General features: G+C 40.6%; 2 protein-coding genes across 3 annotated transcripts; one reads left to right on the top strand and one right to left on the bottom strand.

Annotated features, from left to right (window-relative positions):
* Positions 1 to 13,920: 13,920 nt before the first annotated feature.
* CDNF (cerebral dopamine neurotrophic factor) lies at positions 13,921 to 32,256 on the bottom strand. The gene is made up of 4 exons (XM_025396756.1): positions 32,016 to 32,256; positions 22,335 to 22,462; positions 20,205 to 20,346; positions 13,921 to 14,819 (listed from the first exon to the last, which is right to left on the bottom strand). The coding sequence occupies exons 1-4, from the start codon at positions 32,128 to 32,130 to the stop codon at positions 14,641 to 14,643; spliced, it is 564 nt and encodes a 187-aa protein (XP_025252541.1). The 5' UTR covers positions 32,131 to 32,256; the 3' UTR covers positions 13,921 to 14,640.
* A 17-nt stretch (positions 32,257 to 32,273) lies between these two features.
* Positions 32,274 to 64,289, top strand: HSPA14 (heat shock protein family A (Hsp70) member 14). 2 transcript variants are annotated; one of them, XM_025396754.1, is made up of 14 exons: positions 32,274 to 32,642; positions 34,042 to 34,122; positions 34,200 to 34,282; positions 42,644 to 42,692; positions 42,821 to 42,926; positions 43,739 to 43,829; positions 45,224 to 45,328; positions 46,389 to 46,550; positions 48,130 to 48,285; positions 49,848 to 49,950; positions 59,642 to 59,854; positions 60,303 to 60,476; positions 63,126 to 63,196; positions 64,076 to 64,289. In XM_025396754.1, exons 1-14 carry the CDS (start codon positions 32,586 to 32,588, stop codon positions 64,152 to 64,154), a joined length of 1,530 nt encoding a protein of 509 aa, XP_025252539.1. In that variant the 5' UTR covers positions 32,274 to 32,585; the 3' UTR covers positions 64,155 to 64,289. The 2 variants fall into 2 exon arrangements, with proteins under 2 accessions (XP_025252539.1, XP_025252540.1); XM_025396755.1 differs by lacking the exons at positions 42,644 to 42,692; positions 42,821 to 42,926; positions 43,739 to 43,829; ... (6 more) ...; positions 63,126 to 63,196; positions 64,076 to 64,289 and adding an exon at positions 37,513 to 38,898.
* The last annotated feature ends 595 nt before the right edge of the window (positions 64,290 to 64,884 follow it).

The following is a 64,884-nucleotide window of genomic DNA, read 5'->3' as shown; positions in this document are numbered from 1 at the left end:
AGACTCCGTCTCAAAAAAAAAAAAAAAAAAAAAAAAGTTACTTAAGGCTGGGTGTGGCGGCTCACACCTGTAATCCCAGCACTTTGTGAGGCCGAGGTGGGAGGACTGCTTTTATCCAGGAGTTTAAAATGATTTAAAATGTTTAAAATGATTAAACAATGATTTCAGACTGTATAAAAGTTTAAAATGATTTTAAATAAAAGTTACTTAAGGCTGGGTGTGGCGGCTCACACCTGTAATCCCAGCACTTTGCGAGGCCGAGGTGGGAGGACTGCTTGCATCCAGGAGTTCCAGATCAGACTGGGCAACAAAACGAGACCCCATCGCTACCAAAAAATAAAAAATTAGCCAGGCATGGTAGCATGCCCCTGTAGTCCCAGCTACTTGGGAGTTTAAGATGTGAGGATCACTTGAGCCCAGGAGGTTGAGGCTGCAGTGAGCCATAATCATGACACTGCACGCAGCCTAGGTGACAGAGCGAGACCCAGTCTCAAAAAAAAAAAAAAAGTATATGTGTGTATATATATATACATAAATCATCATTTCTTGGCCTTTTGGATAAGGTCAAGTGTAGCAAAAATATTAAATCATTAATTCATCATTCTTAGAGGTATAAAAAAATCCATTAACTGCAATGATTAGTAAAAGCACTTAAGTGGCCTTTTGTTTTTTCAAGATGGTATTTACTTATGAAGGCCTACGTTTAATTAAGGCATTAAATAGGCTTTTAACCAAAGCACATCCATAGATACCCATTGATTTTTCCAAGCAATGTACTGCACGTTTTCTCTCCCTCCAGAAGAGAGGTATATAACTTAGGGTGTGTATCAATAAGTATACATTAGAGGAAAATAAGTGATACTACTGTGCACACAGGAAAAGAAAATCAACGCTTACATTTTCTAACCATTTAAACAAGTGAAAAAGAACTCTTCAAAATAGAATAGATTATCACATTTAATGTATTATATTTGTGCCTAATAGAAAAAGGAAGATAGACAGGAAAATAACGAATAGTCAAACTAGTTTTTTTAAAAAAAAAAAAAAAAAAGTGCAACTTGGCCAGGCGCAGTGGCTCATGCCTGTAATCCCACTACTTTGCGAGGCCAAGGCGGGTTGATCACCTGAGGTCAGGAGTTCGAGATCAGGCTGGCCAACATGGTAAAAACCCATCTCTAGTAAAAATACTAAAATTAGCCGGGTGTGGCAGCAGTTGCCTGTAATTCCAGCTACTCAGGAGGCTGAGACGGGAGAATCGCTTGAACCCAGGAGGCAGAAGTTGCAGTGAGTCAAGATCATGCAATTGCACTCCAGCCTGGGCAACAAGAGTGAAACTCTGTCTGGAAAAAAATAAAAGCATAAAAAAAGCACAACTCACAAAATGCTTTACTTTAGGTTACTGAGTTGCAAGCGTTTTAATAGGCAGTCTAGAGACATAGCCTGATGAGTCAATGTCTCAGGTGTTTCCAGAGAACTGATTTATGTGGTTGCAATAAAAAGGTCCATGAAGACATTCATTACTCTTTGTGTTGCTGGACAAAACAGTTGACCTAAATTGTCCTGGATCTCACATGATGTAATAACATCGTGGAGATGTGAAAAATTAAAGGATGCTCAGAAATGCTGAGTCACCCCAAATAAAAGAGATGCCCCTTCAGTGATCACAGCTGCCATTCCAGAACATATTATGTTCACTACTTAGTATTTTGGGGGGTACAAGTGGCTTTTTGTTACACGGGTGAATTGGATACTGGTGAAGTCTGGGATTTTAGTGTACCCATCATCTGAATAGCATACATTGTACCCAATAAGTGATTTTTTTCATCCCTCTCCCACCCTTTCCCATGAGTTTCCAGTGTCCACTATACCACTCTGTATGCCCCTGGATACCCACACCTTAGCTCCCATTTATAAGTGAGAATATGTGGTATTTGGTTTTTCCTTGCTGAGTTACTTCACTGAGACTATGGGCCTCTGGTTCCATCCAAGTTGCTGCAAAAGATATTATTTTCTTCTTTTTATGGCTGCAGTCATATTCCAATGTGTGTGTGTGTATATGTGTGTGTGTGTGTGTGTGTGTCATTTTATTTTTTCACTCATTAGTTGTTGGACACTCATGTTGATCCAGTATCTGCGATTTTTTTTTTTTTTTTTTTTTTTTTTTTTTTGAGACAGAGTCTCGCTCTGTCACCCAGGCTGGAGTGCAGTGGCGCGATCTCGGCTCATTGCCAGCTCCACCTCCCGGGTTCACACCATTCTCCTGCCTCAGCTTCCCAAGTAGCTGGGACTACAGGCACTTTCCACCACACCCGGCTAAGTTTTTTGTATTTTTAGTAGAGACGGGGTTTCACCGTGTTAGCCAGGATGGTCTCGATCTCCTGACCTGGTGATCCGCCCGCCTCGGCCTCCCAAAGTGCTGGGGTTACAGGTGTGAGCCACCGCGCCAGGTCTGCAATTGTTAATTGTTCCGTGATAAACATCCGAGTGCAGGTGTCTTTTTTACATAAAGACTTCTTTTCCTTTGGGTGTATACCCAGTAGTGGGATGCTGGATTAAATGGCAGAACTTTCAGTTCTTTGAGAAATCTCCATACTGTCTTCCATAGAGGTTCTGCTAATTTACATTCCTATCAACAGTGTGTAAGTGTTCCCTTTTCACCACATACATACCAACATATATTGTTTTTTGACTTTTTGATAATGACCATTCTGGCTGGGGTAAGGTAGTAGTATTTCATTGTGGTTTTAACTTACTATATTTTACTATTTATTTAATTCCAATCACCTTAGGTCATTTATATTTAACTGTTTCTTGCAATCCTTTTAAGAACTCAAAGGCGTGAAGTGTGATGGTGTCTGCTTCCCAAAGATCACTTTAAAGTCCTAGCTCCAAATCACCCAAGTGTCATCCCTGAATTTCTCAGTCTAAAAGTTACAAAAATTCAAGTCAAGAGACTTGAATTCATTTCCTGGCCTCAGTGGGCATATGGCTAAAAACGTCACCTCTGTCTCACTTCATCAGCTATGAAATGTGCCAATGCTCATCTTTGCCTTCATGTAGAATGCCGTGAGAATCAATGGGGTCTTTAAAAGAAAAGTACCATTCAGATTCAACTCACATTACTGAGGTGTCTGCTGCAATCTAGGTACTCTGTTACATATGTTACTTACATTTTTCCATTTGATCCTCACAATAACCCTATTAGGTAGACGTCATTAACTACATTCTAAGATGAAACACCAAGGGCCAGAAAAGTTGAAGAACTCTTCACCACAGTTAGTACAACCACCCACAGGCAAACCTAGGATTCAAATTCCAATTCAGCGCTCTTTCCACCTCATTATTTCCACTTCCATCTTTGTATATTCAGGATACTAATACAGTAATAAGATTTTCCAATAGAATGAACCTTTAGGGGCTGGGCGCGGTGGCTCACACCTGTAATCCCAGCACTTTGGGAGGCCGAGTCAGGCAGATCACTTGAGGTCAGGTGTTCAAGACCAGCCTGGCCAACATGGCCAAACTCTGTCTCTACTAAAAATACAAAAATTAGCCAGGCATGATGGTGCGTGCCTGTAATCCCAGCTACTCAGGAGGTTGAGGCAGGAGAATCGCTTGAACCCGCAAGGCAGAGATTGCAGTGAGCCAAGATCACACCACTGTACTCCAGCCTGGGTGACACAGTGAGACCCTGTCTCAAAAAAAAAAAAAAAAAAAAGAATGAACCTTCAGGAAATTACCAACAAACTCTTAGAGAAAACAGACTACAGAGGTCATGAGGTCATGTTCAAAGTCTGGGTCTGAACCAGACTTTTGAGCTCTTACTGCCCAAGGTGAAGGTGCTGTGACACTATGATCTTTCAGGAGAGGCAAAAACATGTAAATATCTGGCAAGAATATAAGTCTGGATTCCTTTCTGTAAGCAACAAGCAACCTCCTATTCATTTAGGATTACAGAAGAATGGAGATTTATAAGTAAATATTTAGCTGACAGGGGAAGACTTTTAGAAGTGAGGGGAACATCTGAATTTCTGGGATACACACACACATTCTTAGATATTATCTAGCAGATGAGCAAGTTCACTGCCTGCTAGAAATTGCCCAGCCCAAGGTCCCTCGGAATGTATTTATAGCTGCTTCATCACAAAGGAGCCAACATTTGATCCGTTCTTTCCAAAATAGGTCTTAAAAGATTCAAAAGGAAAAAAGGCTAGAGCTCTGTCAACAACATCTTCTGCAGTCAATTGTAAACACTGCAGGTAGAGAGACTTATCAGACAGTTGGTTGCAAAGTCTGAAAAAGGTAGTCTTTCTGAGTCTTCCTGAGCAAGGAGTCCTGAGGGTGGGGGCTGCAGAAAAGAGAAGCAGCTGCTGATTTCAGCTTCTTGGCTCCCGCCACCTGAAGAGGAAAACCACAGCTGACACACCTGTGTGGGGAAAGACGCCAACAGTCTGAGCACACTTCCGGGTGAGTAGTTCATGCTTACCCTACTCCACGCTCCAGGAAGGGAAGTGGCCCAAAGAAAGAAGCAAGGCACCTTGAGTTCTGGTTTTTGAGGCCCCAGGTGCTTTCCAACTTTTTTTTTTTTTCAAGACAGAATCTCGCTCTGTCACCCAGGCTGGAGTGCAGTGGTATGATCTCGGGTCACTGCAACCTCCGCCTCCGGAATTCAAGCAATTTTCCTGCCTCAGCCTCCCGAGTAGCTACAGGCGCGCACCACCATACCTGGCTAATTTTTGTATCTTTAGTAGAGACGGGGGTTTCACCATGTTGGGCAGGCTGGTCTCGAACTCCTGACCTCATGATCCACTCGCCTTGGCCTCCCAAAGTGCTGAGATTACAGGCGTGAGCCACCTCGCCTGGCCTCCAACTTGTACAAGTCTATGGAACGATGGGAGGTAGAGGTTTTGTAAAAGAGCCCAAAGTCTCAATTAGTGAGAACACCCAGATTGGTGTCACTACAACCTCTCATTCAAAATCCTGAAATCTAGAAAACTCTGAAAAATCAAAACTTCTTTTATGTAACTAAATGAGTGACCTGAATTCTTCTGGTGACAGAAGCTGATCTGGACTCATGGGAGGGTGTTGCAGGCTGCTGACCCAACCTCACGGTGGGGGAGGGAGGGTATGTGGTATGGGTATATGCCCCATATTCCCTTTCTAAAATATGAACAATTATGAAGTCCAAGAACATGTAGCTTCAAGGATTATGGTAATCGGATTGTGGGCCCATCTTCCGTCTTTATGTGCTCTTTTTCTTTCTTCTTTGGTTTTTCCCTCCAACCCCTCCCCCCGGCCCTCCGCCCTCACTCCACCCAGGCTGGAGTGCAGTGGTGCGATCTCGGCTCACTACAACCTCTGCCGCCTGGGTTCAAGAGATTCTCCTGCCTCAGCCTCCTGAGTAGCTGTGATTACAGGTGCCCGCTACCATGCCTGGCTAATTTTTGTATTTTAGTAGACATCAGGTTTCACCATGTTGGCCAGGCTGGTCTCAAACTCCTGACTTCAGGTGATCTGCCTACCCCGGCCTCCCAAAGTGCTGGGATCACAGGCATGAGCCACTGCGGTGGCCATTCTTTGGTTCTAAATATAGTTAATCTATCCATTACTCAGCATAGACAACCAATTCACAGTATCTTAATAAGCAGGTATATGTTCACAGAAAATGCACCACTTACCAGACCACGTATGTAAGCTTGCAAGGTCAACCATCAAACCTTGGGAGAGCAAAAGTACAGAGTTTGAGCTTCATATCCAAGTCACCACCAGGGCAGTGGTTCTCCAACTTGACTTCACACTGAATCACCTGGGAAGCCTTAACAAAACACTGAAACCTGGGACTCTCTCGCCCCTCCCGATCACCACACACAAATGGAAGTAATTGGTCTGGGGAGCAGCCTGGCCTGTGACACGTTTAAACATTCCCCAGGTGCCTCTGATACACAGCCCAGGTTGAGAGCCACTGGGACAGGAGGTAAAAAATCAACATTTAAAATTGTGCTTTCAAACAGATCCATTTCACTCACCATGAACTCCCTGACCTCTGCCGATAACCACAACTAAAATTTTAGTTTGTTCATCTCACACAGCCCACTGGTGGGAGTTGGAAATTCAGCCCCAGGTCTGCCTGCTCAATCCCAATTCTCAGAACTTTTGCCAGTGAAAAACACACCCAAAACAAACTGTCAACACATAATACCTGCTACTTATTTCTTTTTCTGTTGATCTTTGTTTTGTGTTACCAGAAAATAATTATCATCACGGGAAGAATCACTTGATGCACTTCAATTGTAATTTTAATCTCTTGTTGATACTACGACCTTAAGATTTCCATATTAAAACAAAATGGGAAAAAAACTAAAATAAATGATAGAGACTAACAGAAAGTTTCTAAATTCATAATGATGGTGCACCCAAGAGGATTTCCCTTTTGCTGTTCTACTTTAAACACACAGTGGAAGAATGGTTACCTGAAAATCATTTATTTTGGATGAGATTCAAAATCAAAATGCACATCCATGTGCTTAGAAATGACACTGATCAAGAGGTGTTCAAACTCATCGATATGGCCTTTGGATCGTAAAATGCTCTTCTGTTTAGGGATCCACTCATTAAATACTTTCTTGTGCTATATGCCAAGCTCATTTGGTCTAAATTTAAAACTTTTTTATAGTGGAATGTGTATTACAGATTATCCACACCCAAATGAAAAACTACAACTTTTAGATTGTGCTCCAAATGTTATATCTGGTCTGCCATGTTTATTTAAGAGCTTAAGTAAAGGGTCTTCTGCTTGGAATTTTCAAAATTTAGACTAGAACTGGAATAATGCCTGTCCCAGACCGCTACTGTTGAGGCAGGAGAGTAAGGTCTGGAGGCAGGGAACCTAAGGTCGATTCATGCTGACTTCCTAGAACTAGATCAAAAGGAAAACCCCAACTTTCCACATCGCAGTAACAAAAGGACCAGAGGCTACTCTCTCTGCAACTCCCCCACCCGTTTCTGGGTGGCAGATGAAAAATTGAAAGTACCTCTGATTGGTTGCTCCCCACAACCAATCAGACATTTGCATAGGAGTGTAACTTTGTAACTTCATTTCAGCCTCTGATTGGTTACTTTCCACAACCAATCAGACTGATTTGCAGGACAAGACTTAATTTGCATAGGAGTGTAATTTTGTAACTTCACTTCAGCCTCTGATTAGTTGCTTTCTGCAACCAATCAGACTGATCATGGGCCACTACTTCATTTGCATGGGGTATACAACAGCTGGCCAATGGAAAACCTCTAGAAGGTATTTGGAGCCCAGAAGATCCTGTAACTGGGCCCCTTTAGCCACTTGCTGTAGCTGCTCCCACCCTGTGGAGCGTACTTTCATTTTCAATAAATCTCTGCTTTTGTTGCTTCATTCTTTCCTTGCTTTGTTGTGCATTTTGTCCAATTCTTTGTTCAAAACGCCAAGAACCTGGACAGTTTGCAGTCAAAAGAGCCTCCACCCGTAACACTGTTTAGATGAAAAGTTTCTGTTCTTTGGTTTTGTTTTGTTTGAAATAGGGTCTCGCTCTGTCACCTAGGCTGGAGTGCAGTGGCGCGATCACAACTCACTGCAGCTTTGATTTCCTGGGCTCAAGTGATCCTCCCGCTTCAGCCTCCCTAGTAGCTAGGACCACAGGTGTGCACCACAACTCACTCCCAGGTAATTTTTTATTTTTTGTAGAGATGGGGTCTCACTATGTCGCCCAGGCTGATCTCAAGCAATCCTCCCACCTCAACCTGCCAAAGTGCTGGGATTATAGGCGTGAGCTACCACACCTGGGCTGGGTGAAAGTTTTTAGCCTAGAGTTTTGATACTTTTGTTGGAATGTTCGACTTCTAAATATTGTATGCTTATGGATTTGGGGGAGAAAATACAGATAACAAATGCATATACACACAAACACATGCACAGCACAGTGAGAGGAGTAGTGATTAAACATTAAAAAGGAAAAATAGTAGCTACTTATCATCAAATCAAAAAAGAGGGAAATGCGTAACTACCTACATTTATGGAAGATGCAAATAGCAAGGAGGAGCAAGAGTTATTGAGGGTATCATAACCAGGAATCATCACTAAGATGCAGAGTTAGGAAAAATGTATGCTGTGTGGCAAAGATGGTTTGTGGCCATAGACTATTTCCTCCTTCTTCCTCAGTAACCAAAAAAAAATGTGTGTATATGTATATTCATATATATACATATATATGAATATATATTATATAATTAATATATTATAATCAATATATTATATTATTATATAATAATAATATATTGTTATATAATTTTTATAGTATTATATATCAATATAATATATAATTAATGTATTATATATCAATATAATATATAATTAATATATTATATATCAATATAATATATAATTAATATACAATTTATGTTAGTATAATATATAATTAATATGTAATTTTATAGTATATTGTATATTCTATATATTATAAATATATTATATATAATATATAAATGCATATATTATATATACATATATACACACATATATTCATATATATATTCATCATATATAGATGATTTTATCTGGGTAGCAATGAAGCCTACCAAAAGATATTATTTCCTGAACTCCTTTGCAGCCAAGTTGGACACGTGATTAAGTCCTGGTCAGTGATTTAACCTAGCAAACCCATTACTGGGTAGACCAAAGGAATATAAATCATTCTATCATAAAGATACATGCAGCCAGGCACAGTGGTTCACACCTGTAATCCCAGCTCTTTGAGAGGCTGAGGCAGGCGAATCACTTGAGGTCAGGAGTTCAAGACCCAGTCTGGTCAACATGGTGAAACCCCGTCTCTACTAAAAATACAAAAGTTAGCCAGGCTTGGTGGTGTGTGCCTGTAATTCCAGCTACTCAGGAGGCTGAGGCACGAGAATCACTTGAACCTGGGAGGCAGAGGTTGCAGTGAGCTGAGAGCATACCACTTCACTCCAGCCTGGGCGACAGAGTGAGACTGTCTCAAAAAAAAAAAAAAAAAAAGATGCATGCATGTGTATGTTCGTTATAGCACTTTTCACAATAGCAAAGACATAGAATCAACCCAAATGCCTATCAGTGGTAGATTGGATAAAGAAAATATGGTACATATACATCATGGAATACTACACAGTCATCAAAAAGAACAAGATCTTGTCTTTTAAAGGAACATGAATGGAGCTAGCTGGAGGCCATTATCCTTAGCAAACTAATACAAGAACAGAAAACCAAATACTACATGTTCTTACTTATAAGTGAGAGCTACATAATGAGAACACATGGACACATAGAAGGGAACAACAGACATGGGGTCCTATTGGAGGGTGGAGGTGGGAGGAGGGAAAGGATCAGGAAAAATAACTAATGAGTGCTAGGCTTAATACTTGAGTGACGAAAGACTCTGTACAACAAACCCTCATGACACAAGTTTACCTATATAACAAACCTGCACATGTACTCCCGAAACTAAAGTTAAAAAATAAAAAAAAAATTTTAACATTTTTAATAAAAAAGCTCTGGTCAATGGTATATAAGCAGAGTGTTATATGGGACGTGAGGGTGGGAGTGGAGGCAGGTAGAATGAGGGAGGCTCCCTTAAAGAAGTGAGCTCAGGGCCGGGTGCAGTAGCTCACACCTGTAATCCTAGCAGTTTGGGAGGCCAAGGTGGGTGGATCAACTGACGTCAGGAGTTTAAGACCAGCCTGGCCAACATGGTGAAACCCCATCTCTACTAAAAATACAAAAAAATTTGCCTGGTGTGGTGGCAGGTGCCTGTAATCCCAGCTACTCGGTAGGCTGAGGCACGAGAATTGCTGAACCGGGGAGGCAGAGGTTGTAGTGAGCCAAGATCAGGCCAGCACTCTAGCCTGGGCAACAGAGTAAGACTCTGTCTCAAAAGAAAACAAAAAAAAGATGTAGCCAGGCGTGGTGGCTCACGCCTGTAGTCCCAGCCCTTTGGGAGGCAGAGGCGGGAGGATCATGAGGTCAGGAGATAGAGACCATCCTGGCCAACTTGGTGAAACCCCATCTCTAGTAAAAATACAAAAATTAGCTGGATGTGGTGATGCATGCTTATAATCCCAGCTACTCGGGAGACTGAGGCAGGAGGATCGCTTGAACCCGGGAGGTGGAGGTTGCAGTGAGCAGAGATTATGCCATTGCACTCCAGCCTGGGCCACAGAGCCAGACTCCATCTCAAAAAAAAAAAAAAAAGAAAAGAGAAGAAAAAGGGGGCTCAGGTTAGAGGCAAGTTCTTTCATGCCTTCTCCCTTCTGAAATAGTAAATTGCAGCATCCAACTAGGCCCATGGGTTAGAAATGAAACCCACCACTAGGATGGGAAGCAAAAAGTTCAAGCTGAGTCCCTAATATCTTTGTGGAACTGCCACATTTACCCTGGACTGGCTACTTCTGGACTTCTTTTATATGGGAGAATAAACTCTTGTACACTTTTTTGTTTCATTTTGTTGTTGCTGTTATTGTTACATTCAACTCTATCAAAAACATAACTGATCAAGACTGGTGTGAAAGTCATGAGAATCAGAATAGAGACACAAATGTTAAGAAAACCCTGAAAATAGAGCTGGGGGAGGCCATGAAAAGAGGGTTCTCAGGCTTGTAGGCCTAATAACATAAACGATCACAAAACACTCCAAAAATCATAATCTTCCACAAAAGCCATCACAACTTCACACAAGAAAATTCTTCTGCAAGGGCATCAGCCCAGAGACTATCTGTCCAAACTCAAACTAGCACCGCCTTTATGATTGATCTTTGTGGTCTAGAAAAATTATTTCAAGACAATTATGCAATCCTCCTCCTCTTTTTTTTTTTTTTTTTTTGAGATAGATAGAGTCTCACTCCATCACCCAGGCTGGAGTGGAGTGGCATGATCTCGGCTTACTGCAACCTGCATCTCACAGGTTGAAGCGATTCTTCTGCCTCAGCCTCCCCCAGTAGCTGAGATTACCAACAGGCCCAGCTAATTTTTTTGTGTTTTTAGTAGATATGGGGTTTCACCATGCTAGCCGGGCTGGTCTTGAACCCTTGGCCTCAGGTGATCCACCCGCCTCAGCCTCCCAAAGTGCTGGGATTACAGGTGTGAGCCACTGCACCCACCCCCTCATTTTTACTTTTAAAAACCTTTGTCTTCCTTTACCTCCCTTGAGTACGCATAGTTTGCTAAGGCTTGCATATTCCCATTGCAATGCTCTATCCCCAAATAAACATCTTTTTTTAGAGAACCTTTCTCTGTTTACTATTTAGGTTGACACTGGCAAAGGGAAAAAGTATGTATCAATTGCAGGATCCTTGACCTAGGCCTTTGCTACTCAAAGCGTGTGGTCCTGGAAGGGTAGTGTCGACATCACTTGGTAGCTCACTAGAAATGCAGAATCTCAGGCCCACCCCAGACCCACTGGATCAGAACCCCTACTTTAACAAGACTGCCTCTATGCCCAGTTTTTGTTTGTTTGTACTCTTCAGCTATTTATTTTTTATTTCAATAGCTTTTGAGGCACAAGTGGTTTTTGATCACATAGATGAATTGTATGGTGGTGAAGTTTGAGATTTTGGCTCACCTGTCACCCAGGTAGCATACATTGTACCCAATATGTAGTTTTATATCCCTCACCTTCCTCCCACCTTCCCTGCTTCTGAATCACCAATGTCCATTACACCACTCTTTACATCTCTGCTTACCCTATAGCTTAGCTTCCACTTATAAGTGAAAACATACTGGTTTGTACATACAGGTTTAGTCTTCCATTCCTGAGTTACTTCACTTAGAATAATGGCCTCCAGTTCCCTCCAAGTTGCTGCAAAAGACATGATTTTGTTCTTTTTGATGGCTGAGTAGTATTCCATGCTGTATTATGTTTATGTGATGCCTGATAACATAAACACATTTTCTTTATCCACTTACCAGTTGATGGACACTTGGGTTGATTCCATCTCTCTGCAATTGTGAACTGTGCTGTGATAAACACCGTATGTGCAGTTTGAGAAGCACTGATGTAAATTCTCTTTAAAAAAAAAAAAAAAAAAAAAAAAAAACAGGCTAGACCGGGCACAGTGGCTCATGCCTATAATCCCAGCACTTTGGGAGGACAAGGCAGGTGGATCGCTTGAGGTCAGGAGTTTGAGACCACCCTGGCCAACATAGTGAAACCCTATCTTTACTAAAAATGCAAAAATTAGCCAGGTGTGGTGGTGCACGCCTGTAATCCTAGCTACTGGGGAGGCTAAGGAGGAGAATTACTTGCACCCGGGAGGTGAAGGTTGCAGTGAACTGAGAGTGCCACTGCATATCAGCCTGGGTGACAGAATGAGACTGTTAAAAAAAAATGAAAAACAAAAAAACGCCAGACTAAACACCATGGATATAAATGACTGGCTGAGCACTGTCTATTACCTCAATTTGTATCCTGAAAAAAAGACATAGAAATGCGACCCAATTTTGAGGTCAGACACCAAACATAATATTTTCAAACAACACATTTCTTGATAGGTTCAAAATGCAAAAATAAAAACAAATATAAAGGTTATAAGCAGTTTAAAAAAGAAAACTCTGCAGAGGCCAGGCATGGTGGCTTATGCCTATAATCCCAGCACTTTGGGAGGCTGAGGCGGGTGGATCACTTGAGGCCAGGAGTTCAAGACCAGCCTGGCCAACATGGCAAAACCCTGTCTCTACTAAAAATATAAAAAAATTAGCTGGGCATAGTGGTGGGCACCTGTAATCCCAGCTACTCGGGAGGGTGAGGCAGGACAATCACTTGAACCCAGGAGGCTGAGTTTGCAGTGAGCTAAGATTGTGCCACTGCACTCTAGCCTGGGCAACAGAGCAAGTCTCTGTCTCAAAGAAACAAAAACAACCAAAAACTAACTTTGGTTTTTTTGAAGATAGAATTCAAAATAAAGTAGACGCTTTACAGATGATAATGAAGCTGCCAAAATTCAGAAACAGTAATTACTTTTACCATTCATTACACCACAGCTTTCTTATTCTCACTTTTCAGTTACATCATGTATATATTTCCTTAGGAACCACTAACTCTCTGACCTCTCAGCTGCCCAGCTGAAAATTCATTTACCTCTGCAGCATTTAGAATTAAAAATTATGCTTTCGATGTATATTTTCAGTCTGAAAATTTCTCCTCCACTCCCTGAAAACAACCCCGGCCAGTAAATGCAATTCTTTGAATGAACAAGGTGGGCTTTTTTGTTTGTTTTTTCATAATTTCTGGCAGGGTCTTGCTGTGTTGCCCAGGCTGAAGTGCAGTGGCAGGATCAAGCTCACTGCAGACTCCACCTCCTAGGCTCAAGCAGTCCTCCCACCTCAGCCTCCCGAGTAGCTGGGACTACAGGTACACACTATCATGCACAGCTAATTTTAAATTTGTTGGTGGAGACGGAGCCTCACTCTGTTGCTCGGGCTGATCTCTAATAACTCCTAGGCTCCAGTGATCCTCCCGCCTTGGCCTCCCAAAGTGCTGGGATTACAGGTGTGAGCCACTGTGCCTGGCAAACAAGGTGTGTTGAATTAATTAATTTTAGTTAATTTCCATATAAATTTTCTACAGCAGTTTTTAAAGATATTATATACATACAATAAAATGCCCAGATCTTATTTTTTCTACCAGATGACAATCTTATTTACCCATGTAATCCCCACGCCAATCAAGATATAGGACATTCCCATCACTCCAGAAAGTTCCAAGGAAATGTTTTTTCAGTATTCCCCAGCTCTGCCTGCCACACAGAGGCAGCCACTTCTACTGTGGTTTTCTTATTCTTATGTGGCCAGAAAATGAAACCAAAAACGATTTTACAACTACAAACTGATAAAATAGCATTAAGAATGGTAACGTTCCAAGTTGTCTATGCGTGTTTTTAATATGCTTTAATCTTCTATCAAAAACTTGTCTGATATGTGATACTAAGCAATGAAAAAGACCTTGAGCTTGGTTCAATTAATAATGTAAATGTTGATATAATTGCCAAACATTGGCTATACTTATAGGGGTTCTTGACCTCTCTATTTTCTTCAAGTAGGTTTAAGTGGGTTTTCTTCCAATGGGAAAAACCAGTACTCCTGCTTGACCATTTCTGATACCAAAGAGAGCTACAATGTAGAGTGAAAACAGAACATTTACTTTAGAAAAACTTTTGATTCTGTATTTGGGATTGAAGTTGTGCATTAAATAACCTGACTGTTGTGTCTTTCATTGTAGTCCAATATATTTTAAAATTGCATCCAGAGAGGAGTCTCTGAACACCTTCTTCTTTCTTGGAATCAATTTACTCCATCAATTTGTCAGTAGGTGACTTTTAGGAGACAGGCAATGAAAACTGACATAGCACTTCCAAGAAACTTATGAGAAAGGAACTTTTAGCTTTTGGTACATTGCAAATGTAAGTTATCAATAGTATTAGTTTTACTCATAAACCCAGGTAACAAAATTCTGCGGAATAATACCAACACAAAAAGCATGAGACCAAATATGATGTATTTCCCAGTTATCCTTAATCAACATGTCCATATACTAGAGGGTCATTTTTCTCTCTAATTACAAGTCACAAATGTGCTGGTGTTGGAGATCAGAGCTCTGTTTTGGGGTGTGTTGCTGCATACTTGGGGGCCAGTTCTTGGATCAGATTCACGTAGTCAGTTTTTTCTGCACAGGCCCTGCACTCCTCCCCCCAGCTATGCAGGATCTGCTTCAGCTCTGCCACTCTCATCTTCTGCAGGTCAACGGATGCCAAGTCCAGTGTTTTTTCTAAATGACAAAAAAGAAAAAAGCCAATTACAAAACAAATGGAAAAAAAAAATCCCTATGAATCGCTTCAAAAAGCATATAGTTTGCTTATCCCATGCTGACTACCCTATGATCCAAGGTGGGCAATGATTCCAGTTTCCATGGAAACCAAGACACACCCAAAGGAAAATGTGGTACAGCGGCCCTCTCTATCAGTGGGTTCTGCATCTGCAGACTCAACCAACCACAGATCAAAAATATTCTAAACAAATTAAAGATAACACTACAACAATTAAAAAATACAAACAGGGCTGGGCACGGTGGCTCACGCCTGTAATCCCAGCACTTTGGGAGGCCGAGGTGGGCGAATCACCTGAGGTCAGGAGTTCGAGACCAGCCTGGACAACACGGTGAAACCCCATCTCTACTAAAAAAAAGAATAAAAATAAATAAGTGAGCATGGTGGTGGCATGCCTGTAATCCTAGCTACTTGGGAGGCTGAGGCGGGAGAATTTCTGGAACTTGGGAGATTGAGGTTGCAGTGAGCAGAGATCACACCACTGCACTCCAGCCTGGGAGACAGATTGAGACTCTGTCTCGGAAAAAAAAAAAAAAAAAATACAAACAATACAGTAATACAGTATAACAACTATTTACAATGATATGGGTTGGATTTGTGTCCCCACCCAAATCTCATGTGGAATTGTAATCCCCACTGTTGGAGAAGGGGCTGTTGGCAGGTGACTGGATCATGGGGGTGGACTTCACCCTAGCTTTTCTCATGATAGTGAGTGAGTTCTCCCGGGATCTGGTAGTTTCAAAGTGTAGCACCTCCCGCTTTGCGCTCTTCCTCCTGCTGCAGTCATGTAAGACATGCCTCTTCCTCTTTGCCTTCTGCCATGATTGTAAGTTTCCTGAGGCCTCCCCAGCCATGCTTCCTGTACAGCCTGTGGAGCCGTGAGCCAATTAAACCTCTTTTCTTAATAAATTGCCCAGTCTTAGATAGTTCTTTTTCTTTTTCTTTTTCTTTTAATTTTTTTCTTTTTTTTGAGATGGAGTCTTGCTCAGCCACCCAGGCTGGAGTGCAGTGGCGCAATCTCTGCTCACCGCAACCACCATCTCCCAGGTACAAGCGATTCTCCTGTCTCAGCCTCCCAAGTAGCTGGGATTACAGGCACCCGCCATCATGCCTGGCTAATTTTTGTATTTTAGTAGAGACAGGGTTTCACCATGTTGGCCAAGCTGGTCTTGAACTCCTCACCTTAGCTGATCTGCCTGCCTCGGCCTCCCAAAGTGCTGGGATTACAGGTGTGAGCCACCGTGCCTGGCCGATAGTTCTTTACAGCAATGTGGGAACAGACTAATACAAATAGCATTTTCATTGTATTAAGTATTATAAGTAATCTAGAGATGATTTAGAGTATACAGGAGGGAAGATGTGCATAGGTTATATGCAAATACTTAAGCATCAGGATTTTAGTGTCCGAGTAGGGTCCCAGAACCCCTCCTGCACAGGTAGTGAAGGACAATGGTGTATACAAAGTTATTGGGATAATTTGTGTTTTTAATTTGACTTTCTTTCCAAGAGATTATATTTGCTTCAAAACTAAAGGCCTATGTAGTTCCACAATGTTTACTACCATTTGGAGCATTCTCAAGCTCAGTATTCCTAAAACAAATAGCACTGTATCCAAATTGCTACTGTTAAGGTAACAAGAAGGAAACTCATAAGAGCCAATCAGTTACTTTGGGATGGCCTTAGTTTGTGGCCAACTTGAAAGCCATAGATTGTAATTAACCGGCAAAATGTTATGGTTCACTTTTTCTAGGAAGATGTATCTTTGGCAAAGCAAATGAGCTTATACACATGACATAGCACTATTGGGTTTTAAATAAAAATGTAAAGAAATGCAAACACGTGAATAAAATCAGGAATATTCTCGCTGAACCTTAATCGTTTGGGATCTCTGTTTTGAAACTCACCTGATGCCCAGCCCCTACTGGGATTAGGTTGCTAAATTATTACAGCACATAAAACTCTTTGTGTTATTCCCACTTCTCCAATGCTAGTGCTTTGTGCCAGCCAACCTGATTTCTAAAATTCTTGCCAATGATACTTGTCACTAACATCTAACCTCCTCTAGCAAGACTACTATTTCCCTGTTTATAGCTTGTGTGCAGAAAATATCAAGAACTCAGTTACTTCTCAATTGCTGAAAAGATTGAGAAAAAGTCCAAAATTGGAAAAAAAAAAAAAAAGCTCATCTGTAATATACCAATAATTATAATTTTCCTATCAGAAAGAGGTACTTTTCCTCTTTCAAAAGAAAGTCTAGATGGGCGTGGTGGCACACACCTGTAATCCCAGCAACTCAGGAGGCTGAGGCAGGACAATCTCTTGAACCCAGGAAGTTGAGGTTGCAGTAAGCAGAGATCACGCCACTGCACTCCAGCCTGGGCGACAGAGCGAGACTGTCCAAAAAAAAAAAAAAAAAGTGTTTTTTGCCCCTCCCCACTTGTCCGGTGTTCACTTTGACCATGAATACAACATTTAAGTTTATTTATTAAACAATTAGTGGCAGCCTAGAATTTTTTCGGCTTGACTTCTCTTGAAAGTTCTTTCTCTTTTTTACCTCTGCATAGTAGAACACAACATTTAAAAACATTAAAAACCTAATATTTGTCAAATTATTTGTCAAAACTTTCCAGTAACTCTGTTCTAATTTAAAAGTTTGATGTTAAAAGACTTTTGTATTTGGAGGGTCAGCTATACACGGTGCTCCAGAGAACCCTTAAATTTTTATAGTGATTCCCTATCCTTTTTAAACACAAAGCAAGCAAATGAAAACATTATTTCAGGTCAAAAACCAAATGGCACCTTCCTAATTGAAAACATACTCCAACTCCACACTTATCTTGCTTGTTAATTTCATGTCTGATTTGATAGAATACTTTTTAAAGTAGAAACTTGTATAGCCCAAATTATTAATCTCCCACAGCACAAAGGTCCCTGTTTAATCTTATCTTTCCTGCTCACAATAGCTGGGGAGGAAAATTAAGAACTATTAGTCTATTCAAGATAAGAGACTGAAGGAGAAAAATACTTTTATTTTGTAAATGTCAGTAGTTTCTTTGAGTTTTTCTATAGAACTTGGTATCTGGCATTAACTTTAAAAAGAGGAAAACCTCTGTGATGCCCCCAAACTCCAAAGTAAAGGTCCACACAAAGATTAAAACTAGTTCATAGCTCCCCAAGGGCCTCTAGTGGCCAGCATCGCCAAAACATTAGGTAGTCATTTCTTCTCAATAATATCTGATTTGTTTTTCCATTGTTTAAGGAGCCTTGTAAGATTCCTTGGATATAGGAGAAGTTATTCATAATAAAATTGTTGAATTAAAAAACTCAGAAGAGGTTTGTGATATTGGCTTTTATTTGTTTTTATTTTATCTATTTATTTTTCAGACGGGGTTTCACTCTGTCACTCAGGCTGGAGTGCGATGAAAAAATCACAGCTCACCAGAGCCTTGACTTCCCAGGCTCAGGTGATCCTCCCACTTCAACCTCCTAAGTAGTTAGGACTACAAGCACTCAACACCACACCTGGCTATTTTTTGTATTTTTGTAGAGATGGGGTTTCGCCATGTTGCCCAGGTTGGTCTTGAACTCCTGGGCTCTAAAGATCTGCCTGCCTCGGCCTCCCAAAGTGCTGAGGTTACAAGTGTGAGCCGTCGCATCCGGCCAGGTTTGTGAATACTGTTTATATGGACTCAGTGATTTCTGCCCCTATTTCATGGCTTGGAAGCCAATAAAAAAGGGATGCCTACTCTAATAACTACCCTGGAAGTTAGGACTTGTGCTTTGCAAGTTGAGAAGTAGGTCGCCTTTGGTAACTTTCAACAGTAAACCTACTTACAGCTAGCTATGTGGCTATAGGTACATAGGACTATTACATGGCTGTGTTGGAAAATAAGACTAAAATAACTTAGAGGTGGATGTTAATTACTTAGGTAGTTGACAGTACTATACTGGGTATGTAATGTATGTAAAACAATGACTTAAAAGGAATGAAGTGGGATTTCAGGTGTCATGGATAGGCTGAGGAAGGAATTCCCCATCCTTTTATGACACCCACTCAATCTACCTAAATGTCTAGCCCAGATACAAATCATGGTAAAAGAATAGATCTATCCATGTGAAATGTATGGGGCCAAGGATAACGTTTTAAAATAGGACATCTCCTGGCTGGGCATGTGGCTTACACCTGTAATCCCAGCACTTTGAGAGACCAGCGCAGGTGGATCACCTGAGGTCAGGAGTTCAAGACCAGCCTGGCCAATATGGTGAAACCTCATCTCTAATAAAAATACAAAAATTAGCCAGGCATGATGGTGCGTGCCTGTAATCCCAGCTACTTGGGAGGCTGAGGCAGGAGAATTGCTTGAACCCGCGAGGCAGAGGTTGCAGTGAGCCAAGATCGCATCACTGCACTCCAGCCCGGGTGACAGAGTGAGACTTCGTCTCGGAAAACAACAACAACAACAAAAACATAGGACATCTTCCTTGCCTTGCTGTTTGTTTTGGGCACCCTCTGATAAACTATTTCACCAGGCAAAACCTGATTTGATGTGAATAACCAATTTCCTATCATTTAAAGCTGGCAGAATGGTAGCTCTGCCTAGGAAGGAAGTCATAGTCATCTTTACATCTTCAAAGTCCTTGTATCATCTTTGAATAGGTACCAATTTTGTTTTATTAGATTACCAAGATCTAAATCACCAGGAGGGAGTAGCTGCTCTCTTCATATGTTGAGATTTTCCTTGACATACATATCTGGCATTGTCTTGGTGTGTTGGGAGTTTAAACTCTGATTTTGGTGGCAATTTTTTTTTTTTTTTTTTTTTTGAGACAGAGTCTTGCTCTATCACCCAGGCTGGAGTGCAGTGGCAGGATCTCGGCTCACTACAACCTCCGCCTCCCGGGTTCAAGTGATTCCTTCAGCCTCCCAAGTAGGTGGGCCTACAGGTGCCCGCCACCACGCCCAGCTAATTTATTTTTTATTTTTTTAGTAGAGACAAGATTTCACTATATTGACCAGGGTGGTCTTGAACTCCTGACCTTGCGATCCACCCGTCTTGGCCTCCCAAAGTGCTGGGATTAAAGGCCTGAGCCACCGCGCCCGGCCTCGTTGGCAATTTTAACCTAATGCTGATTATGCCTGTACTATTTATTTGTCTTCCCTCAACGAAACTCAAATGGCCATAGGTACCATTCATCAGCCCAGCAACTTATTGATGAGTGGTGAATTCCTTTCCTTTTAACACTGAATTTTTAGAAGACATGGCCCCAAGGTTAGAGGTTTGGGAATCCATTGGACCTACTGGGAAAAACATGGGGCTATGTTATACCATATTTCAGCTCACAGATCTGGCTATCCAACTTCTTCAGCTTCTCACAAATCTTCATTGCAGGCATATGCACACTCATTGGGCGTGTGACTTCACTTAGGATCTTCGTGGCTGCGTCTTTTGTGGCTCCTAGATAATAGCACTGAAGGAAAATGAAGAGAATTGAGTGTTCCAGACAATGAAGACAGAAAGGAATACAGTATCAAGAAGTCAGAAAGAGGTAGGCTGGGCACGGTGGCTCACGCCCGTAATCCCAGCACTTTGGGAGGTTGAGGTGGGCAGATCATTTGAGGTCAGGAGTTCGAGACCAGCCTGGCCAACATGGTGAAACCCCATCTCTATTAAAACTACAAAAATTAGCCAGGCATGCTCGCTTGAACCAAGGAGGCGGAGGTTGCAGTGAGCCGAGATCGTGCCAGGGCACTCCAGCCTGGGCGACAGTGAGACTCCATCTCAAAAAAAAAAAAAAAGAAGAAGAAGAAAGAAGAAGAAAAGAGGAAGAAGAGGAAGAAGAAGAAGGAGGAGGAGGAGGAGGTTAACCTGGTTTTCCTGGCTCAGCTATTAAATTTTAACCCCTGCTGACTAAGCCACCAGGAAACAAGTGAGTACATTCTCGTGATCATCCAAATTAGACGTGCCCTACAATCACATGGTATTCAAAGACTAATGAGCTGACACTAAGTATTTTCTCTGTGTCAGTGCTGCTCTCAGTGTTTTAAAGGTATTAACTTATTTATGCCTCACAACAATCCTTTGAATTAAGTACTATTATTATCTGTATTTTATACCCAAGCCAACTGAAGTTCCCCCCATCTAGCAATAGAAGAGACAAAATTACAAAACCCAGCACGTTGGCTCTAGAGTCCATGTCTTTTCCCATCAGGCAATTCTGACATTCAAGTTCCCTGACTTCAGAATTTTACATTTAAAAATATAAACGTTGGCTGGGCACAGTGGCTCACACCTGTAATCCAAGTACTTTGGGAGGCCAAGGTGAGTGGATTGCTCGAGCTCAGGAGTTTGAGATCAGCCTGGGCTACAAGGTCAAACCCCGTCTCTACAAAAAAAAAAAAAAAAAAAAAAAAAAATCCAAAAATTAACTGGACATGGTGGCATGTGCCTTAGTCCCAGATACTTGGGAGACTGAGGTGGAAGGATCACTTGAGCCTGGGAGGTAGAAGCTCCAGTGAGCAAAGATCACTGGGACTCCAGACTGGGTGACAGAGGGAGACCCTGTCTCAAAAAAATATAGATAGATACAGATAAATGACATGAGCTTTACAATATGTCCATGGTGTGCAGATGTAACTGACAATCTGACAATTTTAGGCAAAAAGGAATTGGCCCCAAATTGTCTTTAGTGATATAAAACAGTATCTTGAAACAAGCCATATGTGTATACCCAGGAAGCACCATATTAATGCCATTAGAAGAAAATATAAATACTTCATTAATTACATACAAATAATAATGTAAAATATTTTGATAAGTTTGGCTAATTGTCTTGGTAAGAAACGGAAAGCCCACCCACTCTTACAATGGTAAATTCTTATTAGGAATTCAGTTTCATAATTTCATTTAAGAAAACATAGAATTGGGCTGGGCATGGTAGCCCACACTTGTAATCCCAGCACTTTGGGAGACTGAGGCGGGCGGATCATCTGAGGTCAGGAGTTCAAGACCACCCTGGCCAACATGGTGAAACCCTGTTTCTACTAAAAATAAATAATTAGCAGGGTGTGGTGGTGCACACCTGTAATCCTAGCTACTCAGGAGGCTGAGGCACAAGAATGCTTTCAACCCAGGAGGCAGAGGTTGCAGTGAGCTGAGATTGCGATACTGCACTCCAGCCTGGGCAACAGAGCAAGACTCTCTCTCAAAAAAAAGAAAAAAGAAAACATAGAATTGGTTGCCTGTGGTATACTCAGAAAGTAAAGTAACACTGGAAATATTCTGGATGAAAACACGCAGAACTACATGTCACTGGAAGATGGATTTCTGCTTGCTGCGTGCTCTACGATGGACATGCCTGAGGCAAACATAAGTAGGATGACATCGTGTCTAAGAAATGAAACTATTAGCAGTTTTCTTCAAGCACATGGGGAAAATGAAAGGTGAAATTAACCATACCAGGCGGTTTTCTTTTCCTTTGGTATCCAAGCAAAAGCTGATCAATTCTTTCTCTATTGTGTCCAGTGAAAAGTTAACTCCTCTGTCTATCAATGACTTGTAGAATCGGTTCAAGAATTCTTTACATACTGGAAGGAACAAATAAATATGTCTGCATGCACAACTTAACCACTACCACACCTATGCATATGACCCACTAACCACATTAAAAAGTCCATATGGGGCTGGGCATGGTGGCTCACGCCTGTAATCCCAGCACTTTGAGAGGCTGAGGTGGGCAGATCACAAGGTCAGGAGATCGAGACCATCCCAGCCAACATGGTGAAACCTCATCCCTACTAAAATACAAAAAAATTAGCCAGGAATGGTGGCACGCGCCTGTAGTCCCAGCTACTCAGGAGGCTGAGGCAGGAGAATCACTTGAACCCAGGAGGCGGAGGTTGCAGTGAGCCAAGATCTTACCACTGTACTCCAGCCTGGCAACAGAGCAAGACTCCGTCTCACAGAAAAAAAAAAAAAAAAAAAAGTCCATATGAGTCAATGCTTCATAACAGTGGATTCCAAGGCTAGGTAAGAATGATTTGGGGGCCAAGCATGGTGGCTCACATCTGTAATCCCAGCACTTTGGGAGGCAGAAGCAGAAAGATCACTTGAGCCCAGGAGTTTGAAGTCAGTCTGGACAACATAGTGAGACCCTGTCTCTACTACAAAAAAAAAAATATATATATATATATATATGTGTGTGTGTGTGTGTGTGTGTGTGTGTGTGTGTGTGTGTATATATATATATATATATATATATGCCAGGCATGGTGGTGCATGCCTGTAGTCTGAGCTACTCAAGAGGCTGAGGTGGGAGGGTCACTTAAGCCTGGCAGATGGAGGCTGCAGTGAGCTATGATCAAGTCACTGCATTTGCGCCATTGCACTTCAGCCTGGGTGACAGAGCGAGACCCTGCCTCAAGAAAATAAAAAATATAAATAAAAAGAATGATTTCAGGCCTGTTGCTATTAGTTTAGTATTGGGCCGAAATGCAGTGGACACGTATCAGTTTATTAAATCAATCAATCATTGGAACCAAGTTCTACCTAAAATAATAACTTTTCCACAAAATTTGGCTAACCCTAAAAGAAAATATACCCATCTATAGGCTACCATTTTGGGACAGCATAATTGTAAGTACAGAGAAAAACCTGAATAAGAATCTTGAATGAAGCCCCTTGGTGATCTGCGTAAGTCTTTATTTCCATCGTTATGAGCCTAAAGTGAAACCAGGCTGGGCACGGTGGATCACGCCTGTAATCCCAACACTTTGGGAGGCCAAGGCGAGAGGATCTCTTGAGGCCAGGAGTTTGAGACCAGCCTGGGCAACACAGTGAGACTCTGTCTCTGCACAGGCTGTGGTCCCAGCTACTGAGGAGGCTAAAATGGGAGGCTTGTTAGGTCATTTCTTCTAGTTCCTTATTTCTTGAAGATATTTTCAAGCTTGTTTTTTATATCTTTAAACACACTAAACATAATTATTTTATGATCTGTGTCTGAAAATTTCAGTATCTGAAGTCTTCAGAGTTTTTTTTTTTTAAGACGAAGTCTCACTCTGTCACCCAGGCTGAAGTGCAACGGCGCAATCTCTACTCTGCAACCTCTGCCTCCCTGGCTCAAGTGATTCTCCTGCCTCAGCCCCTTGAGTAGCTGGGATTACAGGCACCTGCCACCATGACCGGCTAATTTTTATATTTTCAGTAGATACAAGGTTTCACCATGTTGGCCAGGTTGGTCTCAAACTCCTGACCTCAAGTGATCCGCCCGTCTCGGCCTCCCAAAGTGCTGGGATTATAGGCGTGAGCCACCGCATCAGGCCCAGAGTACGTTTCTATTTGTTGTTTCTATAGGTTCTTGTTCCTGGTGCCGTGTTTCTTTGTGTGCTTGCTTATTTTGCACCACATGATACTCATACCCCTCAAATCTTATTTGTGAAGATTGTTTGAAGCCTGAGATGAATGAGCATTATTTCCAGTAAGGATTTGTGTTTGTATTTCTCAGGGCCTAAGGGCAACTAGCCAGGTGCTGCTTTAAACAAAATATATAGCTTGAAGTTTTGGGGCCCCTGATGTGAATTTTGGCTGCAAATACAAGTGAGGGATGTTTTGTTGTTATCATATCTCAGAGATCTATATTTTTTCTTTTTTCTACTTTGCTCAGTGTCAAGGTAAATTTCTTTATAGTCCTCTATGGGTAGGGATGGGTTAGGTTTATGTTCTATGTTTCTTTAAACATAAAAAAACCTAACTTCTATGCCTGATTATTCCAATACCTGAAGTCATTGCAGGGGTGTGTTTCTTCTGTTTTTTGTCCCAGCTGGCTATCACTTATTGTGCCCTTCTTCCCTAGGGGTTCGAGCCTTTTCTAAGTGAGAGCTCTATTTCTTAGAACTTTAACTGTGTGAATTCTTTAAGGACTAGGTTGAATGTGGGTTCCTGTAAGTAAGACTCACATTTGCTGGCTGGGCGTGGTGGCTTATGCCTATAATCCCAGCACTTTGGGAGGCTGAGGCAAGTGGATCACCTGAGGTCAGGAGTTTGAGACCAGCCTGGCCAACATGGTGGAACCTGTCTCTACTAAAAATACAAAAATTAGCCAGGAGTGGTGGCGGGCACCTGTAATCCCAGCTACCTGGAAGGCTGAGGCAGGAGAAATGCTTGAACCCAGGAGGCGGAGGTTGCAGTGAGCCGAGATCATACCATTGCACTCCAGTCTGGGCGACAAGAGTGAAACTCCGTCTCAAAAAATAAAAACAAAACCAAGACTCACATTTGCTGATGCCTGAGGGTATGATCTACTTAAAATCACTTTCAACTAAATAATCAGTTCAAGATGTTTCAGATCATCCTAGCAGTGTGAATGGGGCCTTCAGCCCCTACCTATGGGCACCAGCTTCTAATTATGAGTTACCAAGAAATAGTTTTGTTTTTCCTTTTACTCAGTAAAAAAGTTCAAGTTAAACTATTTCTTTTAGTCTCTAAAGATGGAAATAGGTTGTAGTTATTTTCAGTTCACCCTTTATAACGAAGGGCTAGTTCTTTGGGGCCCTGAATTCATTGGGAGAGGATCTGCTCTCACACTCCTAACTTGGAAATGCCTGGGACTTGTGTTCATTTGGCCAAAACCATGAAAACTTTAGTTCAGATCACCTGGCTAACAAATGATCCAAGGTAAAGCCAGCTTCAGTGCCCCCTTCAACCCACTGGACTCCCACTTCCACTCTGTAGTTGGCTTCTGGGTATGCCTTCCCAACTCATACTTTACAATATTTTCACATTTTTTATTTTCAGTTGTTTCTAGATGACTGGCCAATCATGTCATCTTTTACAGCTTAGAGTCATATGTGTGTGTGTGTGTGTGTATATATATATATATTTTTTTTTTTAAATTTATTTATTTTTCTCCAAGACGGAGTCTTGCTCTGTTGCCTAGGCTAGAGCGCAGTGGTGCGATCTCAGCTCACTCAGCTCACTGCAACCTCCACCTTCTGGGATTCAAGCAATTCTCCTGCCTCAGCCTCCTGAGTAGCTGGAACTACTGGCATGTGCCACCACACCTGGCTCATTTTTTGTATTTTTAGTAGAGACGGGGTTTCACCATGTTAGCCAGGATGGTCTCGATCTCCTCACCTCGTGCTCTGCCCACCTTGGCCTCCCCAAGTGCTGGGACTACAGGCATGAGCCACTGTGCCCAGCCCATATATTTTTATTTCTAATGTTATCAACATGAACAGAATACTAAATATAATAGCCAGTCATTTATGTTTTTAACAAATATTAAGCGACTAGTAAGTGCAAAACAGTGTTCTAGGTTCCTGAGATTCAGTAATGAAGAAAACAAAGTCCTTGCCCTTGATAGTATGATTCTTAATGGGTTGGTTAGGAAAGGTCTCTTAGGTAAAGTCATATTCAAGCAGACACCTGAAGGAAGGGGAAGAACAATTTCAGTGGATGACTTGAGAAAGAACTCCACAGGCAGAAGGGACAGCAAGTACCAAGGCTCAGATGCAGGAGTGTCCTTGGTGGCTTCAAGGAACAGCCAGAAGGCCAGTGTGGCTAAAGTAGAGGGAGGAAGAGGGAGGTGTGTAGCAAATGAGATCAAATAGGCAGCAGCATGCCGGGGCATCCAGGGTCTTTCAAGCATGGTAAGGTCTCTGGATGTCACTCTGAGAAGGGAAGCCGTTTAAGGTTGGAAGCCATTTAAGGTTTTGAGTAGAGAAGAGCTATGGTCTGACATGATTCATAAAGGATGTCTCTGAAGGCTGTCTGAAGAAAGGATTACAAGGAAGCAGAAAAGAAAGCAGGGAGACCAGCTGACCAGTTTACAGGTTCTCAAAATAGTTGCATCTCTTAGACCACGGTAATAGCTATAGCGGGCAGGAAAAGTGGTGACACTCTGGACCTATCTTGAAGGAAGAGCCAAAATAATTCACTAATGAACCAGATGTAACATGTCAGAGTTGGGGGGAGAGAGAGAGAGAGTAATCAAAGATAATCCCAATAATTTTGGCCAAGAAATTGGAACCATGGAGTTGCCATCCGCTGAAATGAGGCAGACTACAGGAGAAGCAAGTTTATGGTGCCAAGCAGGAATCTAATCTTTTTTTTTTTTTTTTTTTTTTGAGACAGAATCTTGCTCTGTCGCCCAGGCTGGAGTGCAGTGGCATGATCTTGGCTCACTGCGAGCTCCAACTCCCGGACTGAAGTGATTCTTGTGCCTCAGCCTCCTGAGTAGCTGGGATTACAGGTGCGTGTCACCACACCTAGCTAATTTTTGTATTTTTAGTAGAGATGGGGTTTCGTTATGTTGGCCAGGCTGGTCTCTAACTCCTAACCTTAGGTGATCTGCCTGCCTCAGCCTCCCAAAGTGCTGGATTACAGGTGTGAACCACCACGCCTGGCCAGAATCCAGTCTTGACATATGAAGTTCAAGATGCTTCTAGACATCTGTGATAGTTAATTTTATGTAGCAATGATGAAATTAACACTTAAATTGATGAACTTTGAGTAAGGCAGATTGCCCTCCATAATGCGGGTGGGCCTTACCCAACTAGTTGAGGGCCTGACTAGAACAAAATAGACCAGCCTCCCTGACAGAGAGGGAATTCTCCAGCATACTCCCTTTAGACTTCATTCATACCACAGGCTCTCCTGGGTCTCCAGCCTGCTTGCCCACACTGCAGATTTTGGACTTCTCAGCCTTCATAATCTTGTGAGTCAATTCCTTATAATAAATCCCTTTTTATATAGATAAATATTATAGATATTAAGAAGATACATAGATGTAGATTATGTGTTCTGTTTGGTCCTATTGGTTTTATTTCTCTGGAGAACCTTGACTAATATAACATCCAACTGGAAACAGTGAGAAGGCAGCTAGATATAGAAATTTGAAGATCAGGTATAAGATCTAGGATGAATATATATATCTGGAAGCCATCAACATTTAAATGGCATTTTTAAGATAAGAACACAAAGTAAGGAGAGATGGAAAAGAGACACAGTCCTGGGTCTCAGCCTCGTGAAATCCCAATGTTTAGCAATTGGGAAGATGGAAAACAACCAGAAAAAGACTGAAAGGAGCAGGCAGTGAAGTAGGCTAAGAACAAAGAGTGAGTGTTATTCCAAAAGGCAAGTGAGCACAGTGTTAAAAGGAATGTGTAATGGGTCTGCTGTGTTAAATGTGAAAAATGAGATCCCTCTCAACATGTATTTTGCTGAGTTTAATTAGCAAATATATCCAGTATGCAAAGAAGAAAACCGCTGTAATGATCAATGCTACAAGTCACCAGAAACTGTCATTAGGCCAGGCACGGGGGTTCACGCTTGTAATCCCAGCACTTTAGGGGGCCAAGGCTGGCAGATCACTTGAGCTCAGGGGTTCAAAACCAGCCTGGGCAATATAGTGAAACCTCATCTCTATTAAAAATATAAAAAATTAGCTGGGCGTAGTGGTAAGCACCTGTAGTCCAGCTACTCAGGAGGCTGAGGAGGGAGGATCACTTGAGCCCGGGAGACAGAGGTTGCAGTGAGCTGAGACTATGCCACTGTACTCCAACCCGGGCGACAGAGTTAGACTCTGTCTCAAAAAAAAAAAAAAAAAAAAAAGAAAAAGAAACTATCATCAAAGTCTCCTAGTAACCTCTAATTCTTGTCTCATATAAAAGAAACCCCCAGTATTCCAGTGCCTCATCGCTCTTAAGTATTTCCCACAGTATACCTTCATATGATTTCTATACCTCAACTATCACTCTGCCAATGTATCATCTAGCTGATGAAAGTTAGGAATGTTAACTTGTCCTTTTCAAGATGTACATTTGACTCAATAAAAGATACCCAAAATTTTATCACAGCATATATGCATACATTTCTTCAACAAACTGAGCGCCTACCATACGCCATGCAGTATGGTAGCTGCTAGAAATGATGTGGTGAGAGACACTGCCTTGACTTTCAGAGACCAAAACAATATGAGAAGTGTGTTAGATACTGTGGGGAAACAAAAGAGCGGCACCTGGAGGAAACTGGGAAACTGCTGAGTACTAAATAAGGACTTATTTAGTATTAGTACTAAATAAGGAAGTAATATGATAGCCCTGCCAGGGGACTAGACGGGAGGGAGACAGGTAGCAGGAAGAATGCTGTTTTGACAATACGGAGGGGAAAACTGGTGAAGGTCTGCAAGAAAGTCCTGGACTTGGGTAAGGAGAAAGGAGCAGGGCCAGTCAGGAGGTACAATCAACGATGCAGTGGTTTGCTGTAAGGGATAAGGGAGAAAGAGAAGTCTAGAATCTAAGCTAGTTGACCAGCTGGTTGGCCCATGCTGTCACCATAAGCATGACAGTAACAGGTTTAGTGGAGTGAGAAGGGAAGGAGATGATGACTTTGTTTTTTTGACTGTGTGAATGTTGAGGTATACCATATCTAAGAGGGCATGTTCACTAGTCAATTGGATGCAAGGTCTGGGACTCTAGAAAGGTCAGTGGATATAAGCTTAGAGATTTATTAGACTGGAGGTAGGTTGGTTTGGGTTGCCAAGAAGAGTGTGTAGACTAAGAAGAGAGAAGAGCAGAGGGCAGAACCCTGGAAAATTCTAAGCCATGGCTAGAGGATCAGAAGCCCACAAAGGCACACTGGACAAGTGGGCATAGAGACACGAAGGAAAAAAGCAGAATAGTGACCATGAAGAGAAGACAGTTTCTGAAAGGGAAAGATGTCAGTTGTGTCACACGCCACAAAAAAGTCAAGGCAAGAAAGGAAACTCATTTTCTGGACTTACATGAAGAGAATAACCTTGCCACAAATGCCCTAACAAATTAGTAACTTCTTAAGTTTTCTAGGATGTCTTTATTGCTAAAATAACCTCGGATAGCCATAATTCTTTTATTTACGTTGTGGTTTTATATTGGTTTTATTTCTCTGGAGAACCTTGACTAATATAACATCCAACTGGAAACAGTGAGAAGGCAGCTAGTTCTATAAGTGAATCTATAATTATTTTAAAATAAAAAGTTGTTTAAAATAGTCCCATAATATAATCCTTTAAAAGAGACTTGGAAATATTTACGTTTTTCCAGTAAACCTCACATTAGCTAACGTAGGATTCACAAACTTGAATATATACAGGGGCCAGGCAAGGAAAAAGAAGAGTTAAGCAATTTGAATTGGGGGCGGAGTGGGGGTGGCAAACAACTCAAAACCCACATCCTTTCTAAAAAGAGCAGCCAATAGCCAGTTCTACTATATTGCCATAAGGGCCAATCTTGCCAGGTCATCTGGTTTTTTGAGAAAAGCCAGAAATATGAATTTTTACATAAAATTTCCCAATTTTAAAATGTACCCAGTGAATTTAATTTTTTTCAAAATATTTTGTAAATGTAACAAAATATATCAATAGGTCTGAGACGGCTCATGAACCATTTAGTTTTTTTACCTTCGCTCTAGAGTATATATAATATGGCATTTTAATCTTATACATTGAGAAGAAATTAAGTTGTAAATAAGAAAGGAGGCTGAGGAGGGAAGATCACTCATAAGCAGTAATACAGCTGGATGCAGAATCTAGTTCTTTTAGTCACCAAACTGTTATGTCTTTCCTCTGCGATTATACAGCTTCTTTACCTAACAGATGAAACATACACACAGGTTAGTTAGACATGCAAGTTAATAATCACAGCATGCTGTAATAAATTTAGGACAGACAGCATATGCTTTCCACTTAATTAATCCATATGCTGTCTCTATTGAAATGTTTGTAAGTGGGAGCTCCAGATGAGTCATCAAATCAACTGTCTTTGCCTCAAAAATTCTGCTTTAAAAGTATAGAACACAATTATAGCACAGTTTTGAGCAAAATTATAACTTAGCTAAATAAATATCTTTATATCAAATAACAACATCATGTAGATATTTTAAATTTCTGGAGAAAAGTTTAATTATTGCAGAGCTGATAGAAAGCTGGGCTCCAATTATTAAGACTTTAAGGACTGGCCGCTGTGGCTCACGCCTGTAATCCCAGCACTTTGGGAGGCTGAGACAGGCCAATCACCTGAGGCCAGGAGTTCAAGACCAGTCTGGCCAACATGGTGAAACTCCATCTCTACGAAAAATATAAGAATTAGTTGGGCGTGGTGGTGGTGCCTGTAGTACCAGCTACTCGGGAGGCTGAGGCAGGAGAATCGCTGGAACCTGATGGTGGAGGCTGCAGTGAGCCAAGATTGTGCCACTGTACTCCAGCCTGGGCGACACAGCGAGGCTCTGTCTCAAACAAAAACAAAAACAAAAAAACAAACAAAAACATAACTTTAGTACGACTATATCCATCCATTCACTCAACATATATGATGAACCTACAATTTCCTGTTCTCTAGGGATATATTTTCCAGCTCAGGGCATATACATTTAAACTAATCATTTTCAGTAAAACATGGAGTGAGCGCTACAGGCGTACAGAAGGAAGGGGCTAGCATAGCCACTTAACTTCTTTGCCTTTGCCAACAGATCTCTAAAGTGAAGTATGCTGATTTTGCAAAAATCAAAGTCTCAGAGCTAGGGGACTTGGTGGGACACAGACCCATGTATTGTGACTGCAAGTTCACAGCTGAGATACCGTGAACAAAAAGGAATCATTCTTTCGTATTCCTCTCTTTCCCAAGGAGTCAGTGTACTCCTTTGCAAAGCAACTTTCACCTATAGAGTCCTAACAAATATTAGCTGTGTTTTCTGATTTAAGCCACTCAACTCAATGCCATGTTTTGTTTTCCTTTTGGGAGTCACCAACTAGCTTGGACTTGAAAGACGTCTTCTGTGCAAGGGGAAGCAAATCTTGCTGGCTGGACGCAGCAGAATCAATCTGGCGCCAGGATCATCTGAATCTAGCAGTCTTTGCACAAACTCTAATCCAAATACAAACCCAGCAGCTTTTACTGCTGAAGTTTAATATTCACAGCAAAACCGCAACGTAACCTCACGTTGCCACTGGGCCCGGCTTGAGCTTTTGCTCGAGCTGGGTTTGGGCGATCTAAAACGAGGGACTGGGTGAAATGTTATTTATAGCCAGGGCCAGGAGAAGCCAAAGCCGACAGCCATTGCACTCCAGCGCGGGGCCGCCGCCATGCAAGCAGGTCGCACACCGCTCACCTTCACAGTCGGCCCCCGGTCGCCCCCCAGCCTCCTGGCCCTGCGCCAGCACCGGGTGAGAGACCCAAAGCCCGGCGCAAAAGGCCACCACGGCAACTGGGCTCGCGCACCACATGCTGGGCCAGCAGCTTCAATCGCCTCCGCCACCCGCACCCACCGCCCACCGAGTTGCCGAAGCGAGCTGAGTAGAGTGCGAGGTTGGAAAGAATCTGCCGGTAGTTGCCAGGACAAATGACGCAACTGAACTGAGAGTTTCCATTGGCTCTCACGGAAGACAGGAAGGGGGCGGAGCGTAGAAGCCTTTTCCCGTCCCTCCCTGGTTGCGCGTGCGCACTATGCAGTTCCGCAGAGCGCAGAGACACGCGCTGAAGCTACTCGCGTACTGCGCGTGAAGAAAGGCAGAACCTTCACGCTGATTGGCGGCGACGCGGGAGGCTGTCGCGGCGGACCGGACGCAGGGGGCGGGCGGGAACGTGAAGCTCCGCGGTGCCTGATGGGGCCGTTGGGCGGCTGGTAGCTGTTGCTGTTGGGGGACCCCTTCATTCCTACCGCCGCTGTCCCTGCTGCCTCATGGCGGCCATCGGAGTTCACCTGGGCTGCACCTCAGCCTGTGTGGCCGTCTATAAGGTGAGGGGCTGCGGAGCTGGGCTAGGGCTTCATGACGGCCACCCGGTTCTCTGGCGCGGGCTCATCCACAGGCTTGAGAGCGGCGTGTCGCCGGCCTAGGGATGTCGTGGAGTGGCGTTGCCGCGAGGACACTCCGGGGCGAAGGGCCGGGCGGGCCAGGCCTAGCCCCTGGCGACTCCTTCAGAAAGTTCTCTGCTCCGCAGCGGAAGCTCCCGGCGACTTAGACGCGCAGAGTTCCAGGGGCGTCATGGCGGCGGGATGCCCAGAGGGGTCCCGGGGACAACGGAGGTGCAGGGTGCCCGGGGGGTCTCGGAGAGGGCAGGGCCGCTGGGTGTCCGGGGATGGGTCCCGGGGACGTCCTGGCCTCTGAATGCCGGAAGGGTCTCGCTGACGTCAGGGCCTCAGGATTCCCTTGGGTGGGAGGTTCTCGGAAAGTGGCCGCGAGGTACTTGGAGGCGGTGGTCTTTGGGACAGCAGGGCCGCAGGACGCGCTGAGCTGGGCCCGAACGTCTAGGTCCCGGAGGGGCGGGGAGGCTGCTGTCGAGTTGGAGCTGATGGTCCTGCAACGCTGCCTGGCTGTGAAGCCAGTTGATTGTGCGTGCTCTACAGAGGTGGCCTTTCTGGAAGTGAGAGCTTGACAGAACTTGTGGCCTTTCTCTCCTCAGTGGGGAGGCAGAAGGAACGATAATCATGAACTCCGTTGCCACTAGTTCCGCGTTTAAATGTCAAATGACTTGTTAGGAAAAGCCAAAGGGAATAATGCTACTTCATTTTGTAGAAATAGGAAGAAAGGGGCCCAGCGCGGTGGCTTACGCCTGTAATTCCAGCGCTTTGGGAAGCCGAGGCAGGCGGATCATGTGAGGTCAGGAGTTCGAGACCAGCCTGGCCAACATGGTGAAACCCCGCCTCTACTAAAAATACAAAAAAATTATCCGGGCTCGCCTGTAATCCCCGCTGCTCAGGAGGCTAAGGCATGAGAATCGCTTGAACCCTGAAGGCGGAGATTGCAGTGAGCCGAGATCCGCCACTAGTGTGCACTCCAGCCTGGGCCACAGAGCAAGACTCCGTCTCCAAAAAAAAAAAAAAGAAAAGAAAAAGAAATGGTAATGGTAAGAAAGAAATAGGAAAGGTAACGTAATAATAGGCTTCGTTTTGTGTGTAGAAAGGTTGTTATTACTTTTGATTCAATTGTTGACTTTGCAGAGCAGACTGAAAACATGAGGCAGTTATTCATGGAGTTATAGGCCTTCTATGAAAACGAGGAAATTAAATGGTAATGAAATTTGCGAGTTGAAAATATTGAGAAAGCAGTTTTTCTTTCCACACAGATGGCAAAGTAACACTGGTGCACACATGTCTGAATACGTCTAATGAGACTATTTCGTGTTTTTTTCTCTAGGATGGCCGGGCTGGTGTGGTTGCAAATGATGCTGGTGACCGAGTTACTCCAGCTGTTGTTGCTTACTCAGAAAATGAAGAGGTACTAGTCCCCTCATTTTTGTACTTGTGAAATAATTTAAAATTACATGCATTGTAATATATATATATATTTTTCAGATTGTTGGATTGGCAGCAAAACAAAGTAGAATAAGAAATATTTCAAATACAGTAATGAAAGTAAAGCAGATCCTGGGCAGAAGGTATGGAATCAAATGATACTTTTAAATATAGTAATAGAAACATGTTCATAAATTCTAAGCATAATGTGAAACTAGAAACAGCATAGTTTGTTTCTTCATTTTATGACTGAGTCATTAGAGAGTACCCCCAGTAGGCTGTGTCTTTTGATTATTAGTGTTGGATCTTCTCCAGTATGGGATTCACTCAGATGTTAGTTTCTTGCTGACAGGTCTGTTAGTATTGATAAATGCTAACATTCATTTAATTTTGGTAATTTGTGTCAGAGGTGGTAATTTGGATTGTTCACATTTTTAGATTTTTTTTTAACTGAGAGGATTTCAAAGATTTTGTGGGAATTTGAAGACTTCTTGATAATGTGGTTGAATTTTGCTGACTCTATTACAATTGTTCATAATCGATGTAGACACTATTGATTTTCTTCCTCATGATCTTTTGTGACACTTTCTGGGAACTAACTTTTCCATTGGACTTACAAATTTAATCATTAGAGTAACAGCTAAATTAACATCTTATGTAAGAATCAGATTAATCATCTGTTGTAACTTTAATTAGAAGATTAAAAGAGGCTTGCTTCCCCAGACTTCTGTCTCCTGAAATTATAGATTGCTGTAATAATTAGGGGTTTTCATTTTCACTACTGTAGTAATACTTGATAGAGTGTTTTTAAATTTTCAAAGTGCTTTCACATCTATTATTTTATTTAATCCTCTCAACATCCTTGTAAAATTGTCAAGGCAAATACTATCATTCCCCATTTATAGATGAGAAAATCAAGGTACAAAGAAATTTTTACCTTAGGTTAGGGGGTAAACTGGATAAGACTGCAGATCAGGTCTCCTCACCCTCTGCCCCAGGTTCTTTTCTTTCAACTTTGTTTAGTGAGAATGTAAGTAAAAATGTCCTTGTGTTGATTTAGAGTTTGGATATTATAGATTAAATTTATACAGGTATCTCTTACCTGTTTATCTTATTTTGTATCTCTTACCTGTGTTCAATTAAATTGAACTTGATATTAATCTTTTTCCTTAGGATATTTATGCACTAAGCCAAAAACTATAGTTGTTTGGAGATAATTCAATATTTGGTGACAATAAACATATCCCCATATCCTTTTACCTGTTGACAAAGTACTGAGCATATTAAATATAAGTTGGTGTCAAATATTTTCAAATCATAAAGTGTAGAAAAAAGAATTGTAGATGGGTCTTGAAGCCTGAATCACTGAGTAGCCAACAATATATTTGTTTGTTTTTTTAAATTAAACTTTTTATTTAGAGAGAATTGTAGTTTCCTATGCTGCTGTGTAAGAAATAATACAGAAATGTCAAGCACATGACTGGATTCACCACCTCTCCCCTTGGTTACATCTTGCAAAACTATAGTACAGTGTCACAACCAAGATGCTCACATTGATACAGTCCAGATACAGTATATTTCCATAGATCTCTCCCCTGGTAGCCAACAATATGTTACTGTTTGTTTTATGCTGCTGTTTGGGGGCAGATGGTTACGGTAATTATGTGGCTTTCTTCTGCCATATTGTACAAAAAAGCTTTGTATTAGCAGAGCAACTTAAACTCACTTTTCTGGCCCATAGTGACAGATGGGTAACACAGAGCCACAGTGTGCTATGATTAGTGAAGACTGAGCATCTTTCAGATTGCTATACCATGGTCATGCTTAGACTCCTTTAGAGTTAGCTGCCTCGTGGTCCAGGTGATTTTCCCTCCCAGCCCATCTGCTCACCAGACAAGGGTGATTTTTACAGATCCATTGTTGTACCAACTCTCAGCCACGAAAGCATTTGGCCCTTTGGTTACCAAGCCATTAGGTCCTTGGTGCAGTGTCTACCCTGGGTGAACTCCCGAAGTTGGGCTGTCTCAGTCTTAGCCTCATGCCTGTTTATGACCTACTAACAGGTAGCATCACTTAACTTGCTGCCAAAATTATCCTTACACCCTTCCTGTAACTCTCATTCCCCTGTGGCCTTCCAGCCAGAAATGCGGTCCTTGGACCTGGCTTCTCAGCAATTATCCCTGAGAGGGAAGATCCTGGAGATATCCTGAGAGCACACAGAGCTTCCCCACACCTTCAGACTTGCACCTTGCTGTCCAGAAGCTGCCCAGCCCTCCTTTCCAACCCACAATGGCCAGTGCCAATAGCAGTGCGGGCATCCGGTGGTCCAGACAGGAGACACGAACTCTTCTCTCCATACTAGGCGAGGCAGAGTATATTCAGCGCCTCCAGACTGTGCATCACAATGCAGATGTCTATCAGGCTGTGTCTAAGCGAATGCAGCAGGAGGGCTTCCGCCGCACCGAACGTCAGTGCCGTTCCAAGTTTAAAGTTCTGAAGGCATTATATTTAAAGGCCTATGTTGCCCATGCCACAAGTATGGGTGAGCCACCACACTGTCCATTTTATGATACGTTGGATCAGCTTCTCCGAAATCAGATAGTGACTGACCCAGACAACTTAATGGAGGATGCTGCTTGGGCCAAGCACTGTGATCAGAATTTAGTGGCCTCTGACGCCCCAGGGGAAGAGGGAACCGGCATTCTAAAATCAAAAAGGACTCAGGCAGCTGATCATCAGCCTATGTTGAAAACAGTTAAGGAATCAGATGAGGATTGTCAGCTAAGAATCAGTGACCGGATACAAGAAACCAGTGACCTCGAGGACTCCTGGGATGAATCCTCGGGTGCAGGTAACTCCTAAGCATGTGAAGGATTCGGGTCCCAGAGTCACATGGCTCTAAACAGCTGTGTCTGTTTGGATAGTGTCCTTTTCAGCATAGTTCCTGTTTCTGCCTCATTCTGCCCCATGCACCTTTTTAAAAACCTAATAGTAAGCTAAAGGGTTCCAGGTTTTCAAAAGCTATGCCCATAGCAACATAAGGTATTAGAACTCTTTAAACCTAGAAGAAGTGCTCTCTAGAACCAAACTAGTTCTGGCATTATTAATAATGGGTAGTTAGGAATGTGTAGGTCTAGAGTGGGTTGGATAGCTAGGTACAAAGGGGTTCAGGAAGGCAAGGGAGAAGTTTTAGAGGTGAAATTAAACAGGTCACAATGTCCAGATTAAGGAAATGGATTCTTCCCAGTCCCTGGTGGAAAGAGGCTTTCCAGGAACAATCATAGGTTTATAATTTGTCTCAGCTCTGCTGCTGGCTCCAAGCATTCCCTTAGCAGGAATGTTCTCTTTGCAACATTGTTGCTTTGTTTTTCAGGGTGCTCTCAAGGGACCCCCAGCTACAGCAGCTCCCACAGCCTTTTCAGAGGTGCAGTTGCTCCCTGTCAGAGCAGCCCCATGGCCAGACTGGGTGTGTCTGGGGAGCCCAGCCCCTGCACCAGCACCAGCCGCAGCACTCCTGGGGTAGCCTCCACACCGCAGACTCCAGTCTCCTCTTCGAGAGCTGGTTTTGTTTCTGGTGGGGATAGGCCCTTGACCAGTGAGCCCCCTCCAAGGTGGGCAAGGCGAAGAAGGCGGTCAGTGGCCAGGACTATTGCAGCCGAGTTGGCAGAAAACAGGCGATTGGCACGAGAACTCTCAAAGCGGGAGGAAGAAAAACTGGACAGGCTGATTGCTATTGGTGAGGAGGCCAGTGCTCAGCAAGACACTGCCAATGAGCTCCGCAGGGATGCTGTCATCGCAGTCAGACGTTTGGCAACAGCAGTGGAAGAGGCAACTGGTGCTTTTCAGCTAGGCCTTGAAAAATTGCTTCAGAGGTTGATTTCGAATACCAAAAGCTAGGAACCAATTACAAAAGGCTCTGTTTCCTAAACTGGTAGACGTCTATTTTCCAAACCTGCCTTCTGAATCCCTGGCTCCTTTTCTATGTCCTCAGAAAAAAACATGGATGAACCATGTATATCCAGATAGTACAAATATAATTGCTAATTCATTTCCCCAAGATTCTCCACCAAATGGAAGACCTTTCAGAAATGCCAGGGGTGGCCTAATAGAAAACAATGGAGCCATGTTCTAGAGAGCTGGTTCATCGTAGCTTTGTCACAGATGTGAAGCAGTTTACTTTACCTCTCTCCAGCGGTTTCCTCATCTGTAAAATGGGGATCAATAATAACTCCTGCCCTGCCTACCTCACAGGGTTGTTGTGAGGATCACATGGTTCATAGATGTGAAAGAGTTTAAAAGTTTAAAAGCACTGTACACATTTAAGTTATTAATGCATATGGCCTTGGCTGAGGTAAGGCACATTAGTTTACAAGATACAGGAGTAGGGATGTATACTGTGACTTCATTGCTTGAATCTTTCCTTTGCTGGTCTAACTTGACTGCTTCATGGAGTTTGAAATCTTAATTTTTAAAATCCTTGTGTGGCTCATTAGACTAGTATAAGCACGACCTGTATTTGTACCTTAATCTCTTACGTTTCCACTACTGTGTCTCTGACATATCTACTAGTAAGCACTCTTGTCAAACTGTCTTTCTAGCCTTCATTTTACTGGTTCTTAGTCTCTTATCAATATAAGGAAATAAGAAGTGCCAGGGAGCCACCATAGTGTGTTATGGTTTATATTGATAATCTTCAATATAAAATATTGGCCATTTTATAAAATATTAAATGTATGTAAATTCTTTGCATTTCATATTATTTGGGTCCCTTGATATGCCTAAATTACATCTTGAAGTTTTGGTTGCCATTAGAACATTGTGGAAACAATTCAGATTATATCAGTTTCCAATCTGCTTTTTAGCTGATTTCATTCTTTTCTGTTATTTTTTTGTCTAGTATGTTATACAGGGCAAGCCCTAGAAACTTTCCTTTTGAGGAGCTTTCCAAGATTCCTTTTTCTCAGATGTTGTAGACAGAAGTTTATGTAGTTAGTGGCATCTGGTGGAAGAGAACAGCTTTGTTTCCCTTTTAACTTTGGGAACAGTAGAGGATGGTGTGGATAAAGATTGCCTGCAATAGATGACTCCTTTTAAGCACTAGCCCTGAACAGATGAGCCTCCTCCCAACCTCAGACATACACTTTGGGAGAGATGAAGGTGATAAGCCACACTTCCGATTTACTCTAGAAGGGAAGACATTAATCTCTGTCATTAAAGTAACTTAAAGCTTTTAGTGGTTTACTTAGTACTTTTAGGAATACAAATAGGAATCTTTGGGATTTAAAAAGTTTTCCCATAATCTAGAAGTTGGAAAAAAAGAAAAACAAAGAGTGGGCATGTTGGGGGAGGTTTTATTTTCTATTTTGCAGCCTCAAGTGCTTAGCTGAATGCTGGAAATGCACATGGGTGGAGAAATGGTCAGAGCAGCAGTGGGAACGTACCCAGAACCATGAGTAGACAGCAAGCAAGCCGCTCTGCCAAACCAGGGGTGGAGGTGTGAGGCAGCTGGTGTGGTAGAATATGCTGGAATCTAGTTAGAATTCCTGGATTCGAATCCTGTCACAGTTTGTTTCATCAGACAAATCATTTGCCCTTTTCTATTATTACTATTTTTTATGTTTTTGAGACAGTCTCACTGTTTTGCCCAGGCTGGAGTGCAGTGGTGCAGTCTTGGCTCACTGCAACCTCTGCCTCCCAGGTTCAAGCGATTCTCCTGCCTCAGCCTCCCAAGTAGCCGGGATTACAGGCGTGAGCCACCGTGCCCATCTAATTCATGCCTCAATTTCTTCATCTCCAGATTGAGGGATTTGTACTAGATTTTTTTTTTCCTAGTACCTTTCAGCTCTAAAAAATTTTGAAATAGCATAATAAAAGGCAAAAAGAAAATGAAATTTTAATTGTAATATTTTCTGTCACAGCAGCATATGTATATTTGAAATACTGGTAACAATTGTAAGGTAGCATTCTCTGGTATTAATATTTATTAATATGCTCATGAACTTCTAAGCACCACACCAGACATACAGACTCTGCTTTAAAAGAGCATATACTTAAGGCATTGAAATGGATACAGCTATATTCATTGTCTCAATTGTCTTAGGCTATTATATGGAAAGATATATGTCAATTATAGGTAGGTAGGTAGATTTTCTGAAAAAACAGAAGTACTTGACAGAGAGTTAGGCCTGTATTCTATAAATCTATTAATGGTAGCAAAGTGCATAAGACAGGGATTTCTTTGAGATGAAAGGAGTGCTGAGGAAGAGAAGTGGAATTAATATTTGGATGTAGTATTGTGAAATTCAATGGGTAAAGTAACCCTAATGTGGAAATAAAAGTCAAGGGAAAGGTTTTGAGTAAGTACACAGGAAAATAGGCTAAAATTATTAAGGAGAGGAAAACTGCAATACAGGGAGACAGTGTGCAAGAAAGCAAGCCAGGAATCTGCCTATGTGGTAGACCCAACCATTACTACCTGAACCCCCTTAGAAAAGCCTTTCCAGCATTCCATAACTCAGGTTCCTCATTTATAGAGTGGGAAACTCATAATTGTCCTACCTACCTCACAGGGGTGTTGTGAGGATCAAAGGAACAGATGAATGTAAGAGCACTTTCAGATGTGTAAGGCACTGTCATGTAACAAGTGGGGGAAAGACTCGAGCACATTAGTGCTGGTGTGTGCCAAGCCTGTGGGCTGTTGACCATAAGGGATATTTAAGAAGGAGGAGGAAGAGAAGATGGCATTGCTAATAAAGGTTGTGAGACACAACCATAGGATTAACTGCCTCCTCAAGTCCATCGTGTAAATAAGGTGCTACGTATACCAACTTCCCACCACCTTTGTTTTTCTGTTCAGTAATCCTGGTGTGGACAAATAAAGTTTTCACTTGTATGTAGTTACGGATCAGTCCACTACTTTGTGATGATGTCTGTGGTTCTTTGTTGCCTCCATTCTTTGCTTTGCTTTCTCCTCTGCTAAGTGTCTTGCCTGTCTGCGGCCCTTGGAGCTATATGTACTTTCTGTCTTCAGAGGACAGCGGCCCTCTTTATACGGCAGTTGAGAAATAATTTTCCATTTCTAAGAGTTCTACAAATTCTGTAAAATATCTTTCCTGGCAAATTATCTTGTCTGGGTGGTAGACAGCCTACACATAACAGTATAAATTCTTCTGGTTGACTTAAATTCTAAAGAAAACAGAACTAGAAAGTGTCATGCTGAAATTCTAATATTGGTGCAGAACCCACCATGAGCACACTTTATCTTTTTTTCCTACTCCTACAGTGTTTGGCATATAGTTAATATTAAATACTGAGTTTAGGAAAAGGAAGAAGCAAAGGGTTTAATGGAAAGAATACTAAACTTTGTATTGAAGGTCTGGGTGCCAGCCAGTTATGCCATTAATTAGCTGTGTGACTTTGGGCAAGCTAGTTAGTTATCTCCTGTCCTATTGATATTTTAGGTGATAGAGAAGGAAGTATGAGGAACCTGAAAGTATTCCAGAGTCCGAAGCCAAATTAGTCCATTTTAAACCCCTTTTGTCTGCCTCTTAACAAGTTAAGGTCTCCAGATGCTCTGTAACCCTTCAGCAATTAGCCACTATGAATTTTCAATTTATCTTATTAAACAAATAGAAGTCACAGCTCCTTGGAAGAAGGGTTTAATGGAAGGATACTAGTCTATTTTATCTTAATTTCTAGATGACATTAAGCCAAGAATCAGATTTCTATCCCTGCTCAAGGGACAGAAGTATTGTGATCATTTACAAGATGAGTGGGAGGCAGCCTGGTAAAGTATGAATAATAGTAGTCTGATAGAGAAGACCTGGGCTCATGTACTGACTCTGCCCCTTGTTATCTTATAAGTTATTGCCCCTCTCTGAGGCTCTTTTTCTCTAAAATAATACCTGCCAAGCCCACCCAATTAGGTGTCGTGAGGATAAATTGAGATAATGTACATGAAAACATTTTGTAGTCTGCATAAGTTGCTTAAATCTGTTTATATATGCATATCTATAGTACTCTGCACCTTTCTATAAACAGCATTCATAGTTTGCTCAACCTTTTGGTTTCTGGAGTTGGTGTGTGTTCAGAAACCAAGCAACAAAAGATGGTCTTAGCTACTTTGGTTTGCCCTTAGTTTGCAACCTTCTCATCTCAGTGGTTAGGTCTTCAGAATCACAGGTGTGAAACTATGATATAAAATCATGGATATTATAAAAAGTCACCTCAAAATATATAGCATCTATTAATAGCAAGGCCAGAATACGAAAGCTATTTATTTTCAAATGCAAAGATCAGTACTTTAGTAGAATTACTATAACCCTTATAAATACTCCATTTCTATCTTCTGTAATATTTGAAGACTTAGTGTTAAGCAGCTTAATAACTTTGTTAATATTTTAATATTTGTTCAGTGATATTGAGAAATATAGTCTTCTTTAAACTTTATATATCTACAATACTGATTTTAATACTTCGCTATCTTTATCTTTCTTTATGGACAGCTCCAATGATCCGCAAGCTCAGAAATACATCACGGAAAGTAAATGTTTAGTGAGTATGGTTCTGTTATTGCTTCCCTGTTACACAGAGTAATTACCAAGGTCATAACATGTAATGTTGATTTGAAACTTTGCATTTTTATTAAAATTTATTTAGCATAATTATACTTTATTTTATAGGTCATTGAAAAAAATGGGAAATTACGATATGAAATAGATACTGGAGAAGAAACAAGATTTGTTAACCCAGAAGATGTTGTCAGACTGATATTTAGTAAAATGAAAGGTATTTAGCAAAAGATACCTAATAGTTACCTTTAATGATCTTTTGAAAGTTGACCTTAAAAAAGAAAAGTTAGAGGTATTTTTAGATCCTGGGAGAAACAGAGTGATAGAACAGATAAGTAAGGACATATAAACTGTAGACCTGGTTGGGGCACTAATTGACTATGTGCCCTTGATGACTTGCCTTCCCTGACTTTGATTTCCCTATAAGTCATATAAATGGATTAGGCCAAATAAGAGTTCAAAACCTATTTAGTGGCCAAGTAAGCTTGGTGAATAGTGGCACTTCAAGATTGACAGTATTCTGTGAACAATAATTTAGGCAGATTAAGTAGGTCTGCTTTTATTAGCAGTTCAGAGAAAGGCTCTGAGTCGAGTGGTATTCTGTCGAACAATTTGGGAAATTCTGGAATAGATTGTTTATAAGGCTCCCTTCAGCCCTGTAATGATGTTAAGAACTTGGGGGATGGAAGGCAGTCTTTAAATGTAGAGAACTAACATTATGACATTGTGTCTTCACACATATGCGTTAGGAGCTTATTCTCCATGGAGTCAGTCTAATTTAGAAGATGGTTGATACTAAAGCCTAAGAGCCAGGGTCTTTGGAAAGCTGATTCTGTGTCCAAAAGATAACACCAAAACCACCAGAAGTGCTGCATGATTTAAGAGCGCAGAGAAGAAAATTGACATGGGGGCAAGCAAGTGAATTGGGAAATACGTTTAGTGAGATCTTTGTCATAAATTAATAAACCTCAGAAAGTATCACTTGTCATTTTTTTCTGTCATCAGAATTTTATATTTTTTAATATGCAGAAACGGCACATTCTGTATTGGGCTCAGATGCAAATGATGTAGTTATTACTGTCCCATTTGATTTCGGAGAAAAGCAGAAAAATGCTCTTGGGTAAGTATATGGGGTTTATCTTACTGGCTTAAAGGAAATACAAAATCACTATATAGTAAAAGCTAACATTATATTTGAAAGTACCTTAGGCAATAAAATTGTATTTGTAAATAATTTAGTAAGGTAATGATCATTAATATGTATTTTTTTTTTTTAATGAAATGCCAAGAGTCTGGGTGTGGTGGCTCACGCCTGGAATCCCAACATTTTGGGAGACTGAGCGGGGGCAGACCACCTGAGGTCAGGAGTTCGATACCCACCTAGCCAACATGGCAAAACCCTGTCTCTATTAAAATACGAAAATTAGCTGGGCATGGTGGTGCTGCCTATAATCCCAGCTATTCGGGAGGCTGAAGCGTAAGAATCGCCTGAACCCAGGAAGTAGAGGTTGTATTGAGCCAAAGTCGCGCCACTCCACTCCAGATTGGGTGACAGCGAGACTTCGTCTCAAAAAACAAAAAAACAAATGCCAAGAGAACATAAAATTAAATATGGTGTACCCTCAGCTGTTTTGATCAGAAACATTTTAAATTACCTGGTTAAATTGACATTTATGAATCTCTTTGACTAGTTTTCTGTAATTAAGGTTTATGTGGGAATTACATGTGCAGTTTTAGAAAACGTTTGTGATTATTTCTTCACCTTAGATCTTAATCTAAACAAAAAAGTTATAGTTTTTACAGGTCATTATGCAAATGTATTGGTATGCTTTTATGCCTTTGCTATGCAGGATAGAGTTTCATACAAGGTTCTGGGCGTTGAAGTTGCCTCTGAGGCAGAGAATTGCCTTATTTACTTTTAAAAACTGAACACTAGATTAAAGAAATTGGAAAATTTCAAGTGTTTTATAAATTTGTCTTTCTACAGTTTTTGCATAGGCATTTTTTCTTTCAATAAATATGTATTCATTACTGTTTAAGCCACACTGTATTGAAGGTTGAGTAAATAGAGATAAATAGGACATGGTTTCTGATGTCACAGAATTAACAAGATAATTATGATAAAGTGTGGCAAGTACTTTGAATGGGGAAGTTCTGGATAGCATGAAGGCAGGACATCTGTCCTAGACTCTGAGAGCCCCAAAAGACTCTCGTCTTTTGAACTTTTTTTTTTTTTACATGGACATTTTTGAGAGCTTTATTTCTCTTACTCAGTATATGTGCTTTTTGCTTGCTTTGTCAAGATATGGGCTCTGAAGATTACAATTTTAAACAAAGTGATCTCTTATAGTCATTCATTTGTTTTCTATATTCTTGCTTCTAAAGATCATTATCCTTCATGTTCTACTTATGAAATCTTAATAGCTTTTGTATAGAATCTTTAGCAGAGCATTTCTAAAAATGTAGAATTGAACATGTGATAAATTAAATTCATTGAAAGCAAATTGTTCACAGAGAAGCAGCTAGAGCTGCTGGATTTAATGTTTTGCGATTAATCCACGAACCATCTGCAGCTCTTCTTGCTTATGGAATTGGACAAGACTCCCCTAATGGAAAAAGGTAAAGGTCATATTTGAAGTTTTAAGTTTTTTGAGTGCAGAAAACATTTTAGATTATAGCGATTATATCAGTAAAGATTATTATGTAATGCAGTGGTTCCCAACTTTTCTGGATGGAAAAACAGACTCTTTCCTAGAGTTTTTCAAGTAGTTGAGAAAGATGTCCTAGGAAAGCACAGGAAAAACATAATGGGAGAGAAGATTGAGCTTTTATGCCCTTGTCGTATTGCCCTCATTTTGTCCCTTTTTTGAGGGAAGATTTGAAAATTCTAGGCCTGGCCAGTTTCTAACTTAAGCTACCACACTGCTGATTTTTCTGCCAATTCCAGTTATTAGACATGTTTGCAAATAATAGATACTGTTATATACATTTGACAGGGCAGGAGATGGGAAATTTAACATGAGGTTTTGAGACTTCTTTTAATGGTGAAATACTAGAACATACTTATCCCTAATATAGCTGTCAATATGTCTTAATAGAATAGATAGTCGTTCAACTTTAGAGAAGTTAATTCAGATGCCGTGTTAATTTTACGTAATTGTTTCACCTCATTATTCGTATCTCCCAGTTAAGTAAATAAATATGTGTACACCATGAGGAAATTATTTTTAGATAAATATGAGAATATCAAATTTTGAGTTTTAATACATGGGGAATCGGGAATTAGCTCCTAATTTTGCATATGTAATATATCTACAGAACATGCAATTGCAGTAGTAACTTGCATAATATTAACACATAGAATTTCTATGTTCAGTTCTCTTAAAATACACTATAATCACAAATCTCTTGATTTACTTTGAAAAGTTCGTGTTTTGAACTCCTTACTCAGAAGAATAGAGTTGTATCTACGTGACTAAGTAAAAAAGAACTTTGATTTGGATGCAGAACGTCTCGAATCTAGGCTTGATTTGTCAATAAGTGACTGTAGACAACTTAGTTATTCATCTGAGATTTTCCGTTTCCTCATTTGTAATTTAAAGGGATTAAACTAAGTGACTTCTGATATCCAACTTAGTTTTAAAATGTTATTCCCTGATAACTTTATCTTCTCTTGAAGCAATATTTTGGTGTTTAAGCTTGGAGGAACATCCTTATCTCTCAGCGTCATGGAAGTTAACAGTGGAATATATCGGGTTCTTTCAACAAACACTGATGATAACATCGGTGGTGCACATTTCACAGAAACCTTAGCACAGTATTTAGCTTCTGAGTTCCAGAGGTGAGTATTAATGGCCTGAATAATACCTTCTGATTGAGGTTTTCCTTCAGATATTTTATTTTTTTTCCTAATTTATTTTAAGTTATCCTGCTGCAAAGCAGGATGTAGTTTTTTTCATTGCTTGGAAACTGGATATTTTCATATCTAGAGTTATAATGTCCTGTCCAGGCAATTCAGAGGCCAGGCTGCGTAGTGCAGTGTGCTTGGATTTTTCACTTAGTGTAAAGAGACCATCAGATACTGAACTGCATGAACTTGGATTTTAATTCTTCATGTGGTGCTCTTCTGTCTGGATAAAGGAGTGTATAGGCACTGAGGCTTCATTGCCTTCTGAACAGTTTTTAAAAGTTTGGCTCTGGTGAAGATTGCATTACATTATCTTCATATTCCAGTAAGTTATTGTCTTACAGAGTATTTATCTTAATTACTCATCTGCTGCTAGGAATATTTCAGTCTTGTTACTGAGTATAATTACTCCAAAATTCTAACCCTTTTGGATGTTACAAAAGTCAAATATGTAAAGGTTATACTTTGGGTATTGCTGCTCTAAAAAAAAGAAAAAAGTAATTGAAATGGTATTTTAGCCAGTTTGACCTAATTGGTTGAAGAAGTCTTGAAAAAGTCATAATGTCTCACTTGTTTGATAAAGATCTATATTGCTTTTTGTTATAAAATAGATGTTGTTTAAAGAAAGTCATTCATCACTATTTAGTAAGTAGTTTTAAAAATGAACTCATATTGGAGATGGTGGAATGTAATTTTACATATTTTGTTGTATGTGTCAAATTTATGTGAAGAAAGACTTGTAGGGTTTTTTTTTCTTTTTAATGCTTGACAAATAATTTTATGCCATTAAACAGTGATTGTGCTGTGATTATAAAGGGTAAAATAGGAGACTTTGACGCAGTTACATAAATCTCCTTTAACCTCTGTGCCTCACCTGGAAAAGGGTAGTATCTACTCTACTTTCTTCAGAGTACAGCCTATTATTACAATTACATAATGCAGCAGTTCATGGTTATGTAATATAGCAATTCAGAGTATTAAGGAAATTGGTACTTCATTTTTCTTGAGGTGACCCCTTTAATTGCACAGAGTGTTTTAGGAAAGTTTAGAGGGATTCGAAGAGAAATACTGAAATCTGCAATAAAATATTGTTTCACTAATTTATTATTTAATTAATTTATTTATTTATTTAGAGACAGAGTTTCGCTCTTGTCACCCAGGTTGGAGTGCAGTGGTGCAATCTTGGCTCACTACAATCTCCACCTCCCAGGTTCAAGTGATTCTTCTGCCTCAGCCTCCCAAGTAGCTGGGATTACAGGCATGCACACCCAGCTAATTTTGTATTTTTAGTAGAGATGAGGTTTCGCCATGTTGACCCTGGTTGATCTTGAACTCCTGACCTCGGGTGATCTACCCGCCTCAGCCTCCCAAAGTTGGGATTACAGGCGTGAGCCACCGCACCTGGCCTGATTCACTAATTTATTATTGTTTAATAAGGATTATCCAAATTTTAGTTATAATATTGTAAATGGCCCAGTAATTTTAAACCTCAAAGGCTATGTTTTTAATTTAGATCCTTCAAACACGATGTGAAAGGAAATGCGCGAGCCATGATGAAATTGATGAACAGTGCTGAAGTAGCGAAACATTCTTTGTCAACCTTGGGAAGTGCCAACTGTTTTCTTGACTCATTATATGAAGGTCAAGATTTTGATTGCAATGTGTCCAGGTAAAACTGAAGTTCAAAAAACTTTTTAAAAAAATTCCAAGAACATGTTTGTTTAGGTATAATTTTCTTACTTTGGGTTTTTGTTTGTTTGAAATTTGTCAACCATCTATAATGTCTTTACTTTTGGGGTCCAGTTTTTGTCAGACTAAGTAGCTGTTACCCGAGTAATTACATCAGTTGTGATTGCTTGCCCTGTTATTTTATGGCTACAATTAGGAGTGTGTGAAGGCATCCTAGAACCTTCAACCTAGATCCTACAAGTGATAAAGTACAAAGGGAGGAAGTGCTGTAGTCTTTGTGTTGCATATTTGCTAATAATAATGATACAGCCTATTCAGACCCCTCAACAACATAATAGGTGACTTGGAAGCATAGTGAAAATTTCCACGTCTGTAGGATCTTATTTTTTTTTTGGATTCTAGTGACTGTATTTGGTTAAATTCTCTTTTCATCTGTTTAGTTTAGCTTCTTCATTTTCCCCAGGCCTTCATGAAGACTCTAGATCTGCACTGCCCAATAAGAGAGCCACTAGCCACCTGTGGCTGCTTAAATTTAACTTAATTAGGATAACATTAAAAATGCAGTTCCTCAGTAGCACTCGCTGCAGTTCAAATGTTCAGTAGTCATGTGGCTAGTGATTGGCAGAAAGGTCTGTTGGACAGCTATGCTCCAGATCTTTGAAGAAAGAGTTCAGGCTACAACTCAAAAGATAGAAAAGGCATTGCATTGAATTAGAATCTCTGTTTGGATAGAGTATGTGTATTTTCCTAGTTCCAGAATTCCTTAGGATTAAGTTTGTCCATGTCCTCGGTATATGTTTGCTTTGTTAATCAGTAATTAGGAAGGAAATGAAATTTATAATTTTTCATTAGGGAAATTTTTCCTTTGTCACAAAGATTTCAACCATAAAAGTATGCTTTACTATCTATAAGGATTATAGATATTAATAGATAACATTAATTTTTAAGCCATTCATCTGCATTTAAGAAGTTCTGTATGAAGATTAGGGAGTACATTTTTCATGACTACAAATTTTTCTTAAAACTTTGTTTCCTGCCAGCATTCAGGTTTCTCAGGGAGTACAGAGGGACTAAACTTATGTACAACATGGTCTCAAACTGTCAAGGAAAATCATTAGAAATAATTTTTAAAGTTTTAACATATAAAAATGACAAACTTTCAAATGATGGTTTGATTAGGTTCAATAGGTTTATTGTTGGGAATGCTATATGCTGGGTATGTGTTTTTAGATTTTTTATTTTTTGGAAGCTTATAAGTAGACCATAAACAAGATGGGCTTTCACTTGAATTTGATTTTATCTTCATACATATGTAGGTGAATGACCTAGACCCTCCTCTCTCCATGATATTGCACCACTCTTACCTAATACCTTATTCTGATGGTAAACCTGTCATTCAGAGAACTATCATACTAAGTTTTGGCATTACTCTTCACAAGAAAAGGAAAAGTGATATTTGTTTGATTGTACTGAGCCCTGTTTTGTCTTTCTCTTGTTTCTGTGTCTGTGTGTTTCTCTGTGTGTGTGTGTATGTGTGTACAGAGCAAGATTTGAACTTCTTTGTTCTCCACTTTTTAATAAGTGTATAGAAGCAATCAGAGGACTCTTAGATCAAAGTGGATTTACAGCAGATGATATCAACAAGGTAATGCTTTTACATTTTTCTTAGTTATTTTAGGTATAGTTTAAGACTTGGAATTTAGGAAATAGCTCTTGGTACTGAAAGAATATGTTTATGCATTTAAGTATTAGATTGTGTTAATGAATAAGGAAAAATTGATGAAATTTTGATTAATGGCTCTGGTGAACTCATTTTTGTATATTCAGTTTCCTAGCAAAACAGAATAATTCCTTTCCGGTGCATTTTTTATATGTAAGCATAGATAGAGAGATATTTGAATACTTACTATGTGCCAGGCACTGTTTCCAAGAGTTCTACACATATTAACTTGTTGAATACTCACAATAACTCTGAGGTAGGCATTATCATTTATCCCCAAGGTAAGCACTATTATTTATCCTAGTTTTGTAAGTGAAGGCACCAAGGTACAGAGATTAAGTGGCTTCCTGAAGATCACATGGTAAGTAGTAGAGCCAAGATGTAACCCAGTATCGTTCCTGTGTCTACTCATAACTAGTATACCAGGCTGCTTCCCGCTCCTTGCTTAGGAACATATTTTTAGACTTTCTAAAAAATTCAAATGTTTAGTATTTTCTTTTTTTCCCAAAATTATTTCTCTTCATTGAACATACTCTGTTTATCCATTTAAAATGAGCTAGGTGCAGTGGCTCAAGCCTGTAATGCCAACACTTTGGGAGGCCAAGGAGGGAGAATTGCTTAAGCCCAAGAGTTCAAGACTAGCCTTGGCTGTTTCATAGTGAGACCCTGTCTCTACAAAAAAAAAAAAATTAGCTGGGCATGGTGGTGGGCGTCTGTGGTCTCAGCTTCTTGGGAGGCTGAGGTGAGAAGATCACTTGGGCTCAGGGGGTCAAGGCTGCAGTGAGCCGTGATTCCTACCACTGCACCCCAGCCTTGGGGCAAGAGCCCATCTCAAAAATAAAATAAAAATAAAATGTATATGATTTTTAAAATTTTCATTATTAAAGAAGTATTCATGTAAGAAAATTCAGAAAATACCAAAAGGCAGCTGTATTTCTAACTCGTGTAACTTCTATGCATAGGTGTGTTTGCTAGCTATAGTTTTGTGAATTTTTTAAATAACAGTTCTAATTCTGTATGTACAGTTTTGAATTTTGCCTAATTTATATAATATAACCAATCCCCCCCCCCATATTACTATAGTCTTTATAAACACAATTTGGAATAGATTGCTAATGTCCGAAAAAAGGAAACGCACTGTAAATTTTTCACTGTGGTCCTGTTGTAGACACCTGGGTTTGGGTTTTTTCCTCCCCTGTAAGAGAATGATGCCTGTCTTTATACAGAGGCATTTATCATATTTAGGATTATTCCTTAGAGTAGATTCCCAAAGTAAAATACTAGGTCAAGAATAAAAATAGCTTAAGACTTTTTACCTCAAGTTACTTTCCAAAAGAATTGAATTCACTAATATTCCCATCAGCAATATATAACAGTATACATTTTACTATAGCCTTGTCGACACTGAGTTATAGCATTTAAAGATAAATTTCCAATTGACTGTTGAAAAAAGATCTTTTCACTTTATATTTCATTGGCTACTAGAGTATTTTCTTTTTACTTTTTCTTTTTTTTTTTTTTTTTTTGAAACGGAGTCTCACTCTGTCGCCCAGGCTGGAGTGCAGTGGTGTGATATCTGCTTACTGCAAGCTCCACCTCCTGGGTTCATGCTATTCTCCTGCCTCAGCCTCCCGAGTAGCTGGGATTGCAGGCGCCAGCCACCATGCCCGGCTAATTTTTTGTATTTTTAGTAGAGACGGGGTTTCACCGTGTTAGCCAGGATGGTCTCGATCTCCTCACCTCGTGATCCACCCGCCTTGGCCTCCCAAAGTGCTGGGATTACAGGTGTGAGCCACCGCGCCCGGTCAGAGGATTTTTCTTAAATGTTTATTTACTTTTGTGTCTCCCTGGTGTAAATTTTTATCTCATATTATTTGCCTATTTGATCATTTAAATCTTTTTTTTTAAACTTGTGCAAATACTTTACATAATTGGAATATTAGCTATCATGTACAGCAATCTTTCTTTGAGGCATTTACTTTGCTGTTTAGTTTTGGTCCTGCTAGGGAGGACTGTGTTTGACTTACTCTTGATCTTTGACTCTGTTTCCTGCAGCTGCTTTGCTTGGATGTATGGCAAATATGAAATATACTTTTCTTTTAACTTGTCTATAGTTTGACAGTTTTATGTTTTTAGTTTTTTTGATGTCTGCTATGTTGTGACAAATATTTTTTGTAGTGTAGTTCAATAAGTATATATATGTGTGTGTGTGTGTATGTGTGTGTGTGTATATATATATATATTTTGACACAATGTGGCAGGCATTTTGCCAGGTGTTTGAAGGCTGGGAGGCAAGTCATATGCTGTTAGTAAAACAGTGGTGGAAGGGGCAGGGCTTGGAGACAGATTCACCTAAACATGAAGCCTCATGGTTCTAATAGTTCTAGACTGGGCAAAATTCTTCATTTCCTGAGCCTTACTTTCTCTTCTTATGAGAGTGATAATATTTACCTTACAAGTAAGTATTGTAAGTATAACTTACTCTATAGGGTTGCTACAAGGGTTAAATGAAGTGTCTGTGGCACAGCCTGTTGCATATCATGACAAATAAGCATCAGTTCCCTTTCTTACTTAATTGGTCACGAAGCCCCATCATTTCATTATCACCTCATAGTCCAATTCTCAGTCGCTTGAGTTGTGGCGGAATAGTTTTAGGTTTGAAAATGTTGTTAGAGATTCCCTCTCCAGATGTTTCTAAGACACAGGCTTTTGAGAACTTAATAATATGAAATTGTCTTGTTAGTGTGTTGACCTTGGTACAGTGAGAAAACAACCCTCAACGCTCAGCGGTTTTCTGCAACACTTAGGTTACAGGTGGGCAGCTGCAGGGGGCTGCAGGTCTACTGCTGGGGCTCTTTTCCACTTCCTATTCTAGGACCCAGACCACAGGAGCAGCTGCCTGGGCCTCAGATTAGATAGGTGCATGTCAGTGCGTACACATTCAGTGTCACAGTGGGTATGACAGTGCCAAGTTGTGGGAGTGAGTCGGATGGGTAATCCTCTTACGGGGAATGGGGAGTGAATGATAGGGATTTACATGTATTAAAACATTTAATCCTCACACAAGCTCCCGGAGGTAGGCGCTTTTATCTCCATTTTCAGATGAGGAAACTAAGAGGTTTCCAGAGAGGTGAAGTAATATGCCCCGCAGTTATGAGGCTGGCACTTACATGGTGAGGCAAGGACCGGAACTCAGGCTGCCTGTCTCCATCACCCGTGCTCTTCATGCTTGTGACCATTGCCTTCTCATTTTAGTACCTGGGGGTCTAGTATGAGGAGAGTTTGGCTTTTTTTGTAAGAAATTCTCTTATCTTTTGCTTGAGGGGGACAGGTTTCTGGTCTGAGAGCAGAGAGCTTCAAGGTTCCTACTCTTGAATGTGCAGACTTTTCCCTTCTTCCCTCTTGTTTTCAGCACCATGCCCCACCCCGGTTTGTGCTGTATCTTTGTATCTAAGTTCTATCACTGTGTGTTGACGACCTCCCTCCCTGATGTGGGAGAAGGTGCAGGTGGCCACCTATTTAGGTGAGGGGAGCAGCTGGCGGTGGAGGCGGGTGCAGCCACTCCACATGTGTGTTTTCCAGCCCTTGTGTTTTCACTTCTGTGCTTCACCCTCGCTTTCTGTGGTGTTTGGTACCTGGAATCCTATGCGTCATACTACCCTGCCTCTTTTCAGTTATCTCATACTTCATCTGAGTTTCCTCTTGCTAGCTTCCAAAATTTGTTGAAATCTCAAACTCAAGATTTCTCTTCCATTTATTTTGCCTTTCTGTCTTTATACCTTCTTAAATCCCTTTGTTGTCAGCGTAGTGGGCTTTTGTGAAAGGGAGCTTAGATAAATGAATGTGGTTAATCCCTGTGTTTTAACCAAGCTCCTGGGTTCTATAGCTGCAATTTTAATAGCTTCATAGTATTTCATTGCATTGATGTACCATCCTTCATAACACCCATTCTGTATGTTGGATGTGTATGTTATACAACAGTCTTTGTAACTCAGTGGATGTCCTCAATTTCTTTAGGATAAAATTCAGGAGTAAATCCTAGATTTTAAGACTTTTAGTATTTGTTATCAAATTGCTCACCAAAAAGCAATTTACTTTCTGAGTAGATGTAAACCTTAATTGTTAACATTGTAATTTTAAAGTTCTCTTTATTTACAGTTCTTTTCTCAGAGAGCTTCGGAATTATTTTTTTCAACTTACATAAAGTCTCATTGTTATTTTGACATAGTTGCATTGTTTATAAAATAACTTGGGATGATGTAATAACTTAAAGTAGTTAGTTTCCTAGTCACAAAGTTGGTGTCTATTTAAATCTTCTTTTATACTTCCTTGTTTTCTTAATATTTACTATTAAATTATTGCTGAGTGTTATGGGATTATTGCTCTTGTGAATGACATTTTTTAATACTTTAGTTTTCTAATTTGTTTTTGCTGATAAACAAGGTACCTGGTGATTTTGCTTATTTATCTTACATTTTGTCACTTTGTAAACTCTTTTAATTATTGATTTTTTAATGGATTCTTCTGAATTTCCTAGGCATACATTCAAACTTATTTTACTGATTAACCCACAAATAATTATTGAGCACACCTATTCTACGCTAGGCAGATTCTAGACACCTGGGATACAGTAGTAACTATGGCAAAGTCTTTGCCTTCATAGAATGAACAATATAGTGAGGACATACAGGTAATATGAATCAGATAAAGTAATGCCCAATTGTGATAAATATTATGAAGAAAATTAAGCAGGATAAGGGCCTAGCTAGTGACAGAGGGTGATTTTTCAGGTCAGAGCCCCCTCTGAGGAGGTGGCTTTTGATCAGAGTCCTGAATGAAGTGAAGTCATAGAACAATGTGAATATCTACCAGTGTCCCAGGCAGAGGAACAGCAGGTATAAGTGTGAGTGATGCCTGAGGAGCAGCAGGGAGGGTAACACGGGCCAAATTGAGTGAGCCAGGGAGACGGTGGACAGAGGTGAACTTGGCAAGGAAGCTAGGGCCATATTCCCAGCAGAAGCATTGAGGCCTCAGTGTGAAGAGTTCACTGTAGATCGACGTAGGGGTCTGGATTTGGGGAGAGGGGTCTGGGCTAGAGACACATTTGTTCACACATGTGCTCTTTAAAGCTGTGAAACTGGACAAGTGTACCCACGGGGAAGCACAGCCACAATAGAGAAGAGATCCCAGGACGGGATCTTGGGACAATTGCAAGCCAGAAGGGCATCTGGCATAGGGGATTCCGGACCAGCCAGTGAGAAGGAAGAGAACCAGGAAGACAGGCAAAACATGTCCTTAAGGAAGGGAGAGAGCAACTGCCCTGTGATGCTGGAGGTCTAGCAGGTTGAGGCTTAACCTTCTTGAGGATTGACCCTTGGACTTGGCAATGTTGAATGGCTGGTCGGAGCAATTGTAGGGGAGCTGTGGAGAGAAATGCCTTACTGGAGCGGGTTTAATATTGAATGGATGGTGAGGTGTTGGAAACAAGTGTAGACAACTCTCAAGTTGTGTTACAAGAGCAACAGGAAAATGGGGTGGCTGGCGGTGCTGGGAGAAGATATATCTGTAAGTGGGAAGACATTTCTCTAATATGTGTCCCTTTTGTTTGAGATTCTGTCCAAAAAAAAAAGTAAGTTCTGATTATAGCAATCAAATATAAAACAAACAGAAGCCCAGGCTGGAATGCTGTGGCTCAGTGTCACATCACTGCAACCCCCATCTCCCAGGCTCAAGCCACCCTCCCGCCTCAGCCTCCTGAGTAGCCGGGACTACAGATGTGTGCCTATTTGATATATTTTTTTAGAGACAGGGTCTCTGTATGTTGTCCAGGTTGGTCTCGAACTCCTGGGCTCAAGCAGTCCACCCATCTCAGCCTCCCGGAGTGCTAGGATTACAGGCATGAGCCACTCTGCCTGGCCAGAACGTAAATATTTTTGTGAATGCTGGACTTCCTTCTTTTGTTGATTTTACTAGGGGAATACTATTAGACTGTTACCAACAAACATTGATTACTGGTAATTGGTTTGAAATAGATTTTATCGGCTGGGGTCCGTGGATCACGCCTGTAACCCCAGCGCATTGGGAGGCCAAGGCGGGTGGATCACGAGGTCAAGAGATCGAGACCATCCTGGCCAACATGGTGAAACCCCATCTCTACTAAAAATACACAAATTAGCTGGGCGTGGTGGTGCATGCCTGTAGTCTCAACTACTTGGGAGGCTGAGCCAGGAGAATCGCTTGAACCCGGGAGGCGGAAGTTGCAGTGAGCAGAGGTTCCACCACTGCACTCCAGCCTGGCGACAGAGAAAAGAAAAAGAACTAGATTTTTTTTTTTTCTTTTTTGAGACAGAGTCTTGCTCTGTCACCCAGGTTCGAGTGCAGGGGGGTGATCTCGGCTCACTGCAAGCTCCACTTCCTGGGTTCATGCCATTCTTCTGCCTCAGCCTCTGCAGCAGCTGGGACTACAGGCACCCACCACCACGCCCAGCCAACTTTTTTGTATTTTTAGTAGAGACGGGGTTTCACCGTGTTAGCCAGGGTGGTTTCCATCTCCTGACCTCGTGATCTGCCTGCCTTGGCCTCCCAAAGTGCTGGGATTACAGGCATGAGCCACCGGATGTGGCCCCAATAAATATATTTTATCATATTGAGAAAGCTCTCTTTTTTTTTTTGAGACAGAGTCTTGCTCTGTCGCCCAGGCTGGAGTGCAGTGGCGCCATCTTGGCTCACTGCAAGCTCCACCTCCCGGGTTCACACCATTCTCCTGCCTCAGACTCCCGAGTAGCTGGGACTACAGACGCCCATCACCACTCCTGGCTAATTTTTTTGTATTTTTAGTAGAGACGAGGTTTCACTGTGTTAGCCAGGATGGTCTCGATCTCCTGACCTCGTGATCCTCCCACCTCGGCCTCCCAAAGTACTGGTTACAGGCGTCAGCCACCGTGCCCGGCCTTCTTTCCTTTCTTTCTTTCTTTCTTGAGAGGTTCTCACTCTGTCATCTGTCATCCAGGCTGGAGTGTAGTGGCACAATCACGGCTCACTGCAGCCTCGAACTCCCAGGCTCAGGTGATCCTCCCACCTCAGCCTCCCAAGTAGCTGGGACCACAGGCGCATGCCACCACACCCACTTGGGTAATTTTTGTATTTTTTGTGGAGATTTTGTGGAGTTTCACCATGTTGCCCAGGCTAGTCTTAAACTCCTAGGCTCAAGAGATCCGCCCACCTCAGCCTCCCAAAGTGCTGGGATTACAGGTATGAACCACTGCGCTTGACCTTTTCTATTTTTAAAGGAATTTTAATATGAAGTGGGTGTTGTATTTTTACATGTGTGTTTTTGGACACCAGTGAGATGATCTTATGGGTTTTTTAAATATTTATCTTAAAGCTATATAATGAATAAATAATTTCCTAATATGGAACTATCATTGTATACTTGGGATATACCTTACTTGGTTATGAGGAGGTATTCTTTTTTTTATTTTTCTGCAATAATTTATAATTTTTATATTATTTATGCTAACTGAGCATGAAAGGTTAGATGGACCATTTCAGGCTTCTCTACCTGACCTATATCGTCTGAACGAACTGACCCCTTTTAACATAAACACTGAAAAGGGAAGCAGTCCTAGTTTTTAGTGGCACTGGTTTAAAGGAGTGCCTTAGCTGCTTGGCTCCATCTCATCCTCTCATCTCTGGGTGAGAAGCTGTCAGTGGCCTCTTCAGGACCACTGATTATCAGTAGGTCCCAAGTCGTCTCTATGGGGAATCAGAGGCATATGATTCTCAGGCATCATCTGAACAAGGTGTCTATCATAAACTGAGTATAACAATCCTGTCCCCTAACCCAGGCTTAGTCCTTTTCTGATGTTTCTTCTTTCCACCTCCCTTCTTGTGTCCACAGAGCATGACTTGCTCTTAATAACCTCTTCTAAGGTTGTGACATTATAAGCAGAAGCAGCTGTGTCTGCTGCTTCTCCCCGCTCCTCTTCTTTTTTGCCTTTCTGCCTCTCTCACTCTTACCCTCTTTAACAACTCCTGAGATGCATTCAAAGAAATAGGGAGTTTAATCTATTTTGACTCAGGTGCTTGAACTTACTTAGAAGGCCTTAGAAATGAGACATCTCAGGAAGTAATGAAGGTTAATTGGAGTTACAGGGGTGGGCCCTGATCCGATAGAATTATTGTTGTCATGAGAAGAAAGCTGGCTCTGACCGCCCTCCCTCCCCCTCCCCCTCCCACCAAAATGTACCAAAAAAGAGGTTGTGTGAGGACACGGTGGGATGGTGGCCACCTACAAGCCACGAAAAGAGACCTCAGAATGGTCTACATTGCTGGTACCTGTATCTTGGATTTCCCAAAAAAAGTTGGCTGGGTGTGGTGGCACATCCCTATAGTCCCAGCTGCTCGGGAGACTGAAGCAGGAGGATCACTGGAGCATCGCTGGAGCCCAGGAATGTGAGGCTGCAGTGAGCTATGACTGTACCACTGCAACTCCAGCCCGGGTGACAAGGCAAGACTCTGTCTCCAAAAAAAATAAATAAATAAAAAGTCAATATTTTCCAAGGTTGGTTGTTTTGTTTGTTTTCTTTGTGTTTTTGCATAGCACCACTTACTATTTATTAATAAAGCTTTTTTGATGTTGAATATGAGATATTTGAAAAGGCATATTCTGCATTTTTGTTCTCCTGGTATTTACCTGGGATCATAAAATTTAGAGAAGATTGCTCTTTTTACTTACTCCAAACTGATCTTTTCAAGATCTTTGCCAAGGAAAACCTACTTTAAAAAAAAGAAAATTCCTTCAGCTAATGTTCCTCATGCTCACACCTGGAGATGCATAGGGTATCCCTCATTACTTCATACTGAATGTGAAAGAGGCCTAGCTTTCATCAGTTGGTCCTCTGCCTCAGTGAGCAGTGAGATCATCCATAAAGACTGTGAAATAGGAAGTGGCTGTTGATTTCCCTTCTTAGGTTATATATTAATCCAATACTCTGAATGCCCATGGAATCATAAGTGTTCAGTGGATGAATCAATGAGCAACTTAAGGGATTTACAATTTAAAGAAGCAATTTTATATGAAGTTCTTCAGGCAAAAGATTTAATCAATGGTATCAGCCATTTAAAATGCAGTTGTATAAAACAGCTCTTTTTCCTCAAGAAACTTAACATTCTTCTATGGTAAAGGCAAAGAAGTTTATGGCACAGTTTTCACTAAGAGAGAATAGCAATATTTGTCACAAAAATTCTTTAAGATTCAAACTTTAAAAAAAAAAAACCTTAGTACAAAATATTGACATATTTTCTATTCAAGTGACTTTGTGGTTAAGCCTCTTTTGCACAGTATTATGAACCACATATGTAGCTCTACTGTATTTTGTAATGGTGAGATTTCCTCATTTTAAATTTTGTTGTGAGTAAAGAATATGTTAAATATCTATAATACGTTAAATATATATGTTTATGTATTTATAGGTTAAATATAACATGTTAATATATAGACTTTTTTTGCATTTTATCTTTACACACAATGAAGATGACTCAGTCTATTACACTTAATTTTGAGACACTGCATTCTTCTAAAAGTAAACAACTGAAAATTATTTTTATTCTCTAGGTTGTCCTTTGCGGAGGGTCTTCTCGAATCCCAAAGCTACAGCAACTGATTAAAGATCTTTTCCCAGCTGTTGAGCTTCTCAATTCTATCCCTCCTGATGAAGTGATCCCTATTGGTGCAGCTATAGAAGCAGGAATTCTTATTGGGAAAGAAAACCTGTTGGTGGAAGACTCTCTTATGATAGAGTGTTCAGCCAGAGATATTTTAGTTAAGGTATGTTTAGCTTTTCTATACTAGTTGAAGTATGTTTAGCTTTTCTATACTTTCCTTAAAAATAGTAAATTAATTGCCGTAAGTTTTTATACATAGCATGATGTTACAATAAAACCCTGTATACTGGCAGAGGTTTTAAATTTAGGTTTATAATCCTACTTTTAAGGAATGTCTTATATTCTTTTAGTTAATATTTCTCTAACCTGTTAGTTTTTTAGAAAAATAAAAGTTAGGTATAATATAAATCATAAGTTAATATAGACAGAGGTATGTTTCAATATATTTTTAAATACAGTGGAGTGGGATTTAGGATTATTTCTATTTTCTTCTCTTTGCCTAGTGTCCTGATTATCAATAAGGAATATATATCTCATTTATAATGGGAAGATTTTTTTTCAATTGTTAAGATAAATACCAAAGAGTATGCACCTTGTTTCCTGCTAACTAGGGTGTGGACGAATCAGGAGCCAGTAGATTCACAGTGCTGTTTCCATCAGGGACTCCTTTGCCAGCTCGAAGACAACACACATTGCAAGCTCCTGGAAGCATATCTTCAGTGTGCCTTGAACTCTATGAGTCTGACGGGAAGAACTCTGCCAAAGAGGAAACCAAGTTTGCACAGGTAAATACATAAAGTTAGACACATTAAACTGTTCAACTTTGCTTTCTGGATTAGATTTCAGTTCAGTATCTTAATACAAAATGTATATATATAAAGGACACCAAATACATTTTTATGAAGGATTTTATGAAGGCTCATTTCTGAAAATGAACTTGTGTATACTCATTTTTGAAAGAGGGAAGGAATAGGCAATTTTAATTTGAAAGAGTTCTGGGTATTTAGACTGCTTCTTTGTTGTGCTCTTGGCCTCCCTTGGTAGTTAGGTAAGTGGAAGGGGAGAATTTTATTTTTTGGTTCATGCTAAATGCACATTATTGTATGCATTTTATAGATGATTAAGAAGTTGGCCTGTGATAGCAAATAACCTTTATTTTCTTGGTCAAGCTAGGGTTTCTCCTCAAGTTGGTTTCATTTCTGAGCCCATGACATGCTCTTCCCATTGTGCCATGCTGCCTCTGAGACAAGATAGGTTTGCTTTTTTAAAATACCATGTGCCTATCTCATACTATATGACCCTCTGTATGCTTTACGAAGAGTGAGGTAGAGCCATGTTATTTACTTAGAAACATGTCTGAGAAATGCAGTTGCATTAAAACACACACACACACACACACACACACACACACACACAGACTGCAGCACAGTATTCGTATTACAATGCCATTTGTATCTAAATAAAAAGTCTGGGAGCATGAGTGTGTGTGAGGAGGTGGTGTTTGAGTAGGGGTGCATTTTCAGATATCCATGCATTTATACAGAAAATATATATAGGTACTTAAACCATATTCCAGAAACTTCACAGTAGGTAAATAAGTTTGAAGGTACCAAGAGGGTTTTTTTGACTTCTGACACTTTATACTGAATTTTTTACAAACAGCACAGCACATGAGCATGAATTACTTTTATAGTACAAATTAAATATAGGTAACAAAAAAGAATGTACTTTTTTTTTTTTTTGAGACAGAATCTCGCTCTGTTGCCCAGGCTGGAGTGCAGTGGCACCATCTCGGCTCATTCTTATTGCAAGCTCCACCTCCCAGGTTCACACCATTCTCCTGCCTCAGCCTCCCGAGTCGCCGGGACTACAGGCACCCACCACCACGCCTGGCTAATTTTTTGTATTCTTAGTAGAGATGGGGTTTTACCGTGTTAGCCAGGATGGTCTCAATCTCCTGACCTCGTGATTCGCCTGCCTCGGCCTCCCAAAGCAGTATTGTTTTTTAAAAAATATATGCACATTCAGAGAAGTCCAGAATGCCTAGCTTTTTTGAGAAGACAGGGTGTTTATTAGTGATGAGGTATCGTGTGTGTGTGTGTGTGTAAAGAGATACATATCTTTAGTTCACATATTTAATTTTTTTTTTTTTTTGAGACGGCAGCTTGCTCTGTCACCCAGGCCAGAGTGCAGTGACATGATTTCAGCTCACTGCAACCTCCACCCCATGGGTTCAACTGATTCTCCTGCCTCAGTCAGCCTTCTGAGTAGCTGGGACTACAGGCATGCACCACCACGCCTGGCTAATATTTGTGTTTTTAGTAGAGACAGTTTCACTATGTTGACCAGGCTGGTTTCGAACTCCTGACCTAAGGTGATCTGCCTGCCTTAGCCTCCCAAACTGCTGGGATTACAGGCATGAGCCACTATGCCTGGCCACATATTTTTTTTCTAATTCCAACAAAAGAGTAATGAAAACACACACATGCATAACATGCCTGGGCTGCACCTCAGACTTACCAACTTGGAATCTATTGGTAAAGTTTGAAAAGCACTTCCACATGAATTGGTTTGTGTGTGTCTAAGAACCTTCCCATGCACCAGGTTTTTGAACTCAGATGGCAGTCCTAGTATTTCCTTTGCTCTTCTCTCACACTTCCATTACCTTTTTCTTCACATCCTCTCTGAGACTCCACAGCTGCTGCTACTATATCCTAACTTAAAGATGCCAGGAGGAGAGTTAGCCACGTAACACTGAATTTGGAAGAGAATCTTTCAGAGTTCCCATCTGTTCTAACCTTATTTTACAAATGAGTAAAACAAGGTACTTAGTATAACTTAGGTTATTAAACTTGAGCTTGACTAAGCCTAAAGTCACTGCAGAATTCCATATCTGGTTTCTTGATATACTATTCTTTAGGAAACTGAGGAATTTTATAGTAAATTCATTACCATCTCTTACAGATATAATCTTAGTTGTACAAAAGAGTTTGCCATGTTTTTAAGTAGGTGGTTTTCCAAGTGTATTTAAAATGCTTGATTTTTTTTTTTAAAGTATATATAGAAAGGTTGCCAAATTATAATTTGCATGTTACTGGGAATGGCTTACTTACCAAAAAAGAAAAGTAGCCTTTATTTTCTGAGACTAATAGTACATCTTAGAAAAAATCATTTTAATCTAGGACATGACATTTAGAAGGGACAAATGCATTAATTATCTTATGGGCCCTCCTTCTGGGGGAGACATTTCAGCTTAACAAAGCTTCACTCCTATTCTCTGAATTCTGATGCAGTGGTAGGAGAATTGAAAACTGCCCTATTTTAAAAAGGTTTGTTTCAGTGGTAAATAAGCTTTGGTCCATTGCAATAATTGATACATCAGTTCATTTATGTCAAAATGCTGAATTCTCTTCATATTGTTTTTGCATAAACAGGTTGTACTCCAGGATTTAGATAAAAAAGAAAATGGATTACGTGATATATTAGCTGTTCTTACTATGAAAAGGTAAAAAATTAAACTTCTGTTGTTAAGAAAATTTAATTTGATACTTGACTATTTTTTGATTTTATTGATTTTTTCACTGTCATTCTAGAAAAAACATTAAAAACCTACAGAGGTTTTTATCAGTGAATTACATTTTTTGCCCCCAAAATTACTATATTTTACAAAGAAAAGTCATTTCCATCTTGAATATTTTAGGAATTCTTTATTTTGGCTATCATCAACCTAAGAAACTGATGTGTGCTCAGTTGAGATGTAATTTACCAATTTCTAGTATAATTTTCTAAAGTTTATATAACTGTTACTATTTGCCCTGTGAAAGGGTAAGTTTGTTTCTTTATTGCTAAATTTTCTAAGAAATTTAGAAAATTTAAATGCAAAATTTTTCTAAGAAAAATAATTTACTAATTAAATTCAGCTATTGCCATTTTCCTAACCACAAGCTATCCATACTACTATGTATTACAAGTAAATCCTTTCCAAATTAAACTTAAAAGACAACTTACTCCATAAACGATACATAGCAAGAATATAGAATTCATCAGGGTGAGTTTGCCTTGACCTAGTCTTGAAAATAGCATGCTGCATCTGGAGCTTATATAAAGTCTTAAACCTAAGGTGTTTGTCATCATGGGTTTTCAAGAAATATAACCATGATCTTAGTGGTCTGGAAGGAAGTTCCTAAGAATAACTAGCTAAATATAACATATGATACTTACTAAATTTACAGACACTGAGATTGTGTGTATTCTTTACATTAATACCCTTCTTTTGAAAATTAAAATTAACCCTTGTTTACTGAAAGCCCTCAAGTAACTTGTTACAGACTTTGTTTTTATAACATGAGCTTATGAAATGTTCTTTATTTTTATGTCTGTTTAGGGATGGATCTTTACATGTGACATGCACAGATCAAGAAACTGGAAAATGTGAAGCAATCTCTATTGAGGTAGCATCTTAGTGTTCTAGAGAAATCAAGAATTTTTATAAACAAGAATATCAACATTTGGTTTTGCATATAAGTGGCGTTTGTATTAAAATACTTTTTCAATGAACTGTATAAACTATGTTTTATTAAACTACAATATATCAGTAAGTGTTGCAACCCTTCTTTGTTTTTGATGTACAATAACCTCTTATTACTGGGAAATATACGGAAGTTTTTTTTTTTATCATGAAGCTGCTTAGAATTAAACTGAGTTGGTTGAAAGAATTTTCTATGACATTTAATTTTAAAAGATCTTCTATTGGTTCTTGTTAGATAACCAAGAGAACAATTAAAAGTCATTGACATTAATTGAAAAAACTTGCAGGACCATATACAAAGTAAGATGCCTTTTTTTGTTTGTTTTTGTTTTTAGAGACAGGATTTTGCGCTGTCACCCAGGCTCAAGTGCAGTTGTGGGATCATATCTCACAGCAGCCTCGAACTGCTGGGCTCAAGCAGTCTTCTTGCCTTAGCCTCCCATGTAGCCGGGACTACAGATGTGCACCATCACACCTGGCAAATTTTTTTTTGTTCTGTTTTGTTTTTTTGGAGAGATGGGTCTTGCTATGTTGCCCAGGATGGTCTCAAACTGCTGGTCTCAAGTGATCCTCCCGCCTTAGCCCCCCAAAGTGCTGGGATTACAGGCATAAGCCACAGCCATTTTTTTAAGTAAACTGATAAACTCAACAACTAGGAGAGGGGC

Source organism: Theropithecus gelada, chromosome 9 (genome assembly GCF_003255815.1).
Source record: "Theropithecus gelada isolate Dixy chromosome 9, Tgel_1.0, whole genome shotgun sequence".
NCBI lineage: Eukaryota > Metazoa > Chordata > Mammalia > Primates > Cercopithecidae > Theropithecus > Theropithecus gelada.
The sequence above is the reverse complement of the archived record's forward strand: the minus strand, read 5'-3'. Positions and strand labels throughout refer to the sequence as shown.

What these genes read in the sequence shown, in the direction of transcription:
- CDNF (XM_025396756.1), bottom strand. Translation starts at nt 32,130, where the DNA reads ATGTGGTGCGCGAGCCCAGTTGCCGTGGTGGCCTTTTGCGCCGGGCTT. An exon ending in ACCGGGGGCCGACTGTGAAG is followed by an intron (nt 22,463 to 32,015) that starts GTGAGCGGTGTG and finishes TGTTCCTTCCAG; the next exon opens with TATGTAAAGAATTCTTGAAC. An exon ending in AAGGAAAAGAAAACCGCCTG is followed by an intron (nt 20,347 to 22,334) that starts GTATGGTTAATT and finishes ATTTTCCTTCAG; the next exon opens with TGCTATTATCTAGGAGCCAC.
- HSPA14 (XM_025396754.1), top strand. Translation starts at nt 32,586, where the DNA reads ATGGCGGCCATCGGAGTTCACCTGGGCTGCACCTCAGCCTGTGTGGCC. An exon ending in CCTGTGTGGCCGTCTATAAG is followed by an intron (nt 32,643 to 34,041) that starts GTGAGGGGCTGC and finishes TTTTTTCTCTAG; the next exon opens with GATGGCCGGGCTGGTGTGGT. An exon ending in TTTGATTGCAATGTGTCCAG is followed by an intron (nt 48,286 to 49,847) that starts GTAAAACTGAAG and finishes ATGTGTGTACAG; the next exon opens with AGCAAGATTTGAACTTCTTT.